Here is a 72,089-nt window from a genome sequence, read left to right as displayed (position 1 = left end):
GGATTCAGATTTTCTTGGTTCAAATGCTTAGTATGGAGACTATTGTAGCATGTGTTCATGTGAAACTGACAGTAAAGGATGCTTATAGGTATTATATAGCATTTGTATTCATTTCATGTGAAACCTTAACTGCGGATGATTCCCAACATCCATCCGAACAAAAGCTCTGAAATGAGCTCGTAGAGAGCATACAAATTTCATCGCATCTGATGAAGACCTGCTTTGTTTGGCCTGACCCATTTTGTGAGCGGCTGTTTGAATGGCTTTTGTTGATGTAAATGAATTATATTCAACCTAAAATGAATCACGTAGTGAATAAGTTGAAGACATTTTATGAGAAAGAGATTTTGGGGTGAAGTTTTTGTGAGGAGTGCATCATGTTTATGTTACACAACTATTTATTGTAGTGACTGAAAAGAAAAACGAAGTTGCAAGTTGTCAGTCAAGACACAATCATCTTTTTTTACAGCATGAAACTTTTTTGAGTCCAAAAATAATCCATCAGACAACGAGCAAAGCAACCTTTTCACTTTTAACATTCCTTGCAAAGAAAGTTAATTTTCATTTATTTGTCTGCTAATATGTTACACAATTCTAAGAAAATTTACCTATGCCAAAATTAGTTAAGCATCGCCAAGTGGAAGTAACTTTATGCAGAATCATGGTCTATTCTAGCAAATACATGTAAACTAATTATTATGGCATGACCATGTAGTAACTGTAATTTTTAATTTCTGTACTTGATCTAATTGTGATTTTTACAACTTGACATAAATGAGATAACCTCTCTTCGAGTTAAATTCAACTACAAGATTGCATAAAGGTTTAGAGATTTTTTTTAATAGTCATCCCCTTTTTTGTGGAGAGCAAGTCTGACAATAAAACAATCGTTTCAACGGGTATGTGAACTGACTGTTTGATATAGCCGCGTAATTGCCTTTATGCTGTAAAAATCATCTATGTGAGAATTTTCTGCAAGTTGACAGGCTCGGATACGATGGTTTTTTTCGTGTCATTACTGACCAACGCCCCAGATGGTCGCAAACTATGTATGTTGTAATTGCAAAAGGAAAATTTGTTTAGTAAATTGAAAATGTCATACAAGCAAGCTAATAACAATAACTGAACATTTCATGGTTTTGGTAATTATTTGTAATATCTACTGTGACAAGCAGCAACAAAAACTGAGCCAAAGGTTTGAAAAGAAAAGTGAATATCACACTGCATTATTTAACAATATTTAAGAGAACCTACAATAGGTATTCTCGTCATTTCATGAACAAAAATAAGATTGTTATATATGACTCATTGTTAAAGGTTGACTTGCAAAAAAAAATCACATTACAATTATTTGATATCACAAGATTCACCATGTCTTACTTTGTTGTGTTGTAAGCGCAAGTTATATGGGAAGGTGATTAAAAGCTCTTAAAAGCTAAAAAATAACGAGCAGTTTATTACAGCCACATGAGACAGCCGTAGTTTGGATTCTCTTTCCAAAGCGGCTCAAATGGGATGTAGTTGTTACAGGATGGTTTCTGTTTACACTTTCATGCAACCTCATTCGTCGAAATATTTTTAGAAATATACTTCACACATTAAAATAAAACCAGGTCTATTGTTTTTACGCGTCTATTTTATCGTCATTGTAATGCTGTCACTTTTAGCACTGGTATCTTATATCTTACTGTAAAAATTCGTTAAACTTTCTAACCCTAGCTCGAAGGTGTACATATCATTGTCTGATAATCATGACGCGCCTGTTGGTCACCTGTGATAATCGAAAAGTGCTGCAAAAATTATTTGCCAAGTATTGGGTCACATGATCATATTACAACTTGACGATTAGATCAAGCCGAAACAAAACTGTAAAGAAGCGAGCATCTATATTCGATATGGGGTCTTCGATAAAACCCGAAGTGTTTGTCATAAACTAGTGCTACGATAAGTTATATATTGAGCTTTTTATTGGCATTTTGAATTCATGTGAGAACATCACATGACAAGGCAATAACCAAACTGTCATGACTACGCCTGAGAAATAAACAGACTCCAATCTACGACAGCTTTTCGTTTTTGAGCTTTCAAGAGCTTGTAATCACATTTCCACATATTTGGCACCTACAACACAACATTACTGCTAGTTATATTATTGTGACAAGAAAAACCTAAGGTTCACACTATATCAGTGTATCTTGGTATTGGTTTCACATTACTTCAGCGATTGTAGAGATATAATTGCTGAAAATATTACAAAGAAAACTGTGTTTGCACCAACAACTTCTCAAAATATGCAGTGTTATCTTTTTTGTGTGAAAGAATCATTTTGTTTCCGCAAGCTCAAATCAAATACTAATCTTGCAGTGACTATCCTTAACTGAAAACGGTAGATCACGCTATCCATGACAGCAAACTACCACTACCAACATGCCACATGATGTACAAACTGTTGCTGATCCTGGGCAAAATATCGGGAAGATTTTATTGCTTTTTCGATTTTATTGGTTTACAATGCATGTAGTCAATGAGGAAGACTGAAAAGACAATGCCAACATACAGCAACGTAGTGAAAACATGCCTGCAGCTAACGCTGTGAGCAACTTCTTTCTAAATGTCACTTTGCTATTTACTGAAGTGCATTTTCCTCAAACTAGCTGACTGTAAATTTTCTATACAGTTTATTTCTTCATCTGTTTAACTTGTTGTAAATGGTATTCCTTACCAGCTTATCAGCTATAACAAGCTAGTACTAATAAAAAGAAAATGTTATAATTGGATCTTTTTACTGCCAGACTACAAATGAATGCTAGTTCAGGAGATTTTGTGCAACAGGCATTTTTTTAGACTTAATAAGCTGTTGACTGAAAGAATAGATGGCATAAAAACAAAAAATTGGAATGAAATCATTTAGCTCAAAACTAACTCGCAGCTGACGATCCAAACTGCGAGAAAACTGTTACAACAAATGATAATACTACTAATGCTACTAATACTAATACTACCACTACTACTTCTATACTACTAATACTACTGCTACTACTACTGCAACTTTTTGTACTACTAAAACTACTAGTACTGCTACTACTATTAGAATTACTACTACTACTACTACCAGTAGAACTAATACTACCATTACTTCTACTAATACTAGAACTACAACTACTGCTGCTACTACTACTACAACTACTATTACTGCTACTACTATTGCTGATTCTACTACTATTATATCAACTACTGTTGCTACTACTTCTACTACTACTACAACTTATACTACTACTACTATTAATACTACTAATACTACTACTACTACTACTGCTATTACTAATACCACTGCTGCTATTACTACAACAACTACCACTACTACTATTACTACTACTAATACTAGTAATATTACTGCTACAATTGCTGCTACTACTACAACAACTACTGCTACTGCTGCTACTATTACTATTATTACTACTGCTACTATTGCTATTACAGCTGCTACTACAGCAGCCAGAGCTACAGATACTTATGTAGCAGAATTACTACGTTCATTAACATTATCTGAATAAACACTCAACTACCTCGTTAGGTCATATTACTACTAAACAAATGAATTAATGTCGAGATGAAATCGCCAAAAAACTTCTTCAAAAATAGGCTTCATAAACATTATACGTTAACTTGCCTGACTAAGCAGAATTTCACTCTCATGGTTACACAACAGGTATTTTAACAACAAATCTGCAGAGCAGTAGTCATTAACATTCAGATCTGTGACAATTTTAATAAAAACTACAATATTTCCTTGTGAAAACAGTTGGTACTCACTATAATCCGCATTAGCGATTGTTAAACGTTCAGAACCTAATTAGGTTTAGATTCCAAATAAAAGATTATATGGTGTAGCTTTTGTGTTATATTGAATATAAAATTACACACCTATTGTCACAACAAAATATGTGCAAATTCCTAACATTGTTGCTGTATTACATTAAGTTTACAATACTTGCAAAGTGAGCAAATGAAAACACTTTATTTTTAGATGCTACTGTAAGATATTTTTATATCTGAAAGAAGAAGACCACCGGAATTGACCTAAACATGTCATCCTTATATGACACCCATTATCTCACTATAATAACCTTGCTGATACATTCCAAGAATGAGCCTCATTTACACAAGCTGTGCAATTTTTACTGTTTTATTTATATCAACAGTCATTGCTGACATTAATTACTATGAACAATGTCTCTGTCATCAACGTTTGTTATCGATAAATTTCGTCTAACTTAATGATAATTAGGTTTTTCTGTGAGCTTCGGTTTTGCCATCGGTGTCTATAACACAAAATGTACATTTTTGCTAATGCTGCACGTCACATATACCAAGTGATGTTTGGCAAAGTTTATCCTTTGACGTTAATCATGCTGTCACAGTTTTTGTATGAAAAAAACATTTTAGCTGTATATCAGCAGTTCTTTACCTGTGATTGCTATGTGCACAGTATATCTGACTCGGATACATTATCTCGCTAAATGCTTAGAGTGAACGTCTTGTTTCATGCCGAACCCATAAGTGTAAGGTCGACACACTCTCACACTACTACTTCTACGAATTAATAGACAACTACTAGCCAGCCAATCTATTAACTTTCGCTACCTGTGTTGTAATTTTATCATTTGATCTCCTTAACAAATTAGTAGGTTTTGCTAAACAATGAAGTTTTTATTGTTCTTAAAGCCTGAAAAATATTGAAAGTTCTATGAATTCTTGGAACTGCTGATTTTATCTTCAACCGGCAGATAAATACTGCTTGAATGCTTTGATTCTTTTATTGGACAGTTGCTTCATATGATGAAACATAATTGTACAAAATTGTTTGAAATTTTTTGTTATATAAACACGTGACTTTTACAGTGGAATAATAGCTATTTGTACAGTTTTTTGCTCTTCATTTGAGTTCAGAAAATCTAGGAGTTTAATAAAATAATTTTGTGTATTATTTGTTAAATCATTGTGAGATGATCAGCGGTGGAGTCCCAATTTCGTTTTCAAGTTACATTAGATATATTCTTTACATAAATTATAATCAGCCTATACCCAGCTAAAATTCTTAAATATTCTGTAACATTTGCTCTACTAATCATTTCTTGTTGGCACAGGTTAAGCTGACTTTTAATTTTCCTTCTGGTACATTTTTATACAATGTCTTGTTTGTTACTCACTAAAAGCTTCAAAATATCTTAAAAAGCAATTTTCCGGTGAACAAATGAACATTTTACTCTTTAGCAAGACCAAATGCTATAAAACCAAATAAGATCAGTAAATGTAGTGTTCACTTTCAAAAAAGTAATGGATTGACACTGTGGGAGTAAGATTTATAACAAACTTGCAATAGTTAAAAAGTACAATAACAAAACGTATTATCAGTAATTTGGAACTTTTACTGGCAATGGCTTAAAATGCAATACTTACTCTACAGACCAATTTCTGAATGCCTGATTGGCATAAGTTTAATTGTATTCTAATGGAATATAGGAGGCGACTGCGATATTTTTCGATGCAAGTGTTCATGCCTTTGTGAGCTAGTTAGATAATAAATGAAACAAAACCTGCTAATCTAAAAGTGTTATTATAACTAATTTTATGTTGGCAAAATCTGTTTAAATCTTAAAGCTCATTTCTTAACCAGATTAGTTCCTATCTGCAGGATATAGTGTCAACGAGCCAATATAAAAAAAAACTTGGGCAAAGTGATGTCATGAAGCGACAATCAGTTTAAAAATAAAATCTTAGTAGTAAGTTAAATTCTGTCAAGCTTACTAAAGTAACTAAACTGGTAGATTTTTAAGCTCAAAAAAGTATTTAGAACTCAAGTTTACTGAAATAACCAAGCAGGGCTGAGCAAAGTGCGGCTATAGAGCCGCATGCAGCTTTTTGCAGTTTTGGTTTCGGCTGTTTTAATTCTGTAAAAATTCCAATTCTTTCAACATACATAAAAATATCCTTATAATATACCGTAAAAAATACATGCAATGTCACATATTAGGCATTGTAATGGTGCACTAAATTTGCATTATATATAGCCTACACATGCATCATAAGTCATAATTCATGACATGTTGCACATGTAGCTTTTCCAATGTAATAACGTCAGTTGCTGACCTAATGATGACAAAATTAGAATGCTCTAGAAATGTTCATCAGGAAGTCATTTCATCATGATTTCATAATGCTGGCTTATACAAAATGCTGTGTGTTAGTTGAACATGTCAGTTGTGATTAAGCCAATTAATGCAGTAGGAGTAGCAAAGACATATTCAACAAAACGAACCATTTCAAGAGTTACAATGAGAACCTTACAAAATAAACAAAATAGAAACAAATCTACAAAGGAATTCCAGGATGAATGGACCTTGGAATACGCGTTCATCTTTAGGCATGACAAACCACAACGTCTATTGTGCTAGGAAACGATTTCGTTAACAAGAAAACTAACATCAAAATAAATTAAGTAACAAAGCACAGATAGTTTACTACTAAACTTCCACTGGGATCTGTAGTTAGACACCAAGAACTAGATTTAAAAAATCACTAAGTTTTTCAGAAAATATGCTAGCTTCTTTCGAAGCTGCTGATAATTTTGCCACAGAATTGCTCTTCTACGAGTGTCAAAGATTCCAGCAAATGCATTGCTTCCCCATTCTTATGCTGAGATTGTAAATAATTTATAGTTGAGGCTATGAAAACACATTTTTCCAGAGAAGTGTGATGTGATTGGTGAAGCCAATCAAGCATTACCACTTTCTAGGAAAACTACTACTGGTAGAATTGAAAAAAATTAATGATTATCTCAATATGTCTTTGCTAACCCATATAGACCAAGCAGGTTACCTTTCAATTGCTATTGATGGATCCACTGATACAATGGATTTAGTTCAATTAGTTGTCTTTGTAAGGTATGTAGGCTATTATGTGTGCACTAACAACTGGTAATGTCATTTTTACCATGCAGTTGCAAGCTGAAATCATACAAGTACAATTTAGGAGACAGTGAAGAGAGAACAAAACTCCAAGTAGAAAAATATGCACCTATTTTATATTTGTTTCAAAATTACTAACCAGCACATTTATACTACATGCTTCTTTATAAAGCATCAGCATGTCTCTTGATAAAGCATAGTATTATGCTTTAGTCATATACCCAGCGGTGCAGATTTTCTGATGATAAAGAAATGAAGGAGAAGCTTCATACTTTGGGCTATCTATGATGCCTTTGTTAAATGACTCGATAATAGTCGATATACATGAAAATACATTTCCACAAATTCATATATGTAACAACAGATGGAGCACCAACCATGATTGGAAGAGAGCAAGCTGTCATAGCTAGATTGAAGAAGGATATGCCATCAATGCTAGCATTCTATTGCATCATACACCAAACTGTTTTATGGGGAACACTAAATTATCACTTTCAACAACTAAATAAACAAAGAAAATATAAATAAGTTCATTCACTACAGTGAATACTTGGTTCACCCAATCCATATTTTAACAGTTTCTGTTGATTCAGTTAATTCAACATAATGACTGCATTAGGTATCAAATATATTAGCTCACCAGACTCGCCATAGTCCACAGGATTAATGTTTAGGTAAAGGGCGCCTGTGAACACAATGAAAAAAGTTGGCTCCATTGCCTTTTGCAATGGAATGGAAACTATGCATCAGAAATTACCGCCAGTTGTTAGTAAAAATCACTACCGCCAAAAGCTATTCCAAATACGAGAGACAAATACATCACAGAATTAGTTGAATAAGTGACATTAGACATGATAATGTTGCCACAAATTGGCCCGTGATATGGAAAAAACTTTCTGAGTTATTATAACATTATATTTGTGGTGATTGGATAGTGAAACTACATTATATGAAAAACAGATTCAATAACAAAAGTGTTATAGCCATGACTAATTATACCAATGTATTAGCAATATGTGTTAAATGTGTGCACAATAAGTGTAATTCCACCAAAGCATGGAAGCTTAGTAGATTCTTGAACACCATTGGTTTAAAATGGGAATGCTACTCTGTGATGATTAGGATCTAATTGAAAAATAGTGCTATTGAAACTTTTAGTAAACACCCTGCTAAAATTCTCACACTACCTCAGTGCACTTCAACAAAAAGTAATTTTAGTAAGCTCAATCGATCACAAAGAAAACAACTAGTATTATCAACGAATTGTATATCAGACTTTCACACGGAGCAAAAGTTAATCAAGCGAGGTGAGTTCAGTAACTTCCTAGTTCAGATTTTTTGGTTTTGTATGAAAAACTGCAGACAGGTGCCTTACAGAGACACAACTTGTTCAATTACGTACACTTTTCCTGTCATTTATCACCTGTCACAGAGTTCAGGCATAAAGGAAACTCTTTATTCACCTACAATGATACTAGTGAGGAAAGCCATTTGATAAAAGGGTAGGACCACTTGCATACATAAGCTTGGGGTATTTGATTGCTTTGCAGAAATCTTACGAATGCTATCAAATGTCAAGGTTAAGATACTGTTAAACAAGTTAGAATCAAATCCAATAGAGTTTATTAGTGCTACATAACTTTTTTGTGACAAAATAAAAACAGCAGAACTAAGAAAAATGTGCATACAATGAATAAGTTGTAGGCAAAAAAATTGTATGGAACAACTTATTCGGAACAAAAATAGCCAAGTCTAAAGATGTGTGTTTTTTCTAGTTGTTGTAATTTTGAATAATAGTCTGTCTTTGGATTGGGTTGAAGATCATCTACTAAATAGCACATTGCAGAGAATTTGGACAAAACATTCGGGAGTGACTAACACTTAATATTTTACAATGACTAGCAACTTGTCTAAGGTTATACTTCTTAGTATTTGAATCACTGTCAAATGTTACTAGTCATCTGAAGCTGTATATTTTGCTGCTGCTTTCAAAGGTCACACCTACACAGACTTAAATTAAAAAGTTGGTGAATGTGAAAATTAGAAAAGTTTTAAATGTAATGTAAATAATCTTAACAGATTTAGTATATTTTCGAAGTAAAAAATCTGAAAACTAAAATTGTCCAAAAAAATAATGCTCCTTTCTTGCCTACTTTTGTAAATTGGTTCATAAGATATGTTTACTTTTAGGTTAAATGCTAAAGAAAATTGTGTAGCTGTTTCTAGAAACAATTTGTTTTAATAATATAACTTGGCTACATGAAAGCTCCGCTGAATTAACATCGAGATAACAGAGCACCAACCTTTCACTACAAAATCAATTTTCTAAAAACCAACAAAGGTTATAACTAATGGCTATAGATCAACCCTTATATTCATCAAAGCTGTTTCATTCTAAATTGAATGAAAAAAACTTTCAAAAAACATTTAAATTGATCAGATTCATTGATAAGTTATAAGAACGTGTTGATTGCATTCATTGGAAATTTATGGGAATGTTGACAATTGAAAATATAAATTGATATCATATGATCAGTAAATCAGGTATTTGGCAGGTATTCTTAGTATTAAACTTGAATAGCAATTTGTTCATTGTGCATAAAACATCAAGCAAAACCGACAAAACGCTATATGAATAAATTGACTAGCATTTACTGATGAAATCGATTATGCAAAAAAAGATTAACGTCATTATTTACCTTTCACAAGAATTCATCAATTAGCTTACAATGTGCCTAGGGAACTAGTGCCTGTGTATGGGAACTTTTTTCAAAAAACTTAAGTACAATTACCATGTCATAGAAAAACGTAGACAATCACGGTTTTTAGCACTTTCTATAGATAAGACTGCTTTAGGCAGGTTTCAAAAATGGTGTAATGGCTGTTTTACAGCTACGTAATCTAAACTTGTGTGCAAATGGATAAAAGCAACAGGGTAACCAATAATGTAATATACATGTAAATGATAAGCAACCAACTTAGTACACAAGTGCCCGATACATGTAGAAAGTGTTTGTACAATTAAGCGTACATAAAAATGTTTCCGCAGAGACATCTAGACAAGAACTATTAACAAGCAATCAAAACCGTCTTAAGTAAAGTTATTGGCAACTTACACAATTGTTTTGTGAAATTTTTAATCGTTTACATAGGTGTTGGTGTTTGAGATGATTAGATTGTCAAGATGTTTCAAGATTGAAACTGATAAACACTGATCACAATAAAACTGCTCAAACAAAGCAAACATATGATTGTGATGGTTATTATTGCAAAGAGACTGCCAGGTTAGAAACATGTGGCACTTCAACTTGAACCCAATAGGTGATATCAACTGAAGCAACGATAACAACTGGTCACGCTATTTAGCTCGGATGTTCCGTTTGGGCGTTTGAAAAAGCCCTTTTTTCAGATAAAATCTACAAAAAATTTTATTTAAGGTCATTTTTAAAGGAACTGTTTTATGTAACAGTACAGCTATATTTCTTATGTTTCCTTTTAAGTATCACCATCATTAATTACAACAATATATGTTCTTTTAGCATATATGTGTACAAAATGTACAGTAGCGAGTAACTCAGTAGGTAGAGAGCAAGAACATGACCTGTATATTAAGTCTCTAGAGTCGTCAAATATTGCAGCATTCCCAAAAAATTGTCGTGTGCTTTGTGGTATGCTTAGGCTAGTTGACACAAAGAGCAAGTAGTACCTCAATGTCTATCCATTATAGGAGCTATCAACAGGGAGCTCGAGTTAAAAAAACTGCAAGTTTCGCAAATTTTGTTACATTGAAATTTTGTAGAATAAACCACAACATCATTAAAGCAAAAAAAAAAACATGTAAAGCAGCAAAGAATCAAAAGACATAATTGAACGTTTTAGGCCAGAATTAGTTGACAAAAATACACAATACTATTACATAAATATGTTGGTCTGAACCAAAATCATAGCACTTACAATTGTTTACTGTAATATGTTTATATTCTAAACAAGTCCCTTAATTAGGATCTGTCTAACTTAATTAACCTGTCTAACCTGAGGCATGGATCTATTTTCAATAACACCAGAACACATTTACTAAAGACCCAACTGCTAAAATCTGTTTTTAATAATTAGATTATATAAGAGACCTTGAAAACTCCTTCTGCCAATAACTTTTTTTTAGTAGTTTGCCAACTTTTTAGCCCGAACTACTTAGATTGAGCTAAAATATTCACACGTAATATATACAATTTCGATATATTGATGATATTTGAAGGTTTATGTATTTTTAAAATACACATCACCTAATCTGATGATGTTATTTAGTTTATTGCGTTAAAGCTAGCTAAAGAATAAAGGTCGATTCTATCATTTTTTATTCTTTAAAATATTTTCTACTTTTGTGATTTGACAATCGCAGACAGATTACATCTACAAGATTTTAATGTCGCCATCGTGGAGAACAGATTGGAAAATGCTGGAGTGTAAGAACATCTGTAATTCAAGTGTTTGTTGGGGCACTGGGCACAACAACACACGCATAAATTGCGGATCGCCCAGACACCAGCAGCAATTAACTCAAGTGAGTTACGGAAAATGTGCTATTGGGAACGACTAAGATCTTGGGGCAAATGCTCAGACTCCCAGCTATCTGGTAGAAGACCTGAGCGAGAGCAGAAATTACCTCATATGGGTCACCCGAGATTGTGAAAAATTTGTTCATATGTGTATATATACATTCATAAATATATATTTCACATCCATTTACATATATATATATACATATAAAAAATTGTTTCCTCTCCCCGGTTAACCTGTATGAGTAGTAATTTCTGCTCTAATTTGAGTCTCCTACCAGAGATCCTGGAGTTTGAGCACTCGCCTCAAAATCTAAGCTGTTCCCAATAGCGCACTTTTTTGCAACTCACCTGAGTTGTTTGCTGTTGGTATTTGGGCAAGCCGCATTATATTCACCGGTGTTATTGCGCCCAATGACCCAATGACTACTGGGATTACAGTTGTTCTTACATCTCAGCATTTTTCAATCTCTGCTCCAAAAACGAAATATTTCTCTACATTTTCTCTTTCCTTGCTGGCTATATTGTAGTCATTGGGTACTGCTATATCTATTATAATAGCCCTCTTGTTTTCTTTGTCCACCACCACTATATCTGGTTGGTTTGCTAGGACATGCTTGTCAGTTCGGATGTAAAAGTTCTAGAGAATCTTAGCGCAGTCATTTTCATTCACCTTACTAAGAACTTCCCAGTAATGTTGTGGTTTATTAAGGCCATACTCATCACATAGATTTCTATACACAACACCTGCGACATGATTATGCCGCTCAGTGTATGTGCTACCTGCTAGCTGTTTGCATCCACTGATGATGTGTTGGATGGTCTCAGATGCATCTTTGCACAGACTGTATCTAGGATTGTCTCTAGTGTGATGATTTTTTGTTTGGAGTTGCCTTGTTGGGAGCACTTGCTCCTGGGCTGCCATGATTAGCGACTCTGTGTTGGCCGTTAGGTTTCCTTTGTTCAGCCACATATATGTCTGGTGACGATCGCCAACCTTAGATATTTGTTGGTGGTAAGCACCATGAAGAAGGTCCGTGTGCCAGTCAAGTTCCTCATCATCAGGGCCTAGGTCCATTGTAAGAGCAGCCGATTGAAATTCAGCTAGCAACTTAACTGAAGTGGCCATGGAAACCGCATAAGCTTTGATGCTTTGCTCCTTCTCTTTCAATGTCTGCTGTACACTTTTGAGTCCCCTATCACCATATTTCCTATCGAAATACAATTCAGTAGTATCAGATATATATATATATATATATGTAATATATATATATATATAAATCCAAATATATATATATATATATTTATATATATATATATATATATATATATATATATATAGTAAAGATGGCGGTGGGCGACTCAAAAGTGTACCGCAGACAGTGGAAGCGGAAGAGCAAAGCATCAAAGCCTATGCAGCCTTCATGGCCACTTCAGATAAGTTGCTAGCAGAATTTCAATCGGCTGCTCTTACAATGGACCTTTGCCCTGATGATGAGTAAATTTACTGGCACACGAAACCTTTTCATTGGGCTTACCACCGAAAAATATCTAAGGTTGGCGATCTTCACCACACATATATGTATGTTTCTGAACAAAAGAAACCTAACGACCAATACAAAGCTGCTAATCATCGCAGCTCAGGAGCAAGTGCTCCCAACAAGGCAACTCACAACAAAAATCTATGACACTAGAAATGATACTAGATGCAGACTGTACAAAGATGCACCTGAGACCATCCAAAGCGTTATCAATATATATATATATATATATATATATATATATATATATATATATATATATTTATATATATATATATATTTATACATGTATATAGAGAAAAGACTTTTGGGAAAGAGGCTGACTTATTAAATTACAAATGCCATTTAGCGATTATTCAAAACATTGGTGAATGATGTTTAACCAATTTATTTCTGTTGCTGGCATTTTAGAAGAATTTATTTAGGTTCATGGCTGCCTGGCAGACTAACCTAAGTAGATGTTCCAATATATTTTACTTTGTTGTTAATACGTTTTCTCAAAACAAGATTTTGTATTTAGTCTTTTTCGGTATCAAAAGGTGTTCTACTGTTTTTCAAGAGCACTGTTTCCTGCATTGTATATATGCGGTATTTTATGGGCTTTTTGTTATTGTCTAGTTTATCGCACTGCTATGGCTACTATTCAATTAATCATTTCTTATTGTTACAAGTTAAAAATTTTACAAAGTCAGCAATTGGCAAGGTGACGTGATTGGCCAGCTTTAACCATAACTGTTAATCCTTAGGCCACCTGCTTATGTAATATTTTGCAATTTTTTAGGTAAATCGGTTATTGCTTTGCTTTTAAAATAGACCCCAAAAATTAGTACTGTCATAAAAAAAGTTTATTCATTGAAGAAATGTTGTTTTCAGTCATTAGTAAAAAATAGCATCAAGCTCAGACATTATTGCAACAATAATGATATAGCTAAAGAGTTATTGTTATTACAAGAGTTGAAATTCCTTCTTCCGGTTTAAAAAGGTTGTAACACACAAACCGTTAGGTCTAGAGCAGATAAATTGGAAGAAAGGGTTGTCTCTAACCAACTCTTACATGTTTTGTTTTAAAGTACCTACACTGTATGTACTATAATGGAGATATTTTTTTTACATATTTTACAACAAAAGTAAAGGCTGTTTAAAAATATTTAAATATAATCTAAAAGGACATATAATTTATCTCATGGATCTCAACGTTTAAATGAAATATATGATAGTTCAAAAAATATGGAGTAGCTATAATCCCTATTTTAGGGCTACTGTGTTCCTGTACTGATTTTTAAAAAAAACCAACAAGAAATTATAGTTAGATTAGTTGTTTATTCAGTATCTGCCACTAAAGTGTAGTAACTAACCAGTAATTAAGCTATGAAGTAATTTGAGTGAAAATGAAAAGGAGCAGAATAGATGGTAAGAACCTCGAATAAAATATAACACTGACATCCGAAATACCACTCTGTGGTTGCTTTCCAACCAAGAATTAGGCTGTAAACACAAATCTTTTAGCAAATTCAAATGTTTATAAATGAATCATTTGATGCCAAACAACTATTATTTGATTTACCGAGTAAAGTAAAGCTATTCACATTTATTACAATACTTTTGTATTACTGAAAGGTGGTAGCTCTTACATGCAGTACATAAGCAAAAGGCATTCACTCATGCGATCATTTTTGCTCACACACGCAAACATTCATCTTCTAAACCCCATATACAATGAAACTAATAAGGTAAGCTTTATTCTTCCTAGAAAGAGGGTACAAACGCACAGCCTTTTATTAGTTACCTAGCTTAATGCTCGGCGTTGCCCGGGTAATAAAAGTCTTTGCGCAAAAATGTGGCTTTGTTTAGCATATGACAATAGATACCATATAGATATAGACCATATGTAACATATAGATGCTTTCAAACTTGATATCATGAGAAAAGTGTTTTGCGCAGTTTAAATAAGTTACGATAAAAATAACACAGCTGTTAAGGCGTACAAACTTTCAACAAACAACTGTAACTTTCAAACTTCATCTCATGAGAGAAATTTTGTGTGTGGGTCAAATCAATTAAAATAACAAAATAAAATGACCATAGGTGTTTAAATGTAGGTGTCAAAAAAATCACAAAAAATAGTTAAATTAGGTGTGTTTTGCTGCAATTGCAAAATAAGATGATTTGGTAATGATGCAATATATATTTCTCAAAGTACGTCTGTACGTATATGTGTTGGTCTGTTGGTGCGCATTCTGGCTATAGCTATTATTAGAACAGCGGAGCTGAACAACAATGCAGTCGCATAGATGTGGCTTACCGTCATTAGAAGCCTAGCCTTATTAACTAGCTGGGTGAAATGTTCCATTGGAAATAAGCCAGGCGACTAGCTTGAGAGGTTGAGAGCTTGAGCTTGTTTTTATTTATCTCTTAATTTATTTCAACTACACAAAACACTTCTCTCATGATATGTAGTTGAAACTAGTAGTTGCAATATCCGTGAGTTTAAATCTAGCACACATCAAGCTTTTCATTCCAAGTTTTTATAGCTATAACTGGAATATCTGGCGGATATCTGAAAAGACCACAACAATGAAAACGACAGCCGATGACGACAAAAACAGACGACAATGACAAACTTTGAGATTTATGCACATATATTTATGAACTAGAAAATTCCCTGTCATACAGCCCACGCCCATAGGGATATTGAAAAAAAAGAAAGGGTACTGATGGTTGAGAAATGCAATATTAGCAGTCAAATGGCACTGCAGTGCAATAAATGTAGGATAACTGCAAGGGTAGCTGTAATGCACTGGGTGTGGGTGTTATTATATACAACAAACAGCAATAATGAAAGGAAAAGATTATATGTTTATATCTCTCTCCTTGCAATAGGAGGAATGCAATATTGACCAATGTTAGAAATAAAATGCACTGATATTATTAGAATAACCAATATTATTAATATAGTAATAATATATAACCAATGCTCTATTTTGTGTAAATTTCAAAACGCCATAGCTAACAATATCAAAAAGAGATATTTATATAAAATTAAAAAAAAAACCTATTTAAAAAAGTGTTTGGTCATGAAAAACAGCAACAATGAAAAAAAAGACTATATGTTTATATCTTTCCCCCTGCAATAGGATAATTGCAATATTAGAAGTGAAATGCACTGATATTATTAGAATAAACATTATATTCATTATTATTTTATTACTATTATTATTATTAATAATATAGTAATACAGTAATAATAGAAAACCAATGCATAATTTTGTTTACATTTAAAAACGTCATAGCTAACAATATCAAGAAGTATCAAGAAGAATATCCAAACTTATAATTAAGTATCGTAATAATTTCATAAGAATCATTAGAAAAAAATATCATTGTCATTTCCTTTAATTACACTGCGTTGGACATCAGTTAGAAGACCAAATTACGCGAATGTGTCTAAAATGTCAGCTACTTTGAAATAGGCAAAAATGAAACGATTTCTGTGCTCCTACGTTAATTACAGAAACCTTCGGCAATTTGACAATACCATAGACTGGTGAAATGTGCACATTATTTTTTCGTGAAATGCGTACGACTTAATCATTCTATACTCTGTCGCTCAGCGTTTCAATTTTCGGTCCTAACTTAGATAAAAGGAAGGCTTAGCAAGTTTTAATAATGATTTTCGTCCAAATAAATCTGTTTATTTGTGTATAATCCGATCAGATGGGTAAGTTTTAAGATAATTTCGACGGTTTACAAAGACTTGGTAACATACTTAAGTAAGCTTATATGTGTTCTGTATTGTTATTATACTTTAACGGTTCTACAAAACAATGGTTAAACTTGTTGAAATTTTGAGACAAGGGTTTGTATTACTGTTGATGGATAATCTTCGGGAGTTGTGTGCACATGTGCATTTATCATAAATCTCCCAACCAATCGCTTCGCTTGGGTTTGGTTGTGGGATCACTCCGAACTAATCAATGGTATGATAGTCAAGGTTAGGACACTCGTAAACCTTATAGCTTGAGAGTCTGATGAACTGATTAGTATTAACCCATGTTGCTTTGGCCAACATATGTTTATAAAAGACCAAAACGTTTAATTATTGACATGCACTAAAAAGCTTTAACTAAAAATGCTAAAAGAACGTTTGATGTCACAAAATTAATTATTCATTAACATGCCTGTTTTTCTATAAATTGAAATGCTGATGGATAGCGTCGTTTTATGTTAGCTACGTATGAAACTTTTGTGCAGTGACAACAGTTAAAAATATGGTGAAGAATATGGCAAGAATTAGTTGTAACATATATCTGATATCCTGCTAGTACTAGCAATTAGTTTAAAATTATAGATACAGCTGAAGTAAAGATCATGGTGCGCAAATTTTCTTCATGGCTCTTTGAGTCACTACTGAGAGTTAGTAATCATGTAAAATGTATATGTTTCTATTGAGAGAAACTGTCTACATTAAGGTGTAACCGATATCCATGATAATTAAGTTTAAAATAACTTGAATAATTGGAAAATGCATGTATTTAAACATTTACTATGTATGCTGTAGTTGGGCTGTTAAATGTGCTAATATAAATGCAGAAAATTGACTTGCTGTCAAATTTGAAATAATCTGTTCAGAAATCAGAATAGTGATAATTATGAAACGCTCATGCATTATGTTTACAGGTCAACGTTGGTTCTTTTTCTTTATATGCTAACGCTCCTAACCCAACCCTCTCAAGCAAAGAGTACCTGGCAGTGCAGCGGTAAACAGTCAAAGTACACTTACCTTGATTGTCAGACGGACAGGAGTCTCACTGATGGCTGTTACTACCTGATCCACTTTGCACAGTACAGACCTTGTAATGAGGTCTGTGATGGAGTACAAGTTGGGTCTAGAGATGAGGAAAGATGTAATGCTGACTGTCCAGGTAAGAAAAGAAAAAAGAAAAGTCGAAGTTGCAGAGAAGTCTAGGAACTATAATCACCGTGCACACAATCATGTTTCAAAGCTTGTAAAAAGAGATCATAAGTGATATCTAAATTAATTTAGAGTAAAACTTATTCTCTACATAAGTATCAGTCTTACAACAAAGGGAAGCCACTGCCTAATTATATTCAATAGTTTTTTATGTCATCCTTATTTAAAAGTTTAATATTCGATTCATATTTATATACAATGTTTAGCCAGTTTTAATGTTGGTAAATATTTCAAAAAAATGTTATTTGGTAAAAAAAATTGAATCTGTCTCCTTATTTTGCTTTACATCGTGTTTTTCTTATTCATTTTTATGGTAAATTAACTTGCCTCTGATATTTACTAACCATATCTTTTTGTCACCTAAATTGTTCTAGCAATGTGTTTTGGTAGCCTCCCAACTAAAAAAGTTAATTACCAATTTGCATTTACATGTTTCATTTTGACAAACCACTTAAGTGTTAAAGAAAAAAGCAGGTTCTCGAAATAATAACTGCTCATAAAACTGGAAGAATATTTTTCAGATTACCTCACTAGCTACTGTACAAAACAGAACCCTAAAGCCTCAACTGCAGATTGGATAGTGCAAACTCCGAGCATGAGCATTGCAAATCCAGAATTTACATCCACTACCAAAACGAGCAACCTTGAAAACTTTCCGATTCAGCTGATGGGTGGACTGTCAATTGCTTTGGCTCTGTTACTAGTATTCATCGTTGTCCCTGTTGTTTTGTATAAACAGCATAAGAAAAAAGGATTACGAACATGTCGTCTGCAACTTGAGAATCTTCAAAATGAAAGTGAGCATGAGTATAGACATTTATTATTTTTAATGTTTTTTATCTTGAAAATAAGCCTATAATGTTCAGTTAAAAGACATGATTAGTTTTTGCTTTTCTCAATCTGAAATGTTCAGGAGAAACTAGGACAAAGTCAATGTATCAAAAAGGCATAGTTGATAGAAAACTAACATAGTATATAGTGGTCAGCTATTACAGGGCTGTATTTTGAGATTTCAGTATAAAACAAAAAAGATTGAGCTGTAAATATGATTAAAATATGGGCTGGTAAAAATGAAAAACCATTTTTTTTATTTTAACTTCATCAGAGTTTTATTTTAACTTTCTTTTTTACTTTTTAGTCAATCAGATGAAACTTGTAAATGATGACCTTTTGCCTCCAATGCTCTCAAAGGGTAGGTAAGAATATTGAGTAATGTTTTTTTCACATCACTTTATGTTTTTTATTTGTTACCGGCCTGCAAAGAAAACTCAAAGTTGATACTGTTTTGTAAAAGCCCAAACGACTTTGTAAGTTAAAAGTTTTCCAAAACTGAAAAACTGTTATTCAATACTTGGAGCAGAAATTGCTAAATACCTAGGGATTTTTTTCACATTTTAACTCTATTAAAAACACAATGGTTGCTTGTTATTTCTATCAACAAACATAATGCTAAAAAATTTTATGTAACTCCAATTTGTGTCACTGATTAGAACTGCCTATGTTTATTTTACGGTTATAGAAAATAGATAAAATATATAAAAATATTATTTCTTTTGCAGACTTTTTACATAATATTATAGTTAATAGTTGTACCAAGCAAAGTACACTAGTTGACGCATTAGTAACCCTTCTAAGAATATTACATGTAAATATTACTTGGAGTGTTACCTATGTTGCAACTAGCCGATTTGATTTTTAATGCAAAATTATATCATATGCTAGCTTATAATTTGTATAGGCTAACACAGGAGTCCAAAACCTGTTTGACTGAGTGACCAAATAAAAACCGTGTGTTTCAAAATTGAATTTTAGAAAAGCTTAATATATATTTTTATTCTCGAAGACATAACATGGAAAAGGAAGACCGGAAATTTTTTAGTTTGTTCGAGCAATTTTAGAGTATAAGAAAAATTCATTTATTTTACTTGTTTATTTACAATGGTTTGCTTATTTTTTATAAACAGCAAATGGTACTCTGAAAATTAAAACTAATAGAAACATTTTATATGCCTACAAGAAAGCGAGACAACAAAATATTTTACACAAAAGCGGTACTAACCTTTTTGTCGTTCATCTGTGTTTAGGGTAAAGTTTAGGTTAAAAACGACCTTTCCACCACACTCCAACTCGTGACAGTCAGATTAGCGGACCAATGCTGTAACACTTGCACCAATTGATCGCTTTTGGGTATTCATTAACAACTGCGCAGCTACCTATTTTCGGTTTAGTCAACACATTTGACGATCTATCACAACAAACTAAAAAGTCATAGAAGTTGTGTACACAATGGATATACCACTATTACTATAATACACCCGTCATTTTTGCTTTCATGAGTGCAGCGAATTAGATTATCATTCAAATCAAAATTTAGAACTGGCCCGACTCGAAGCTTTAAGTTTTATAAAATAATTTACGTAATAGAAAGGAAAAGTTCACATACATTCCTTACATTATCCGGAATTTACATTATTGGGGGTATACGTTATAGAAGCGTCTACCGCATTATGTTAATTAAATTAACAGCAAAAACATAAATTATTGTTTTCACTGTTTTATCAAAGGGCCAGATGTAATCATCAGAAGAGCTACACATGGCTTAAGAGCTATAGGTTCCTGTTTATTAACTTGCACAATACCAGTTTGCTAGCAGCAGACATCGATTTGAAGAATGATACTGTCGAGAAAATTTAAACTTCATATCAGTGTATGATAAATAAAGATGTGCTAGCCATAGATGTTTATCAAAACCGATATGAACTAGTTTTATTGCAGTAGTACTATATGAATTATTTAACAATATTTGTTGTAACATATAAATTTTTACAGAGCTACCCAGATTGTATTGATTGATTTACCTTATGTTTTGAACTTTTCATTCTTACAAATTTTAATCAGAGAATAACTCTATTCCAACAACAATCAAACATACTATTATTATGCTTCTGGAAGAGGGTGACTAATCTTTACTATAACTGTCAAGCATGTTAAGTAACTCAATTTTCAAAAATGCTAAATGCTTCCGCGAAGAGCGATCATATTGTTATATCTATCTTAAAAGAAATTCCGATACACAAAACAGATTAGAAAGTGAATAACTCATGTGGTAATTTGATAGCGCATGTCATTAATGATTGATCTTAAGCAAGTTTTCAAAGTGCTGTTATAAGAAAAATGGTCAGTTTGAGGTAGTACAATTGGTTATGTAAACTTACAACAAATTTGGGCATTGTAAATAACTAAGGTTTTGACACAAGATGTTCCTCAAGAGTGCAATATGTGTGTTAGCTTAGAATGGTTTTGAGCTTATAGCGTACGCATAAAGCCGCTTTGAATCTAATTTATCAATTTAAGTACAATCACGACAAAAATATATTTGTCAGGACCAGCTAAAACTTTTCATTAAATGACCGCTTTGTCTCATAATTGCTGATAGATAATTTGTTTAGCATAAAACTTTTAGTACATAAACTTTTGTTACAATGACAAGTAACAAAACTACTTTGAAAAACTTGTATAGATTTTATATATTTTTGTCACACGATCTAATTATTTTACCATTAGGAACATCAAAGTAATGTCATTACTCGAAGTTATTATTTCATTGTTAATTTCAATGTTTTAGGCTACCCAGTTCAGGCAGTTGGAGATCAGGACGTCAATCTGAAAAATGAGCTGCTGGTGGAAGAGTTCAAGGCCATAATGATTATGTAAATCTAAACAGAGACTGTTCTAAAAGTTACTCTTTACTCGTTACTTTTTGTAACTGTAAAAATAAACTTAGGATCTGATAGTTTACAAAGTTCTCTGCATACAGATATATAAATATGTAATAGCTGTAAATGAAGTATTTACTGTACGCAATACAGTTGAAAAAAAATTGAGTATTTAAGAGCTTTCGGCTAAATAAATTAACTAGCAAGGTTAAAAATATGAGGCAACATCAACCTGTCACACACATAAAAAGTCAGCATTCTTAATTGAAATGTTATGTGAAGACTATGCATATTTTTTTTGCATTATATAACATAGCAATAAATTTTGATAAACTTTTGGATTTGCTTTCCGGGACTATTAAAAAAAGGATGGTTTTTAGGCAAAAATAAAGTTTTGCCTAAATTGTACCAATTAGTTTCGGCTCAAAATGTTGATAAATGGTCTTGTGCTTCATCTAGTTTGTCAACAGTTTTACTCAATGATAACCCTGCCTATTCCTGACTGGCAGAATGAGCATTGCTATGTATTTTTAAACAATTTATTATATTTTTTTACTATCTTAATTGCTAATTTATTATTGTAGTTATTAAAAAACAGAACTATTTATTATTAATTTAGACTGTATAGTAGGCTGAATTACTGTAAACTTAGATTCCACTTTGTAGAAGAGAAACTTGCAATATAATTGGTTTTTAAAATATAATTAGCTTTGAATCAACCTTTACAACAAAGTACAGATATATTTTGGAAATTCCTATAAAATTTGTGAAAAGCAGCACTCTTTGTAGGATTTTTCAAACACTTCATGATTTAGAGCCTCTGAAGCAATGCTTATGCCATTAAAAGCTTCAATTATATGAAACTAATGAAGTTGACAAAGCGTGAAACTTTGCAGCTAATCGGTTTTGGCAAACTTGTTTAGCTACTTTGGTTGTAATCAAAGGTTAAGTTGAATTAGAAAAAATTACTTTGAGAAAAGTATGTTTGATATTACTACTTTACTATAGAGCAATTCGTTCATGATAACGGTTCCAACATGAAAAACAAGTAAACGTTACATATATGAAATCATGAGCCATTACCACAAGAAATTCAAGTTTCAAGAAGATAGGTTTATTTCCTGAGAACAATTTAAACTCTGTGGCGCTTTAATACAAACTTTACTTGCTTCAGTTGAAACTTTTGAACTTTGTTTTGACTGTTGTTAAGCCACACCATTGCTTCAAACTGATCTTGCCCTGTTCTAACTCTGTCTGGTTCCTCCTTTTTCTAATACTCCATTTTTTAGGTTACAGCTTACAAAATCAGCTTAAAATTTTTTCTGATTTTGAAAAACTGTTTGGGAATGTCAATGCAAAAAAATAACTCTAATTTTTTTATTTACAGCAAATTTTGTATTTAGCTCAGAAAAACAAAGGTTCTTAGCCAATTCAAAGATAAGTAGTGATGCTGAGCAGTAGTTAAAACAGAAAAAAGTTTAGACTGTAACATCCTATCAATAACTAGTCTAACCACCGACACCACAAAAAACTGCTTTTTTAGTCAAATGAGTGATTGATGAGCCTGATTCATCACCAAAGTATAAAGCAAAACCTTTAATTAATGTTTTAGTCGAGTTCAGCTTTTTAATAAGTGTACAAACACTAAAACAAGTTTCCATTTTAAACATTAATCTAAAAGTCAAATTAATTTTAATGCTAGTAAGTTGAAAGTACTTACACCTGTGTAACAAACTTCTATAGAATGGTAATTAAGCGCAGAATGGTAATTAGAATACCTTCAAGGAAGTATTGCTAATAATGAGAAAATTACCAAAAAACCTGAGCAAAGCCAAAAAAATTTTTGAGTTGTTCATGGACTGACGAAACGTAGCTACACAAACTATGTGGCAGTTTAAAGCACTGCTGGTAATAAGAGGAGATATAGTGTATGAAAAGAAAAACGATCGGTGCAGAAGTCAATCAAAGAATGTAATGTAACACGACATAAATGTACAAGTTTCTGCAAATGAAAAAGATCTGATAAAAAGAAGAAGAAGCTGTGGCTCTATTTTCGCTCTTTGTCCTTTCAATCCTTTAATCTACATTGTAACTATTGACAATGGGCTATAGAACTAGTCAATGAAGAGTTAAGCATAGAATCCATTCTAAGTTTGTTTGCGATCGGGTAATCGCTGGCTGAGTTCTCAAACCAGTCATGTGGGACACAGCTAAATTCACAAAATGGATTACAAGTTTTGGTCTTTTGTCATTCCATTTTAAAATTAGTTAGAATTTTAAAAATTCAGGTAACAATATTCTAGCGAAGATGACAATGAATAAAAAAAATAATTTTTATCCGATCAGTATTCATTGTGGCTAAAACTCATTTTCATTATTCCAGTTGACTGGTTTGTTCACAAACTAGTTTAGAAGTTAGAGCACAAAGCAGCCAACTGGTACATCATTGAAGCAAAAAAATCTGTCTGAGCACGCACAAGGCATAAAATTACACTGGTTTGTAGTGCGCAAATATGGTGTTTTCTTTCTCTAGATCAGGGGTTCCCAACCTGGGGTACAAGTACCCCTAGGGGTACATTTTAGAAATCTAGAGGGTACAATACAAGTTACAAGCTTAATAAAATTTTGGTTTGGTTGGCTTTAATTATTAATAACTTTGCTGAAACCACTGCTATAGAGCTATTATTGGTATAATTTTAAAGCCAACAATTTTTGCCATTCAGACAAACTTAGGCAAGCATCAGCCCTAAACACAAGGTCGTTTCGTCAATTATGTCAAGATTGCGATGCAGATCATGAAAACATCCTTTACTACACAGAAGTGAGATGGCTTTCTAAAAGCAATGGCGTGAATCGATTTGTGGGACTGATTGATGAGATTGCAGCTTATTTTGCTACACGACTAAAGAAAAAGCTGCAAGATTCAGTGAGAAGTTAAAGACCTCAGAATGGAAATGGAAAGCTGCATATCTGGGAGATATTTTTTAGGATTAAACACTTTCAACACATCCCTTCAAGGGAACTCTACCATTATAATTGATTTTACAGACGAGCTTAGAGCATTTATCATGAAACTAGAGATGTGGAGAAAATCAATGCTGGATCTTTTGATATGTTTGATAGCTTGTCAGTAGTATTGCCTTCAAGCTTAGAGCATTTATCATGAAACTAGAGATGTGGAGAAAATCAATGCTGGATCTTTTGATATGTTTGATAGCTTGTCAGTAGTATTGCCTTCACATGATTCAATTTCATTCATGGAAAATCTGGTTGCAAACCACCTCTCTCAGCTCGCTTGCTAGTTTCAACAATATTTTCCTGACTTAAATGACACAGATCTGAAGTTGGCTAGAAACCCATTTAAGTTAACTGTAGCTGATATTGATAGTGACATGCACCAAGAGTTGATTGACCTTCTCAATGACTCTGGTGCACATGATAGATTTGAAGATTGCGTTCTTAGCAAGTTCTGGTGCTCATTGATAACACCCTACTCAAAGCTTTCAGAGGTAGCTTTAAAAGTGTTGCTCATATTTCCTAGTAGTTATAAGTGTGAGCAAGAGTTTTCCTCACTTTTGTACATGAAAAGCAAATATCGCTCAAGACTAAATGTTGATGACGACCTCAGTGTTTTATTATCGGGTACTGAACTGAACATCAAACAGCTCACTGATGCAAAGCAGACACAGCCTTCCCATTAGACTGGCCAAAATAAGTGGGAAAGTAACAGAACACTGTGATGGATAAAAGTTGTGCTGCATAGTTATCATTATTTTAATAAATAGCAATTTCATAACATACCACCTTTCTCTACCTGTTTAAGTAACACATTTTAATAATGCACACAGGTCATATTAATGAAGTTAAACCAGTAATACCCTTGATTGAACTGTGTTTTCCAAAGGGGTAAATTTTTTGCAATATGACTCCCCAGGGGTTCCTAGGCCAAAAAAGGTTGGGAACCCCTGCTCTAGATGAACAACCAGATAGTGTTATGACATTAAAGTATATAAGCACAAGTTTATGATAGCAAACTGAGTCTATTTTAGGAGTGAATTCATGTATGACTTGTTTGTTTCCGCCATAAAATGACGCATCTACTCACTTAAAATGTTACAGTATGTTTTCTTAATACTCTGAATAATCTTTATAAAAATATATGTTATGAGCTTTCTCTTGTAAAAACAAAAAAACATGGTATTTCGGTAATGAAAATATGTTCTCTTAATTAAAAGAATAACACCAATGTGTTTGTCTCAGCTGGTTTTCGATCTTTTCCTTTCTTCTCGCTGATTGCTATAACCAGTTTCCTGTGAGATTGTTATTCTTTTTCCTCTTCTTTGTTTACAGAGCCGTGGGCTTTCTTTTGCTCATATAGTTTTCACCTGCTGTGTCGATCCTTCTCAAGTTTATGAAAGTCTATATTGAACCTGTCATTCAAAACTGTTCTGTTATTCCACTCCAGACCTTGATATTTTTGATTGTCTATTTGTTTTTGATAATACAACCTGTACATTTCAGCTATTGATAGATCTTGGTCCAAATACTCTTTTCTCTTAGAATCTGCTTGACAGTAATCCGATTCTACCTTTGGAAAACTTTGGATGTGATTTTCCTTGTCTTAAAGAGTATTTGCAGAATTTTTGTACCATTACATGAGCGTTTGTATTCACTAGCGGTAGGTAAATTTAAGACTTGATCTCTTTTTCTGCCATGAGATTGAAATCCTCTTGATTTATCAATAGGTAATGTTTTTACATAAATGTTTTTGCAGAGCTGAATGTCATGTTGATGAGGAGGCAAGTAATATTTGATGAAACAAGTTCTGGTACCTTTTTAGTCTTTTCGCTTTGTAGTGTTGGTTTGTTCTATCTATAGCGGTGGTTGGAAAAAAGTTTTGTAGGCCATTCCATTCTTGGTTCCAGAATGAATCATAAATTTTGTCTCAATCTTGTTGAGTTAATTTCTTTGCACTTAAACTTGCATCTGGAACAATCTAATGCTTTCAATGTTTGCCTAGGAATAGCTTTACCCCTTTTCCGCCTAAGAATAGCTTTTGTCTGAAACCAAGACTACAAGGAAAAAAGGAATTTCCTCAGCAAACAACTTTATTAATAACTAATAAAATAAAACAAATCATCTTAACCGGTGTAGTAATGAATTTTTTAAGTTGTGTCAGGATTTTACGGACACCCTGTATATATTCTGCATTGAACAAGCCAGTTGAGGGGTTTGAGCTCATACAAAATTGTGGAACAAAACAACTTAGCTGATTTGTATGACTGATATCTCAGAAAAAAACAAAAACTTCGCAAAGGAAATTTGTCCATATGTTTGTAACCTTGTACACACCCAAAAATGCATTTATCTCAATTTTTTCATTCTCACAGATAGCTGATTTGAGAACTGAGACAGCGTAATATTAGCTGGCTATTTATGTGATAGAAGTTGCTCTAGATTACTAATGCAATAGCAAGAAAAATATTTGCTGAAAAAATCCCAGATAAGTTTTCACTGCACTGACCAGTAAGTTTCTATTAGTCTAAATGGCTTTTAATTTTTGCTCAAACAATTCTTAGGTACTGCGTGTCATTCTTTGTTACTTAGAACTGCTTATATCAACTGGTACAAGATGTTTTTGTGTCCCGAACAGCTTTTCGTTGCATCACAATGGTAATGGCCTTATTTGGCTTTAGGTTTAGTAAATGGTACAGTCTTAAGAGCTTCTAGTACTGTTCTCTACATTGGTGGCACATAACCTCTAAACATGGCTATGTATATAACTTGATTGGGACAGAGAGTTTGCAGCCATTTTACTATATAATATTATATTGTATTAGAACTTTTGCTACGTCTTGTTTTAATGCATAGGTAGACTCTTAGCAGTAAATTTCCTATGAAGTCGAATGAAAATTAAAAAAAAACATTTAGAAACCTTTTACCAAAATTCTCATGAGCTCATGGAATAAAAACTCCTTTATTATGTAGCCGTTATATCAAAACTAGGGCCCATGTTTTTGAATGTAAAACCTCTTTACCCAACTGTCGCAAGAAAGTAAAAAAACACCAATCAGAGGAAGTTCTTTTTGATCCATTAACAAAAGATTCGCAACTATTGCCCAACTACAGATAACCAATTTTATCTAATGGAAAGTTTCCAAATGAACAATGATGTCAAATTTGGAGAAGAAATCTTACTCTTATGTTCATATATGTTTTTTCCTAATGATGGATTGTTTTGAAATCAGCTATCAATTAGAACTGGGAGAGTTTTATTAGAATGCTGATAGAAAGTTCACCTTTTCAGCTGCCACCAAGTTGAAATGTTGAAATATTTGAATTACAGTAAACCAGACTTTCAGTATAGAGGTTAATTTAGTTTTATGCTATCAAATACTGTACACTGCTTGGTAATTTAAAACTGGAGGACTAACGAGATACTTGAGAATACCGGATACATAGAAACACATATACATGAAACAATAGAGATAACGATTAAACAAAGCGAGTTGGCAGAATTAGCCTTGAGCTAAACATTTTAGTGAAAGCATGCATGTGTGATTTTGCATAAAGTTAGCTATGGTTAAAGGAGTGATGAGGTTAAGTGGGTTTAGTATATGACAGCCTGACAGCTCTGAACTGAAAAAGTTTTAAAACTAGCAACGAGGCGACGGACTAGGCACAATGCATGGCTTTGATGTTTGCTGCTGCTGCTACTTTAAGTTACTACAGCAGACAAAAAGAATAAAATAAATTTTTACGCAGCCACAAGGCAAACTATACTAGTTGGCATCTAGTAGATAAAAAACATCTAGTCATACAAAAAGTTTAGTAAAGAAAAGTTAAAGATTGACTAATATTCTATGGGTAAATAGCAAGGCTAGATTTTATAACCAGTTACTGTTATGGGACATCAATACTATACAAGTCACTGCCAATGAAAAAGATTGGTAGAAAGAAACAGGAGCTGTGGCTCATTTTTGGTTCCTTTTTACTTGAACGATACAAGTATTGACAATGGGCTATGGAATTTGCCTGTGTATAGTTAAGCATAGAGTCATTCCTAAGCTTGTTGCAATAGGATCGTATTATTTGACTATTCAGGTGATATAAGACACTTTAGATTATAAAGGATAAGATATACCTCTGCCTATAAATTCTCAAATCAGTTTTTACTCCGCTTACCCTTTTGTATTTGTTATTCTGTATTGCCTGTAATTGATGCTCAAACATTTCTTTTGAGTCCTTCTTTGTAAAGCAGGGAACTTCATTTAGTCACATGTGGTCCCAAACATTAGTAGAAAATAATTAGAAATGGAAAAAGTTACTGAGATAAATGAGAGCAAAAATAAGATTGAAAAATGATTACTTGTATCAATATTGATATGGACACAGAGCAGAAACTTGTAGATTACGCGTAGACATAAAACCCCTATTGTAAACACGCATCTATGAATCTGCATACGGTGAGCTATGGTTAAATGAGTGATGAGTATTAAACGGCTTTAAAATGTGACTGTCTAATATCTTGAACTAAAAAAGTTTTAAGGTTAGACTAGCAACACGGCAATGGACAAGGTGCACTGCGGCCTTGTTGTTTGCCGCTGCTGTTGTTCATTACTACATCAGAAAAAAATAAAGACAATTGTTTACACAACTGCAAGATCAACTGCACTAGTTGGCATCGGGTGGGTCACAACATCCAGCCATATGCAAAAAAATGTTGAAAAATAAAAAGTGGGCTAATAGCCTACTGGTTAGTATCATGGTTCAGTTTTATAATCAGTTACTGTTATCAGATCTAATAAAATTGTTCAATATTTTGTTCCGACACTTCCATCTTACATGTAGGTTGAAGGAATAAAAAAGATCTGACAGAAATGTCATAAAATTCTAATATTTTAGCAAATTTTTGCATCATAATTTTGTTTGTATGCATATATAAGTAATGTATTAACCATGGCGAATGGGATGTCCGCTATATATACATTACTGAAAATGATGAGACTCTTGCTTTGGCAGGATCCCTAAAACTAATGCTTGATAAGACTAAATACATGTAGGTTCTCCAAAGCTGCATACAATCGCTACCTACTAAGGTACTGGTATATCTATCTAACATGGTTTCAGAAGATATGATCCTTAGCTAGTGTATTGCATATAGAGTTATTAATATTGCATAGTATGCCAATAATTAGAAGATGTACCTGCTTTTAATTTTGTGACTACATCTGTTTCTAAGTTTCTACTATCTTATTGATTGTTGTCAATCATCATTTATTGTAACAGTATAATGATTGGTTGAATTTACTTCTACATTATATGAATGGTATGTGTATTTTTGCTTGTTTAAACCAGTGATAATAATTATTGTGTGTTACTGTACAACATTCAGCATTAAATATATAATTAGAGACTTACGAAGTGATATATTTGCGTAATGTTTGAATTAAAAAGAAAGCCTCAAGTTGTCTGCTAAATAAAAACATTAAATCGTAATGCTATAACTTGCTTAAAAGTACTTGAAAGTGGCTGAGGATAAAAAAGTAAAAGAAGTATTTCTATTGATAGTGTTAAAACATTCTATCAGTTCACATTTGGTGAATCAAATAGTCATACTAAAAAGACTAAATAATTTTATCAAATTCTTAGATGTACACTTTGAGCAAGTCGAAAAAGTTATTCATGAATGAATAAAAAAAATTCAATGATATGGAGCAAAGGAAGTCATCCAATAACCATTTCAACGTTGATAGTCAGACAGACTCACAGCTATTTAGAAGCTCTGAAAGATCAGTTTGTTTATGATAGAATTCTAGTAGATGTTAATGATCATAAACTACATAAAAACTTTTTTGATATTGCGAATCCAACTCTTTATGAGGTAATTCAAAATACTAAACAATAAGTCACTCAACATTCAACAACTCATTAAATGAATATTTCAGCAGCTAGTGACTACTTGAACATTATTAAATCTCAGATGGTTAAAAGTGCAAATCAGAATACAAAATAGGCCATAACACACAGAAAAAGTATTTATATTCGGACGGCAACAGATACATATGAAATATACCTACACAGGAAACAATGGTTCATGCTTTATGTGTAAACTAAAAGGTTGTTATAGCAAATATGCAGCATGCAAAGGAAAAAAAGAACAAACTAAAGCTGCAGATGAAATTGTGGAAGGCCAAGTTGAATGGCTTTTTCATCAATTTGAGTGTGACTAACTAGAGTGGGTACGTATTCATACTTGCATATTTACTAAAACTGATATGGCATGGTTAGCCAACAGTTAACTACACCCCAGTTGCATTCGAGCCTGACCCAGATTGACAGTGACTGCTATTCCTCATCTTTCAAACTTGGTATCAATAATAAAACTACTGTTTTATTGCTGAGGATGCTTCAAATCATGAGCTGAATGTCTTGGAATTCTCGGAAGTGGACATATCCACAAAATTCGAGGAGGTAAAAAAAATTGTTTCTGCAACACCACTGCTTGGCAAACCAGTTGTGTTGAGCCTATAGCTTTAGCACTTTATAGGTCGTGTTTAAATAACACCTCAATGAGGCTCAGCGTCTCTGAAATGGTTTCAAAGGCTCGGCCTTATAGACATTAAAACCAGCACTGTCTTGCATAAGTCAGCACTTTTTTTGCTCGGAGTCTGCCTCCAAAAGAAGCTGCATCTAGTATACAACCTGAATAATTGAAGTTACAAAGTATGAAGTAATTTAAGTTAATAACAAAGAAAGTTGAGCCATAACACTGGTGCACTTATGTACACATGTACACACTTAAACCGCACATACTACAAATTTAATTCATACTTTAATACATACAACTACATACATAAATGTAGAATTTATTTCTATAAGTGTGTCACTACTTTGATAAAAAAGAGTTATGCGTAATAGCTTTCGATACTTCATGGTCTCTAGCAGTGTCTATTGCCCAAGCTATTCTGATGAAATACTTGACAAACAATGAGATTACCCAGTGATTCACGCTTGTATTGTACAAGTTGCATAAGATCAAATAACACCAACATAATTTAAAATAAGATTTAAAATAACAAAGGTAGAATTTCTTTTGATTCACGTTTCACTACTCTGAGGTGAAAAGACATGCGTAATAGCTCTGTTTACTATACAGCCTCTAGCATTGATTTGTGTGAGTGTGAGACTTTATGGAGAAAATATATTACACTGCTACTTTATAGTAGCACTAGCATGACTTTTGAGGTTTAAGTTCGATCAAACTACATGTAACTGTGAGACTGCTGTTTGAGAAAGTGACAAAAACGTTCATATCCTGATCAACATGAAAATAAATTGTTTTCTGTGTGGAGACTAACTCATGGAACCCTGTTGAAAAGTTAAAGAACATTCTAAACATGTGTTAAGTTACAAACTCATTGATATGAACTATAAAAATGGGTTGAGAACAAATTGTCACTGATTTCTTTAGATATACACATATGAAAAAAGTAAACAATGGCTATCCACAATATACACTCAGTATTATAAGTGCATTCATCAGTTAAGCAGTATGTGCACACCATAGATACTAAAATATGGGGTTTTGAAGCCATGAAAATAAGTAAACATATACATTTTTTACATTTTCGAGCAACTGCCAATAGTTATGGGAACAAAATGGATTGGCATGCTTGTTAAAAGTTTAGTAAGTGTACACCATTAACTTCAGCCTCTTTTAACAGAGCTCAAACATGTAACCTCTGCACGATTCAATAACTTTGGTCTGAAGTTAAATTAAAAAGAGATTCGCATAGGTGTGTTTTAGCGACTATTCCCATTTCTTTAAGATTGAGTGTTTACAGAAGGCTTTTTCACACCTACGCCTATTTCTCTCCCTGATGAATACATAACATTGAGTAATAATGGCTACGGAGTTTTAAAGCATTGTGTTACTACATCAAGGGTATTCGCTGCATACTGTGCAAACAAGGAGACATATAAATTATAAACACCGCAAGCAGGAACTTCAATGATTTACTTATTATTATTTTTATTAGGTGTATCTTAGTGACTGTTCAACAATTCTATAGAATTGAGTGTTTACCGAAGGTTTCTCGCACCCACGCTTCTTTCCATACTTGATGAACAGGTAACAATGAGTAACAATGAGTAACAATGAGTAACAATGGCTACATCGCTTTTAAGCATTGTGTTTCTCCTTTGAGTCTTTTATTATTTGCACAATTGAAGCTTATTGTCTAAACCACTGATTCAAAAGCTAATGCTACTCAAAGACTATATAAAACATCGGTTAGAATGAACATATTCCACATTTGGAATAATTGCACTCCTAAGGTAAGTTTATAACTTTTTTGTTTGGCATAACCCGATTATGTAAAACTCAGTTGCGTTAAGGTTATAGGCCTTTAGTACGTGTAACCTAATGTCAGAACCATCATTGGACAAAAAGGAACAGTTGGTAAGTGAATTTCACGGAGAAAACAAAAGTTATTTTTCAAATAAGAAATTACAACTCAAGATTAACCGTTAAGATCTGTAAGTGATGACTAACTAGTTCTGTAAAAGAAAGCAGCAGAACATGTGAAAATAATTTAATAAGCTAGATTTTATGCATTACTATAATTGTGCAATCAGGAATATTTCCGAAAATGTGGGCAGAATGTTTCGTAGTCACTAACACTTATGATTGGTTGAGCTAGAAACTAGCGAAAAACTATAGCACAGAAAAATTGAACAACTTGATAACTTATGATAGTTGAGAACTATTTGAATCACTACTGGAAGTTTTCAGTTGTTTGAATCTGTGATTATGTCATAATAAAGCAAGAAAAAAGCGATGAAGTTATGGTACAATAAGTAATTTTATCAGACATTTCGCTGGCAATGAATAAAGGCATCATAACTGACGTGTCATGATAACTTGATGCACTCATCTGAATGATGAATCCAACCCTGATTGCGAGATATTAAGTAACAAAATAGTAATGTGGAATGCAAAAACTAAAGAGTAATTATTTATGCAATCAGTAATCACTAAAACAGGCCATTGCAGCGATATTGCTTATTTAGTAAACGAAACCTAAATATAAATTATGTTAATCTATGTTTGTTCCTGCATAGAACAACAGAAAAGAAGAGTTACTCTAGTAATGGCGTATGAGCGTGCATGTGCACATGTGCGTGACTGAGTTGTATGGTGTGGTGTGTGTGGGGTGCGCCCGTGTTTACATGTATATGCAACTGCGTGTATGCGTGTATGGGAGTGTGCGCGTATGCGCATGTGTGAATTAAAGGCATTCGAGTCGAAGGCTACAAGTTGATTCGAAATTGAGAGGCAGTACTTTCACGTTTGTTCACATTCTTTCAAAAGCCTTACATTTTGATTCGCAGTGGTATTTGAATATGCATATTGCGCATATATTGCATAATATGTGTAATGGAGGGTGGGTTGTAAATTGAGGGCGTTAATCTACGGTAAACAATTTATAAGTAACTTTAAGTTAGGTGATGAAGATCTTTCAAGTGAATTATATGTGGTAATCAGCTCAGGGGAAGAAAATAGCAACAAAAGTAATGTTCAAGAAGACAATGAGAATTTTCCGATGGAAGAAGGTAAGTTTTATGTGGCTATTTATAGAATTTTACCAAAAAACAACGATAAAAGGCCGAAATTTTTTTAGTGAATTTCTAACAAACTTTATTCTAACAGTGTAAGATATGGATTTATTCATGATACACATGATTATAACATTTTCAATCCAATAAAATTTAGATCTTTTTGCAGCATGAACTCATCACTCTATTACCCCATAATAAATAATAGTTTTATGATTTCCTTGTAGAACTACAAGATAATAAAAATTTCTTATTTCATTTATATCCAATTGTTCAACCCACAATTAGTCAAGCATATAGTTCTCAACCTAAACATCTACTATAAACTAGCCCCAACCACTAGGCTCTAATATTGGTTGATAGAGGACACTTGCCACAGTAATCATATTCATGACTTTCTGTGTTTATATCTACAGTATCAAAAAATATTTGCAATTTGTATTACCAATTGTTAGCTGCAGTAGACTACTTATTTTCAATTTGTTATCAGGTATTTACCCTGAAAAGCTACTAAAGCACAAAATCTTTCCAGGCTGTACGAGAAGTTTGAAAGCAAATAGGTTGCTTACTACCAATCATATTTGCTACATGAAGGTGAAGACAGTCAAGGGCTTGCGAGTGATGATGCCGTTGATGATGAGCCTAGGGCTTCAACACCAATATCTGATGAATACTGCATTAACTAACTTATAATGGGAGCAAATATGCATGTGTAGTTGGCATCAAATAACTCTCACCGTGTCATCATTTTTTTACGAACACACCCATATTATACATGTATATATTGTTTCGTTTTCATGCATATTCATTTTTACTGTATTTTTTACAATATATTTTACTGTATTTTTACACCTATTTTTTGCTGGTGATTGATTGTCTGTTAGCTGGTAACTTGAGTATCTTTTTTATGCATAATATATTCATAATAACCTCTGCAATGCATTTCAATATAAATTAACAAATTGTTTGATTATATAATTGATAAAACTGTCAGTGACGCAGTGTTGGTTAGAAGCTAGTAACACCTGTTCTATTGCTTGAAATTGAGAAATCTTTTTTTTTATTTGCTGATTAGAAAGTTTGCTATCAGTCTACCATAGGTCCAACAATATCAGTACCAAAAAACTGCTTGTGCGCTGCTATGAAACATAAAAAACAATTTTGATCAAAACAATTTCACAGAATTATTAGAAATTGTGGTTAGTAGAACTTATAAAGGTGCACAAAAGATTATATCAACTTGTAGCCTAGAATGTCTTTGTTAAGCTGCAAAAAACAAATCAAGATTATTTTAAAAATAACTCTAGTTATACTCAATATTGTGTGGCTCTATTTAAATTGTAAGGTTAATGAAAAATTAATTAGGCTGGGGGAGCGGTTAACCAATAACTAATTAGTCCTGAATGGGTTAATATCTGTAAGTAACGACTAACTAATTTTGTCAAGCAAAGCAGCAGAACATGAGATAATAATAAAATAAGCTAGATTTTATGCCTCACTATAACAGTGCAATCAGGAATATTTCCGAAAATGTTGGCAGAATGTCATGTAGTCACTAACACTTATATTTGATTGAGCTAGAAATTGGTGAAAACTTTAGCCGCAGAACAAATGAACCACTTGATAACCTATGAGGGTTGAGAACTATTTGAATCACTGCTGAAAGTTATCTGTTGTTTGAAACCGTGATTATGTTTTAAGAAAGCAATAAAGAAAGCAGTGAAGTTATGGTACCGTCAGTAGTTTAATCAGATATTTTGCTTTCAATAAATAACGGAATGATAAAAGATCTGTCATGATAACTTGATGCACTCCTCTGAATGACAAATTCAACCCTGATTGCAAGTATTTAGTGACAAAATAGAAATCTGGGGTGCAAACGCTAAGTAGTAATTATTTATGCAATCAGTAATCACTGAAACAGCCCATCGTTGCAATGTTGCTCATTGAGTAAACGAAACCCAAGTACAAATTATGTTAACCTATGTTTGATCATGCAGGGAACAACAAAAAGAAGAGGTAGGCTAGTAATGGTGTGTGAGCGTGCGTGTGCACATGTGTGCGAATGAGTTGTATGATGTGGTGTGTGTGTGGGGTGCGCCCGTGTTTACATGTATGTGCAAATGCATATACTCGCATGGGTTTATGCGAGATGCACATGTGTGCATTAAAGGCGTTTGAGTCGAAGGCCACAAGTTGATTTGAAATTGAGAGGCAGTACTGTCACGTTTGTTCACATTCTTTTAAAAGCCTTACATTTTGATTTGCAGTGGTATTGGAATATGCATATTGCGCATATTGCATAATAAGTGTAATGGAGGGTGGGTTGTAAAATGAGGGCGTTAATCTACAGTAAACAATTTAAAAGTAACTTTAAGTTAGGCAATGCACTTCCTTTTTGGATGAAGGAATGAGTCTTGCTGAGCCCTGGCAACTATATTTAAAATACAGATAATAATCTTCGGTGTGAAACGGAGCTTTATGGTAGGTAATACATGTAATTTTTTAAAGGAAGGTTGTGGGGGAACTTGATAAATACTTCAAATATATATAGGGCATTCAAAGCTAGTCAGTGCCTTTATTCTGATCCTTCAAGCACAAAGATATTTCAGAACCTCCCTCGTATAAAAAAAAAATGTCAGAGTAGGAGATTCGCATGAGTGTTGGAATCTTTAGGACACATAGTAGTCTATAAAATTATAAAAGTTTTAATAGTAAAGAAATCTAATGAACATATTGTCTTAAATCAACTTTAAAGATGGCTGCTATACTTTTCTCCTTAATCTCAATATTTTATACAGTGAACTTAATGGTATTAGCAATTATTGTAAAACAAAACTATTACCACTATAACAAATACTGCAATTGATGTTTGTTGCATATGCTTCTAGTTTTATGGTAACTGAATGCAAGCTAATTAATTTCACAAGTTATTCCTGCTGCTGTACACTGACTGACTAAATTTATGAATCATCAACTGGTAAATGCTTCGCGCTCTGGTGGAATCTTTTATGATTGCATGTTTCGTAAACATTGGGATTTCCCAAGCACTCACAGCTATATATAATGCAATCAAGGGTATCCGCTGCATAATGTACAAACAAGAGGACATAATAATAAACACCGCAAGCAGGAACTTCTATGATTTACTTGTTATTAATTTTTCTTAGGTGTATCTAAGTGAATGTTCACAAATTCTATAGAATTGTGTGTTTATAGAAGGTTTTTCGCACCCATGCTTTTTTCCATCCATCTTCTTTGAGTCTTTTATTATTTGCACGATTGAAGCTGATTGTCTTAACCACTGATTCAAAAGCTAATGCTACTCAGAGACTATATGAAACATATGTTAGAATGAGTATTTGTCACATTTGGAATAATGCCACTCCTAAGGTAAGTTTATAACTTTATGTTTGGCATAACCCAAGAATGTAAAACTCAGATGTGTTAAAGTTATAGGCCTTTAGTACATGTAACCTAATGTCAGAACCATTATTGAACAATAAGGAACAGTTGGTAAGTGAATTTCACGAATAAAATGAAAAGTTTCTCTTTCGGATAAGAATTTACAACTCAAGATTTGCTGTCAATGTCTGCAAGTAATGAACAACTAGTTTGGTCAAAAAAAGCAGCAGAACATGCAATAATAATAAAATAAGCTAGATTTTATACATCATTATATTAGTGCAATCAGGAATATTGCCGGAAATGTGGGCAGAATGTTTTGTAGGCACTCGCACTTACATTCGATTGAGCTAGAAACTAGCAAAAAACTTAACCTACAAAAAAAGAAACAACTTTATAACCTACAATAGTTGAGAACCAATTGAATCATTGCTGGAAGTTATCAGTTGTGTGAAACTGTGTTTATGTTTTAATGAAGCAATGAAGAAAGCGATGAGGTTATGGTACCATCAGTAATTTAATCAGATTTTTGCTTGCAAAAAATAAAGGCATCATAACTGATGTGTCATGTCAACTTGATGCCTTCATCTGAATGATGAATCCAACGCTGATTGCGGATATTAAGTAACAAAAGATAAATGTTGAATATAAAGACTAAATAGTAATTATTTACGCAATCAGTACTCACTGAAACGGGCCACGCAGTGATTTTGCTTATTTAGTAAACGAAACTTATTTGTATTATATATATATATATATATATATATATATATATATGTTAACTAAAAGCAAGTGCAAAAGCATATAAAAAGAGAACTCTACACTAAAAACCTAAAAGATTATTAGTGGAGTATGAAATATTTGAAAAATTATTGCGAAAAAAGTAAACTTTTAGTATTTGCGTTACAAATCTGTTTCGTGCGAAGCACTCCTCAGACGCAATTGTACTAAAATGAAAAGCTTTACCGAATGTGCCAAAATATCAGAAATGGGCTCGCTGTGTTAATAATGTAATTTAGTGCTAAGTGTAACCGAGAAGATAACTCCTAGCATGTCTGCAATTAGAAGTCAATTCATTTCTTTTATTTAATGTGCCTAAGTGTGGTTTGCATATTATGAAGTATTTTTCAAGTAAACATAATTTGCATCGTTTTGTCTTGTTTGTATATGGTTGTGCTTGAGCTAATATTTTCCATGTTATGTTGTATGTTGAGTTGTTTTCTTTCAACTTCCAAATGTGTTTGCTCAATTCTGTGTGGTGTTGTTTGTTTTTGTGATTAAACGAGGCTTTATGGTTGCTGTATCTAGTTTTGAATTCGGTTGAGCAAAGTCCTATGTAGGTCGCTACGTGGTTGTTTGTATTGTTGCTGACTGTTGCTTGATATACCCACCATTAAGCGCCAATGTTGCAACCAATATTGGACAAAAATTCTTCAACATAGTTACAACATGTTTTCCAAAGAAACACCCACTCCAAGCAATATTTAATAGACAAACCTTAAAACTGAGCTACTCAGTAATGCCAAACATGAAAACAATCATTGATGGGAGCAACAAAACCATTAATAAAACCAGTACACTACAAAAAGAAGACAATGAAAAAAGTTGCAATTGCAGACAAAAGAACAACTGCCCTTTGGAAGGAAAATGCAGAGCCAAAAATGTGATATATCAAGCAACAGTCAGCAACAATACAAACAACCACGTAGCGACCTACATAGGACTTTGCTCAACCGAATTCAAAACTAGATACAGCAACCATAAAGCCTCGTTTAATCACAAAAACAAACAACACCACACAGAATTGAGCAAACACATTTGGAAGTTGAAAGAAAACAACTCAACATACAACATAACATGGAAAATATTAGCTCAAGCACAACCATATACAAACAAGACAAAACGATGCAAATTATGTTTACTTGAAAAATACTTCATAATATGCAAACCACACTTAGGCACATTAAATAAAAGAAATGAATTGACTTCTAATTGCAGACATGCTAGGAGTTATCTTCTCGGTTACACTTAGCACTAAATTACATTATTAACACAGCGAGCCCATTTCTGATATTTTGGCACATTCGGTAAAGCTTTTCCTTTTAGTACAATTGCGTCTGAGGAGTGCTTCGCACGAAACAGATTTGTAACGCAAATACTAAAAGTTTACTTTTTTCGCAATAATTTTTCATATATATATATATATATATATATATATATATGTATACATATATATAGATATATATATATATATATTTATATGTATATATATAAATATATATATATGTATACATATATATGTATTTATATACATATATATATATATATATATATATATATATATATATATTGAAAGCCAACCAGTATATATAATTTATATATACATGTATATACTGTATATATAGTATATATACACTATATATATATTAATTTTGTATACATAAATATAAGTTTAGGTATTGATTACCACAAATTTTAAGTGTATGCATAGTAAAATGATATTTTCTCTTTTATTGCTGATAATAGCCAAAATATATGTATATGTGTCATCGTGACCATAAGTGGACAATTAGAACTATTCATGGAATGTTATCGCATTGTAATGTCTAATTTTTCTAAGTATTGTTAGGTGATTGCGACATAATTATTAGTATTTATTCATTTTATTTAAGAATAATTGAATACACATGTAGCTGTAGGTTAATTGAAATATGAGCCTTACGCCCCAAAACACATTGAACTCATACTTCCAGGCAATACAGTACTAGAAATATAGTTAAAATTGTTAACTAATTGTTAAAGACCATATCAAAATGATCATACAAACCTTTTTAAGGTGACTCTGTTTTTGTGGTAGAGACAACCATAACATAATGAATTGTGAGAAAAAACTTTGAAAATGCGGTTTTTTCCAACTCTAAAACTTTTGAAGCTGTAGAGTAAATCAGCTTGACTGATACTGAAAACACTAAAAAGTTCCATTATTCACAAGCTAGTTTAAATTGTGCCTAACTTCACATTTTTTGTAATTAAGAGTTTTATGCTCATAACTTTGAGAATTACATCAGTTGTACAAAAACATCACATATAATTATTTCAGATACCTTACATACGTGTAGCAATTGCAAATCTGAACGTATTGATTTTGTTTACAGAATGAGACAGCTGTTTTTAGTTTACTTCCTGCTAGCAATATCTGAAGAAGAGAGTATTCGGATGAGCAGGTCTGAACAGTCACAGTACATGAAACTTGATTGCCAGACAGACGAAGCACATGCTTACTGTTGCGACTACTTGATCAGCTTTTTACAAAGCGAATCATTTAATGAAGTTTGCTTTGATGTAAAGGCGATCTAGCCAAGAAATGAAGAAGAAGGTTTAAAGGAGTGCAGAGGTATGCTTCTATTATATCATGGTCAGCGGTCTTTTTAAATGAAAAAATAGTAACAAACATTTAAATTTTTAACAAATTTTATAAAATGTTTATTATGACTTTACAATGCGAACTAACTTAGTAACGGATAAATAAATGGAAGTTAATGATATTGAATAATTTACCTTGTTACATTATATCACTTCAAAATAACATGTTTTCTCATCAACAGTTTCTTTCGAAGTAATCCTAGTGACACGTAATCTTTCAAACACATTTTCTTAAAAAAGAATCATGGACATATTTTAGTGAGACTTTTTGATATGAAAATCTTGCAAAAAATATGGCGAAATTTTCCAAGTTTTTCCCAAATTTCTATAATGTTATTGTGCCATAATACAACATCTGATCTATCAAAAATTAAAATCCATTAAAATTAAACAATTGGTACACGATATACTGATGATTTCTAGCGGCCTATTAGGGTGCAAATGCATGTGACAAAAGAACAACATGGTAGTCCTGAGACACTAATGAACTCGATAGTATGATATAATATGACACCCTATGTTTACTGACTTGCAGGCATATAGTACACGGTGTAATGTTTTAAATACTTTATCTCCTTCAGCTTGTCTCTGATCTCGTAATATTGTAATAATAATTACAATAGCCCTGACTGTTGTTTTAGCTGGTTCTTTCTGATATTCTGGCTTGATTCGAACAATTTTTAATTCAAATCCTATTTCATCAATATTCTGATACTGCGGGCAACAAATTTCCATGCATTGCATGATATATAAAAGTTTTTTTTACTGAATACTTCGAATAAAAGTTTGTGACTCTTTTTTAATACTGGTTAAATTGACAACAAATGACATTTGCAACACTAATAAACAAAATTTGAAAAGTTACGAGCAACAAATATTTTTTAACAGTAGTTTTAATCTGAGCTTATGTGATATTATGCTATTTAGTTATTCTAGATGGTATTTTTAATTTCGTTACTATTACATATATTAATCTTATTTCATCAGATTTATAAATAATGTAACAATTAATATTTAAATGATAAATTCAAAGGCAAATTAAATTTGACTGAATAAGAAATATATTGTAATGCATTATAATTTTAAAGGAAAATTGAAATCATACTAGACAATAAAATTGAAAATTTCAGTTAATTGTATTTAAAAAATAAAAGCATAATTTAAAAATGGTGTAATAGTTATGCTCAGGCTGTTAAATAGAATGAATTAGTGAATTTTACTGTTGCTTTAACATTATTTACAATCTTACTAATATAAGTTTCCTGTCATACAGAACACAACCAGATTGATATTAGAAAAAAAGAAAAGGGTATTGCTGGATGAGAAATGCACTACTAACAGTGAAATTGCACTGCAGTGCATTAGGAGAGCTGCAATGGTAGCTACAATGTTAGCTGTAATGTACTGGGTGTTATTATGTACAACAAACAGCAATAATGAAAAGAAAAGATTATACGTTTATATCTCCCTGCAATAGAAGAAATGCAATATTAGAAGTAAAATGGCAAGCTGTTGTGTAATATACACAGTTTGAAAGTGGTGTGTGTTAAATGTAGAATAGGTTTGACAGCAACCTGTAACCAAAATGAAAAAATAGGTCATGATCACAGAAACCATAGTTAGGTTGGGTGTGGGAGAATTAAAGTAATCTACACACACGGAAGAGAAAATTTTCAGTTATTTTGCAAGAAAACTTGATTCCAGCTTAATGACAGCAGATTTCATGGGTAATAAACTGAATGCATGTTTACCATTAGTGCGAAAACAGAGTTTTGAGAGAACTGGTGTTAAAGTTTGAAAAACAAAAACCAGTGCACAATTTTGTTTACATCTCAAAATGTCATAGCTACCCAGATCAAGAAGTTGTGATATTTATCTAGATTTTTGTGTTTATATCTAAAAAAATCAAGCTGAAGTTAAAAATTTAAACAGATTTCAGTTCATTGTCACAAAAGTAGCTGTATATTTATGAGAAAATGTACGCCTATTACCCAATTTGGCAAATATTAAAAATATCTTGGCAGTAGCCCGATATTGGGCACAGCCATAGTATTATCAACAAATTCTTTAGAAAATTAATAACAGCAACATATTGCACACCACTATACATACATGTATATATGTCACTATATAATTTGATCTTGAAAATTTGAATGATTATTCTTATAATAAAACATTGTAATAATCTTATAAGAATTGTTATAAAAATATCATGATCATTTCCTTTACTTTAACGGCTTTGGACATCAATTGGAATACAAAAGTACTCATTACATGTCTCCAAATGGTCAGTTATCTTTGAAATCGACGAAAAAAAATGATTACTTTTCGGTACTTCTACATTAGTTACAGAGACTGTAGGCAATTGGACAATGCCATAGACTGCTGAAATGTGCACGTCTTTCTCGTGAAATGCGCACGGCTTAATGGTTGTATTATCTGTTGCACGGCGTTATATGCATTTTGTTGGCAGGTCTTACACTAATTTTGATTAAAAAAGGCTATTCAGGTTTTCAATGGCGATTTCATCCCAAATTAATCTGTTTAGCTATAAATTATCTGATCAGATGGGTAAATTTAGAATATCGTCTACACTTTTAAAAGACTTGGTAACACTTAAATAGGATTGTATGTGCGTTGTATCGTTATTATACTTACACGACTCCACACAAAAATGGTTAAATTTTTTGATGAGATTTTGGTACAAGGGTTTGGGTACGGCTGTGGATGAATAAGTTTTTGGGAGTTGTGTGCACATATGCATTTATTATAAAGCTTCCAAACACTTGTTTCACTTGTGTTTGGTCGTGGAATTATTATATTTTGTTTTACCCCAAACAATAACAACTGACACAAATATTTCAAAAGCAAATTAACTATATTGCTAGTGTTGAGAAAACATGTAGCTTCCAATACTTTATGCAAAAACTTTTTTTAAATGAAAGTTTATTACACGTCTTAGCATTTTTAATTACCAATTGCTGACAAACATGTAGGCATACACACAATAAAAAGTAACAACTGTGAAAATCCTCATGTCGATACATATCTTATCATTATCACTATATTTAAAAATAGGTAGAGTGAGTGTTTTTTCAAACTAATAGGCGGCAATTCATGATTATTTATTTTACAATTTTCTGTATATGCTAGTTTAGAAATGAAATGTATGTCTTTTTCCATTGCTGAACATGCAGACTGGGATAAATTTCATTAGCACTGCTGGTGTGATAATCATAGTTGAATTGACGTTTTATGTTCATAAAGTGAATTATTCTGTGACGCCTGTTGCTAGAGTGTTAAATTTTCATTTTACATAAGGCTTGTCACAATGAGGTAATTATTATTTTATTATTAATTAATAACTAAAAATTAATTAAGTACTATTTATGAGGTAATTATAATATTTTTTACACTCGGGCCTATTACTATCATTACAAACTTGAAAGATCAGCGTGTTGCAGTCTCACAAGTGCTAATAACAATATAACTGCGGTTTGCAGATAAAAATACTTGCGAATTATATTTGTACTTTTATTAAAAGAGTTTTACTTCAGTTTGAGAATGATTTACTATTTAGATTTTATATTTATTTTAAAAAAGTCAATGATAAACTGGTTGATACTTTCGGACACATTCCCATTGTGATTTCAGTGACCAACACAACTTATTTTAACTTCAAATTAAAGTTAGCATTTAGTCTATTGTACAGTTTATGACGGAATATAATGTGAAGGTTAGGAAAATAAAAAAAACTGTATTTGTAATTTCAAGTGTTAAAAATATTTTCCACTAAATCTGAATCAATTGTTTCCAAGTATGGCAGTTCTCACATAAAACATTTTACCCATTTCAAAGTGAACAACAATCAACCGGTTAAAACACGACCAATTAAAAAACCACCAAAATTTGGTAAAATAATTTTATGGGCTATTTTAAAATTGTAAAAATATAGGGACAATACCAAAACATATCAAAAACATTTGAAAATGGCCAACTTGTATTAAAACAAAGCAAATTGAGTTTAAAGACAAGTATGCACATATAAAACAATGTTATTACTGATACTAAATAATTCCAAGCAAGCTGGAAATGTGTTACAGCACCAAGATTACCTATACAATGTTTTTTATATTATGTTATATTTTGTGCCATTGTATTGCAGCATGAAACTTTAAACGCAAAAGAGCAGCTAAACCTAAGAAAAAAAATTAGAAGCATACCAAACAAATTGAAATTGATAAACATTAGCATATTATACAAAATGCCCGTCAAGTTTGTTGAAATTATAGAGCCGTGATCAAACCAAATATGTTAAAATTGTTTTTGGAGGGCCACTCACTAATATTCATTTGCAAAATTAGTGACTTACTAATTATTGCGGTTGGTTTTAATGAATGTAGATTTCTGGTGCATTTTTGAAGCGATATTCATGCTCAGTATTTTCGTTCTTTTATGTTAAAAGCACACACAAATTTTCTTGTGAGTTCAAAAATAGATTTTTTCAGTATTGCAACAGGAGCTGATAAACACAATATAACTTACACTTTAGCATGTCGAGGGAGTTTTTATGCACAATAAAACTCATACAACTTGACACGTAATATTTATTGCTCAAATCACATTAACTAACTCAAGTTCTGCAGCAAGTCTTCAGTAATTTGAGAAATGAATAGTGATCATATTTATAACTATACAAACTTTAAAAAGTGACAATATAATTTAGCATAGAATATAACCATCAGGTTTTTCTTATGATATGTTTAATTATGTTAAGTTTAAAAAGAAACTAATATACAGTTAGAACTTTTATATGGCACTATTGAGCATTTGTTAAAACATAACTGTAGTCACGATCCGTTATAAGGAAGATTGGTTTATGACTGATATGAACTTTATTGACGTAGTTCACACCGTGAAAACTACAAAATGGTAAAATGCAGTTTATACAATACTATATATGCATTGAGTTTCACATCAGTCGATTTCTTTAAAACATAAGAGCAAGCAAGTAAAACTACAAGTGAATATAAGTAAAAATACAAGCATGATAAAATAAGCCAGGCAGCAGTTCAACACTACTAATTCTTCAATATCAGCATATTGTTCATCCTATGTGACATTTCAGATGATTGCTAATACAGCCAAAAATAAGCAGTAATAGGTTGCCAACCTTGTGGAATTCAAAGCCTTGATTAAATACAATTGTAGCAGTAAATATAGAATTTAATATAGCAATAAAAACACAACATACCTTGTGCTCTCTACATAACAGATCTGACTGGTTTAATACTGTGATTAGTTTGATCTTCAGAATAATTCCTAATACATGGGATATGACTGTAATACTTCAGAAAAATAATATGTAGGTGAGAGAGAATTCTCAAAGCGTTACTGTCCACTTGTGAAAGTCTGCCTGCTTATATACTATGGCATCTTGTAAACAGGTATAAAATTAGAAATTGTAGCACCTAAATACTTTTGCAATTGGTAGGCAACAGGAAAGTTGATTCATTTTTTGTTACTTAAAATACTTGAAAATCAACAATTTTCGGCTAATGCAACTCGTGACATCATACATTTCTTTGTGCTGACAGCATTTGTGCTGTGACATCAACAAAAAGAACATCCGGATAGGACGGTCACCCACCAGTTCATCAAAACACAAAACCAGATCAGAGCAGCCCGCCCACCCAGTGCAATGAGCTACAACAGCACAGTCATCAGTAAAACAAACAAACAACCGTGCCAAGTTCTACTTCTAACTAAGCGCAGCTACACTCCCCTCTTTAATTCGACCCCTTTTGTCGAATTCAATACTAGCACGATAATCCTATAGGAGCTAATGATAACATATAATCAGCAAAACTACAGAAAGCTATAATAAATGAATGTTTGGCTAAATATTTGCATGAGGTTTGCACAGAAGTATTACTTTATTGATAGGTATTTCTAAAAATACTTGTGATGAGAGCCGTCTACCCTTGTTGTCTATACTACCATCTGCTAATCAACTCAGTTTAACTTTTCTGACTAATTTGTCTTTGCTTGGGATAGTTTCCATTACTCTTGCGAGTGGCCAATGATTCCGATGTTTGGAGTCATCTTGTAAGATGACAATGTCATCTTTCTCTATGTTGGGACATACCTTTGTCCACTTTTGTCTTTTTTGCAAGGTTTGGATATATTCCTTACGCCAATGGGGCCAGAAAGTGTTGGCCAATCCCTGCACAACTCTCCATCGTTTTTGAGAGTAGGTGTCTTCAGAGTCAAACTCTTCAGGTGGAGGCATGACTACTTGTGACTTCATTGAAAGCAACTGATTTGGAGACAGTGCAGTTTCTACACTACTGTTGTCACTAACTGCAGTCAGTGGTCTGCAACTTGTTATGGCCATGGCCTCATAAAGAAACGTACGAAGTGTGCCTGTGTCTAGTCTGTTATGACTGTTCATAAGAATAGAATTTAACACACTTCTGATGGTTCTGATGTGCCTTTCCCACGCTCATCCCATATGACTAGAGTGAGGTGGGTTTGTAACAAAGTCAAAGTGGTTGCTTTGGGCAAACTTTGTAAATTTGTTGTGGCTGCCCTCTTTGAAAGTTTTAGCAAACTCATTAGCAGCACCGATAAAGTTTGTGCCTCTATCAGTGTGGAGTTGTCTTATTGGTCCCCTGATTGCTATAAAGCATATAAGCGCATTGATGAATGCATCTGTACTCATGTCATCTAGGACCTCGACATGAATTGCTCGAGATGCCATGCATGTAAATATTACCCCATAGCGCTTTAGCTCTTTTCTGTTCTCTTTCACTATAAATGGTCCGAAGCAATCGCACCCCACATATGTAAAGGGTGAAGCACTGTTCACCCGTTCACTTGGCAAATCTGCCATTTTTTGGCTTTCTGTTGGACGCCGCTGCTTTCTACATTGTATACAGCTATGTATGTATGAAGCTACAAGAGAGCTGCCTCCTAGTATCCAATAGCCAGATGACCTAATTTCATTGAGTGTAATACCTTTTCCTTGGTGCGCTACTGCCCTGTGGCAATTTGCTATCACCAGTTGTGTGACATGTGATTTCTTGGGTAATACTATAGGGTGGGTTTCTGCAAAGGGCAAGTTTGCTTCTTTAAGTCTGCCACCCACCCTGATTATTCCTGAACTGTCAATAAATGGGTCAAGCTTTGCTAACGCACTATATTTACTTAAGGTTCCTTGCTTTATTGGTTCATATTCTGTGAGTCCCCCTTGCTGGGCCCACTTTAGGATTGTAAGATTAGCCTTTTCATGAGCCTCTACTTTAGAAATGATACTGTGTGCACCTGTCTTAGATCTCACAAAGCTTTGTAACTTGCTTACTGCTCTCACCGCTGACTGGAGGCTAGAGTATGCCGTCAGCCTGTCAGTCATGGTCAGTTTCTTTGAGCTTGTGAGACTGTGACAGGTAGCTTTAATCTCAGGGTCAGTAGGGTTCAGTGTTGTGTATTCTTTAGCTACAGGAAACAGTTGGGCGTCACTGTTCCTTAAGAACTTGGGACCAGTTAGCCAGCATGAGTCCACCAGGCTTTTTATATTAGCTCCTCTAGAGGCAATGTCTGCAGGATTCTCTTGAGTGCTGATGTATTGCCATTGATCAGCAAGTGTAATGTCAGTTATCTGCTGAACTCTGTTGGCTACATAGACATGGAATCTGCGAGCCACATTGTGTATGTATCCGAGCACTACTTTGGAATCAGTCCAAAACACCTCCTTTGTGAGGTTATTCAACTTTAATTCTGATTTCAGGTTGTGTGCTATTGTAGCTGAAAGTACAGCAGCTTGTAGCTCTGCTCTAGGAATTGTCACTTGCTTTAAAGGTGCAACTCTAGATTTACCACAAAGCAAAGTGCAATGAACTCTATTGTCAGCATTGACATAACTTATGTATGAGCATTGCCCATAGCCTAGATTGCTAGCATCTGAAAAATGATGCAATTCAGTTGAAATGATATTTTCAAAGTCTGAAGGTTTCAAACATCTGTCTATTTTGATTTGTGCTTATGCAACTAAGTCATGCATCCAGCATTGCCATTGGTTCTGCAGATGCTCCGGTAGTGGATCATCCCACTTTAGATTTTTTTTGCACATTTCTTGCAAGATTTGTTTCCCCTTCAAAATGAAAAGAGAAATGAGACCTAAAGGGTCAAAAACTGAAACTATTGTGGACAGGATGCCACGCCTGGTTACTGGCTGACTTTTTAAGGCTATTTTGAACTGAAACTGGTCATTCTCAACACACCATTGTATGCCTAATGCACGCTCTATTGGAAGAGCGCTATTCGCAGCCTGCAAGTCTAAATCTTGGAAGTTGGCTGCCTTTTCTGTCTCAGGCACTGCGGTCATAACTTCCCTGTTGTTGCACACAAACTTGTGCAATCTTACATTGCCTTTTGAGCATAACTCTATAGCATTGTTTATGACACCTATGGCCTGTTCTTGTGAGTCCAAGCTCATTAATCCATCGTCTACATAAAAGTCATGTGTTATGAAGTGTTTGGCTTGCACACTATATGGTTGCTCTGGGTCATGCTTGTCCCTCACTAGCTTGCGTAGGCCAAAGGTGGCACACCCAGAAGAAGAGGTGGCACCAAATAAGTGCACAGCCATTCTATACTCTGCTATTTGTGAAATGGTGTCATCTTTGTACAATAAAAATCTCAGGAAATCTCTATCAGACTCATGCACTCTGAACATGTGGAACATCCGTTGGATATCGCACATAATTGCAATTTGTCTTTTTCTGAATCTGTGAAGTATGCCTACAAGGCTATTCAACAAATCAGGTCCTTACAGCAAATGCTCATTTAGGCATGTGGCTTGATATTTAGCACTACAGTCAAATACAACTCGGATTTTATCAGGTTTTCTAGGATGGTATACTCCAAAATGCGGAATATACCAAACTTCACCTGGAGTTGCTTTGCTGTTAGTGGGCACCAATTCAGCATCCCCTGCTTCTATTATTGCTGCCATGAATGCAATATAATCATTGCGGTACTGTTCGTCCTTTTCCATTTTCTTTTGCAAGAGTGAAAACCTCTTTTTTGCCATGGCTAGGTTGTCAGGCATTACAGGCCTTGTTTTGAATGGCAATGGCATTGAGTAAAAGCCTTGCTGAGTTTGTTCTGCTTGTTCAGTGAGTGTACTGACAAAACGTTTGTCTTCTTGAGACATAGGGATTTGCTTCAACTCAGGACTTTGTTTCTCTGTAAAGTCTTGTTGTAATAGATCTATAATCTGTTTGCTGCAAAGGTCATCAGTTGCTTCTGTTTTACACACAAACGTTACTGCTTTTGGCTCAAGTTCAGCATGATTTTGGTTTTGCAATGTCATGATCCTATGACTGGTGTGATTAAACTCTTCTTTCGGACCTTTTTGCAATTTTCCAACTATGCTCCAGCCTAATGGGGTTCGCACTGAATAAGGGTCTGCATGACTAGCGCCAGTTATGGACTTTAAAGGCACAAGAGCTCTAGACGTTTTATACCCTATAAGCATGCCTACTTCAACTTTTTCTCTTTGCAGGTTTGGAATTTCATTTCCTATTGCTTGCAAATGTGGCCAATCTTTGGTCATTTGTGCACTTGGTATGTGGCTCTTATCCAAAGGTATAGAGTCTCTAGTATAAGCACAAGGCACGTGTATACTATCGTGAGCGCTATAACCTCTGATTACCAAATATGTATACATCTTACACTCTATTTTTTTGCTACTCGCAGTCATTGTCGTCAATTGATGTGTAGTTGGTTTCCCTACAGTGTTCAACCGTCTAACTGCATTGTTTGTGACAAATGTAGTATCTGACATTGTGTCTAACATTGCATAGACTAGAATTTCCTTACTAGGTTGGTTTGTGCTAGATAACCAAACTGGCACTATCATAGAGCTGAGACTGTTGGTTGAATTTGCTTGACTGTCACTACAAGTTGCAAGTGCTTTTGATTCATTATTAGCAGCCTTTGCTGGTGGATTAGGTGTACTTGCACCTGTGGTTGTTGCCATGTGATCCTTTGTTTTTGTAGGGCTGGCAGCATTGTCATTCTTTTGATTTTCTGTTTTTGGCACTCGTTCAACATGCAGTGCAGTAGGATGATTCTTTCCACAAGTCTTACAAGTTGCTTTGCTAGTGCACTGTGCTGATCTGTGATCAGTAGTTTTTAGGCAAGAAAAGCATAGTTTTTGTTCAAGTACAAACTGCTTCTTTTCTTCTGCAGTTTTCCTTGCTAGCTTTCTGCATTCAGCTAAATCATGATTAGACAGGTGACAAAAGGCACAAGACGGCTTAGCTTTGGAGTTACTATTAGAATCACTATTGCGGTCACTACTGTTACTGTTGCTGGTTGCCAGGTGAGCTGTCGATTTAGATTTAGTTGGCTTTTTTGGTTGCTTTGTGTTGTCAGAGCTAGTTGAGTAACTGACTATTGAAGGATCATTTAGAATGTCAGACTCATTATTTACGAATTCAACAAACATGCTAAAAGCAGGAAACTTTCCTGCTGACTTTTTGTGTTCTACAATTTTACGTTTCCATCTGTTTGCTAGCCAATCAGGCAGCTTAGCCGCGAGTGCCATGTTGTAACGTGAATCATTGAGAATTTTCAATCCTTCAAGGTGTGACATTACTGTCTCACATTGGCTGAGAAAATCTGCAAATTTTAGTATGTGTGCATTGTCGTTGCCTTTGATTTTTGGCCATTGTTCCAGTTTTGACCTGAAAGCTTCTGCTACAGCACAATCAGAACCAAAACGCTCCTTTAACTTTTTCCTTGCTTTTTCATATGCATCGCTAGATTGGAGATAAAATAGCCCACTCACTGCCTCCTTTGCTGGACCTGCTAAGTATTGCTTAAGGTAGTGGATTTTATCAAAGTCTGGTATACCAGATCTCTCCACAAGTGATCTAAAAGACACTTCCCAATTAACATACTCTAATGGATTCCCAGAAAATATTGGAGGTTCAGGCACAGGGAACTTACTACTGTGTACAGCTTTTGCGATGGAATCTGCTAATATTTGAGCTTCCGATACATTACTTTTTACTGACACTACCAAGGATTGCTGATCGTTTTCAACTACATTTTCCTTTGCTGAGGGTTGCGCAATCTCATTACTAGCGCCTACATATGGCGTGTTGTCAAGAGCTTGAACAATTTCTTCTCTTTCATATACATCATTTTCTTCTAGTAGTCTGCACTTCAAAGAAAGCCTATTTCTTTTGTCAACTAAAGACTGCTGTTGCATTTTTAATTTCTGGTTTTTTAATTTCTGCTCAAGTTCATTAAGCACACGTTCATTTTCTGCTTGCACTCGCAGTGCTTGAATTTCAGCCTCAACTACTTCAGTTTGAATTCTTGCTACTTCTATAGCTATTGAACTTTTAGAAACTTTACTTTGACTATGACTATGAACCGAATGCGAAGCTCTTGGAAATTTGTCACTTTCGGTTTTGACATATTTTTCCATTAATGCGACTTGCTCTCTAACCTGTTCATCTTTATTGAACTCAGGTTCAAGCTTACATAACATGTCTAGCTCGGCAGTTACATCAAGGTATATGTCTGTTATTTTGTCTTTTATCTCATTAGTGCATGCAGGACCTTTTTTGGTCAGCTTATTGAACTTTCTGATACAACTTGCTATATTGTTTTTACGCAAAGCAATTTCGTTTTCAGTAGCATTTCTACTTTGTTTTCGACTACGTTTGGACTTAGTCATCTTGCTTTTAATCTAGGAAGTACTAAATGACGGCAGGATTGCTTGCCTGATATGCATAGTTTTGATATATGTCATAAGTCATGCACATAAACCAGACAAAACTACCCATAACCCCAGCCGAGCTCTGAAGAACAGTAGCAAAACCCACCCAGCCAGACGTTTCAATCGATGTCCGTTTTCAAATGCTTGCCAAAAATTGGATTTTGGTTTCAAATATGATGTCACACTGACAGAAGTATAATTTTGCACTTTCCAATGGCTTACCAATCGCAATTACAACAAAGATTAGCCTAAGTAATGATTGCCAAGAAAAAACCAAGCTGTGCTGTTTTCTAATGTCTTTTCTGACAGCTGAAGTGATTATCACTCACCGACCTCAGACTTCAGTGTTGATGTGTATTGGCTAGGTATAGTCTCAGATATCCATGTCAGTTGTTTCAATGTTATTGATTGTCTTTGTAGAAGGTAGGCGAATAAGCTATTCCTGCTGTATGATGAGCTTTCGCTGGCTTCTCTTGACTCTTTTGGGTGAATAGGTTGTTTATTGAGCTCTGGTTACCACTCTTGACTCCATGGGAGAATAAGTTTTTACTGTAGTCACGATCCGTTATAAGGAAGAGTGGTTTATGACTGATATGAACTTTATTGACGTAGTTCACACCGTAAAAACTACAAAATGGAAAAATGCAGTTTATACAATACTATATATCCATTGAGTTTCACATCAGTCAATTTCTTTAAAACATAAGAGCAAGCAAGTAAAACTACAAGTGAATATAAGTAAAAATAGAAGCATGATAAAATAAGCCAGGCAGCAGTTGAACACTACTAATTCTTCAATATCAGCATATTGTTCATCCTATGTGACATTTCAGATGATTGCTAATACAGCCAAAAATAAGCAGTAATAGGTTGCCAACCTTGTGGAATTCAAAGCCTTGATTAAATACAATTGTAGCAGTAAATACAAAACTAAATGTAGCAATAAAAACACAACATACCTTGTGCTCTCTCCATAACAGATCTGACTGGTTTAATACTGTGATTAGTTTGATCTTCAGAATAATTCCTAATACATGTGATATGACTGTAATACTTCAGAAAAATAATAGGTAGGTGAGAGAGAATTCTCAAAGCGTTACTGTCCACTTGTGAAAGTCTGCCTGCTTATATACTATGGCATCTTGTAAACAGGTATAAAATTAGAAATTGTAGCACCTAAATACTTTTGCAATTGGTGAGCAACAGGAAAGTTGATTCATCTTTTGTTACTTAAAATACTTGAAAATCAACCATTTTTGGCTAATGCAACTCGTGACATCATACATTTCTTTGTGCTGACAGCATTTGTGCTGTGACATCAACAAAAAGAACATCCGGATAGGACGGTCAACCACCAGTTCATCAAAACACAAAACCAGATCAGAGCAGCTCGCCCACCCAGTGCAATGAGCTACAACAGCACAGTCTTCAGTAAAACAAACTAACAACCGTGCCAAGTTCTACTTCTAACTAAGCGCAGCTACAAAACAGTTACTAAAAACTCTGTGTTGATGAACATTCCCAACATTTGAATATATGTTAAAACTGATGGTGTAACATAGTCAATGTAATATGAATTGGTATTTTTATTTTTTTTTAAATTATAGTTTATACAAAAACCCTTAAAGTTGAAACTTTGGAAAGGTATAGGCGGGATTTTTTGGGAGAGAGTTTTTTCACTTTTGACCTTGGAAAATACACCTAATGATGAAAGCATTTATTGAACACTTTTTTATAGACAAGGAAAAAAACTGACTTATCAATTAAAAATATGCTTCCGGACTCTTTTTGAGGGCTATATACACTATTTCTGTTTTGACATGATAAAGCTTTGCAAATTTTATAACAAGTCACTCGTATTTCCGCATTAATGCCTTAAGGAAAACATTGAAAGGGTATTGCTATATAAAAAGAAGGCTACAACTATTGGGGAAAATGTCTTGAAGTCATATAACATTGAAAATTGTGTACGCTGTTTTTAGTTTCAAATGTATATTTCCAATATTAAATGAAAATTAAAAATCTCAAGTGGCCGTGAGAGCTGAAGCTGCAGAGACAATATTGATCGACTCCTTTTGAATGCAAAATACTAACATTTACACAGCAGAGCACATACTTGAACATATGTACTAAAACAACTGCAACTCAGAAAAACATAATCTGCTATCCTAATGACCATCTGCCCTTAATTTGTACTATCATCAATTTTATTAATAACTAGTAGAAGAATTAAACAACTAGTAGGTTTGGAATTTTATCACAAATATGCCGTCTCATCAAACTTCATCATATATTATTTAAACTGTTGTCTATACCAAAGTTATAAAGCTAAAGGAATGTCAGCAACACATTGCTTTTTAAAATTTCAAGGTACTTCAGTTTAAACCTTGCCTCTACTTCCATTGTAATTTCTTTTCCTAAACGTTCCAGGCTTCTTCGAATGCAGGTTTTCTAACCAAGATGTTGCTGCAGCTGTTTCAAAACCATTGAAATCTGAAAAAGAAGAAACCAGTCTTGTAGACAACGCTTGGTCAAATTTTAAAGGATGTATAGTACTAGCTGTAATGGTATGGGCAGTATTGTCTATTGGAACTTGTCTAGTGTCCCGAAAAGGGGCGTTTCAGAACAACAAAAGGGATCAATTTCTTGTTACTTGTGAGTATTAATAGTTGTTCATTTGTTTGTTGTTAATGTTCAGTTGTTTTTTCATTCATTAACTCACTTCATTACCTTATGCAAACCTAACTAGTGACTTTCAGTTTATGCAGGAAGTGAAACTTGGTTATAATGGAGTTTATCACTTTTGATAAACCCCTTATAGCTAATGTTTTTTATGCTATGTATAAAGTTTCGACGGTAATCTAAAACCATATGCCCAAACCCAAGTTGACAAACAATTGTATCCAAGATTGAAATTGATTTTATAACCATCAGTGCTTGGCCAAAACAAATCTTAATATTTTTTTTCTTTTATTAACCTAAATCAGAGTTAAATACTTAAAAGCCTTTCTTACATATTTGCTATTTTGTTTCCTTTTTATGTAGGCTCATCATATGTCACAATTTATGTGTTAGGTTAATAGTAACTCTGACGTAAACAAATGAGACAATTGTTAATTTTTAATATCAACTTATACCGCCTCCCTTTGGCTAAAACGTCATTTCATCAATTACGTATTATTACAGCATTACTACATATATCAGTTTTTTTCACTCTATCATCACAAAGCTTTCTCTTGTTAACCCTCTTACTCATTGGTCAATCTTCACTAACAGCAAAAGTACAAGCAAGTAGTTACTAACCAGCTATGCAAGCAAATTTAGATACATCAGTTATTCAAACCCCATTATATATTAAGCTTCTTTCTACTGGCCCTCTAGCGTACTTGCCACTCAGTCTTTTGGCACAAACAATAACCCGATTTATTTCAGTTGTTTTTGGCAATAAACTGCTACAATGTAAAAATTATTTATTATAATTAACAATTTCCAAATATTAATGTTACAAAAATTTAAACAACAATTTTTTCTGTCAATTTCATTTTTAGTGAGGAAATATTAAAGGTTATACTTTATGTATATATTTTTTCAATTTAATAATACAGGATAAAGTAAGTTTATTAGAACTCAATGCTAGTTGTAATTTAACACGAATTAGTGTTGCAGGTAGTTAATTTACATGTGAATGTTTTGTAGGTCAAGCAGTGCAAGTGACAGAAGAATAAAAAGAAACCTGAAGACATGTTTTTCCAATATTGACTTGCCTTGTCAAGCCAAACTTATGTGTGCACACATTTTATTCATTCAGTATTTGCTTGTAAATTTCAGTTGATTTTAGGCAGTTTTATTTATGAAATCTTTTTTTATTTTTCTTGTTCTTTGTAAATTTTTGTGACAACTAAATTTTAATTAAAGATTCAAGACTGAATGTTTCAAAGTATTAAATAAGTGTCGAGGTGACACTTTTTAGTTTTGAATAAAATCGCATCATTTGAAACATGTTTGGTTTTCTTGTTTGAAAAACAATAGTTTAGACCACCCTCAGCCACTCGTCTAACTGATATTATTGTAAACCGTCAGAGTAGACTTGGAATCCTGAACTGCAAAGCAAATCAGCAAAACTGGTTATTTTTATGTGTTACTTATTCTAAATATACACATATTTTATTTTTATATTTATATATTTAGGAAGCTAGTAAAAACAATACTGCACTTGACATGATATTAGTAGTTATATCAGAAATCGCATTAAAAACTATCTCTTTAATAGACACTTAAGCAAATAAAATTGTCTACAGTAGCTATGAACTACCACGGCAAAAAATTGTTGTAAAGCAAGTAGAACACAGCTGCAATGAAAAAAATGATAAGTTATCAAATCAATTCAACTTTTTCATCTTTCTTAATTTCTGTTGTGCCTAAGTTTTTATTAAAATTCAAAGCAATATTAAAATTGGATATTGCGAGAGAACTTTATAAACATTTTAAAATGGACATACATGTAATACCATAAGCTGTTTTCCTAAAAATCTCTTTAAGCACTTTGATAGTCAAAAAGAGCTTACCATGCCACAGAGTTGACTTTGCAAGATTCTTTTAAAACCTGAAAGTGTAGATTACAAGTTTTTGACCTGGTGAAAATTCAATGAAATATTAATTTTTAATGAAATAAAAGTTAAAGTTTTTGGTTTATATTTAAAAATCAAAACGTCTTTGAAGTAGCAACCATTCTTTGGCTACTATTATTTTTATATACCCGAACAAGGTAATTGGCATGCTTATGCTTTCTTTTCTAAATACATGTATGTGTTTATGAAACGAAAAGAAGTTTCATAAATATTTTCATTTAATATTGCTAGACACAGTGAACATGTTTATGTACTAAGTGTGATATGTAGGTAACCTGTAACCTAAACAATTAAAAGATGCTATAGAAGTGTCACCAGTAGAACTATCACAATATGTGTTAGAACTTAATTACTAGGAAATAAGTGATATGATCTCCGTCACTTAGGTTTCGCCAGCTTTTTTACTGTCCATTGAGTTGCTTGACCGATACAATTTCAGAACTTAAATGCTAATAGTGACTCATTTGTAATAAAAAATTACTTTCCTGGTTCAAGCCTTTCCAAACAAGAATGTCTGAGCACTCAAGGTGCTAAATATAATTTTAAAGTGAGTTATATGTATTAAAATATAAAATAGTTCCGAGTTGTAAATTGTTATATTTTGCTGTTACGGTTGGTGCAACCAGTTTTTAATAATAAATAGACCAATGAAAAACTATTGTGTTTACCCCAGAAAACTGGCAATTATTCATTGGTCAGTCATTATAGGTTACGGCAATAGTGCAAAACGGTCTCAATACTGTCTTAAGTTGTTAATGTTCATGCTTTAGAGAATTGCTTGTGTCAAGAAAAGAATTTTATCTAATCATTATTTGATCATAAGAAGGATTTTCCACTTGATATATAATCTTAACAACTAAATTGTTGTGTTCAATGTGATTTATTCATTGTAATGCTACTGTCAGATATGGTTGGCCGATGAACCTTTTAAGTTTAATGGAAATTTGAGAAAGACAAGAGTAACAAAGTTGACACTCCATTCTGCACCGAAGTAACACCATGACCACTACATCACCATAAGATTGTTTGGATGTTTTCTACATTTCGAAAACTTTTGGATTAACATTCCTTAATGTATTTAACACAAAAAAGAGATGCTAACTAAAATGATTTCACAAAGAAAGTTACAAATATTTTTTTCCACTCAGCGCCATTAGGTGTCAGATCAAAAAGATGCAAGCTTTTAAAATGCTAGAAACATCCATATAAGGCGTAAGGTTTTGCACGCTAGGAAACTATCACATTAATCTACAAGATAAGAGTTTTGCAAAACTTTCCGGTTATAGCTAGTCAACTTCAACCTGAATACTTGTGTATATTTATGATGCTTAATGGTTTGCATGAACAAACAATTGTTGTTTACACCAAAAGCCTTTTCAAAGATCTTTCAATTTTCAACCAGAAAAGCTTTGTGAAATGTCAAATAGTCATGCGTGCCAACTGAGCGTACACAACTTGAACTCATCTCTCACCAAGTTTTTAGGTGAAGTAGGACTGCCCGAAAACATTTTCATCAGGTGGACAAGAGTAAAATCATTGATCAAACATCTGAATATAACTCAATTTCCCTCATGGGCATTGTCTCAGTACAGTATGAAATAACTTGATTGAATAATGGAACACTGTTTGCTTATATACCAAAAGGTGTTGTAAAAAATTCCTGAGCGGATATGCATATTCCAAATCAATTGCTCAATTATTATAAATACAAAACAAGTCATGAAATGGTCATACACATGGTGCATTACAAAGAAGTATGCATTGGTCAGAGCAAAGCCGTGCTATGGGTCTACAAACCACACACAATTCTCATCACAGCTAGTAGTATTTTTTGGAAGCAAAGGAGAAAAGTGGGGTAACACTAAATCTGCATGTGTATCTAGGCATTCTAGGTATTTAAAGGTAAGTCTAGAATTTGTGACACCTGTCACTATTACAATTATGGGTTAACAGAATGAAACTTAAAACTAATGCAAACATATAGTCCTAACAAAGCCAATGTTCTTTTTAGTCAAGTGATAATCCCGTAAGCGGGCTGCAACAACTTTTTTAGTTTTCAGCACTTAAATTGTTTTTCTTTAATTTAATGGAAATACCGCAATTATATTCTTGTTTATTAAGGTATGGCCGGGTCATAACATCATCAGCTTGCAGTCTTACTAAATTCTTAGTATATATTTTGAAAGCTGAGGTTCTAAACAAAGCAATACAGACTTTTAAAAATCTCAGTACTCAGTACTATGTAAAAATTTATATATACTGAAAAATAGGTTAGAAAATGTTGCATGTGGTATAGCAGAACAGGAAAAACAGAGCTTGACATAACAATAGCACAATGTTAGTTTAACGCAACACTTGCAGAGAGACCACATTTTTTGTTTTTCTGTTGGGTGTATGGACTAACAGTTTTGGGCTTGTGCCTAATTTTGAGCAGGAGACCTACAGCTGGGCATGGCTAAAGCAGGGTGACCGTAATTGTTATTCATTACCAGCTGCTCTCTGTCCATTCACCATCGCCTATCGCAACCCTCAGAGTACTCGTGCAAGTTTTGTAGTAGTAAGTCACAGTAGGCCTACCCAGAGCTGAAATAAAAACTTAGTAACTCAGCTGCTGAAGGAAATGAACATGTCCCACTATCACAAACATTAGCAAATCCAACGTTTTTTAGTAGTAGAGATTTGGCAATTCATAGACAGGACAACATTGAATGAGAAGTACTTACCTTTTTGAAGTAAAAATTTAGTAGATAAAACACAGTGGCAGTACCTGTGCAAGTTCTGTAGTAGCTGTAGTTCTGTAGTACTCCTAGCTGGAAAAAAGTAAAAGTAACTTGGCTACGGAAGGAAATGAACATGTTCACTATCCCAAACACTTTTCTCAACGTTTTCCAAAAGTTTTTCCACAAACAAGCAAATGTAACGTTTTTAACCCTTTCACTGAAGTAGATTCATTTGTGTCTTCTATGGGCAACCATGTAGATGCATTTGGCAACTTTACCAGCAATTGCTAGTAACTGAATTTTATTATTATTTGATAACATAACCAATGATCTTTAGGACTTTTATCATGGTAGTGCCAGTGTTTTCCTAAGATTTCGCTATAAAATTACCCCAAAGTTTATTATTTTACTGTTTGTTTGGGAATTTCCAACTTGACAGTAAACATTTTTTGTGTAAGTCCTTTAAACTCCTCCGAGTTAGAAAATAAATAACTACTTATGTTGATGACATATAGCCGATTGAGATTTTTGTGATTACACAGAGAATTAAAATAGCAATAGCAGCACTAACTCTGATGGTGGTGAAAGTAATGTTTTTGTAAGAATAAGGACTTTGTAGAGGATTGTTTTAGTTTCCTAACTTGACATCGCTTTATCAATGCAAAAAGTATAGCTACCCTAAACTTTTTGCATAGCAGTGTTTGTTAACATGTTGGCAACATGAAATGTAAAACAAAAACAAATGTCCTAGAGTGAGTGTAAAATTAAAAAGATATTTTATACATACCATCAAGCAGTATCGGTTAAATGCAAGAAAACAAACGTTCACGCGACCTTCTTGGTACACGTTGGCAGTAAACATTAATTAAATTTAAATTACTACCCATTAATTTATTTTTTATGAGTAGTACAATTGTATAAATGTATAGGCACCTTTTTATAGACCGCAGAACTCAAGACGATGATTTTTAACCTGACAGCAACTTTGCTGTTTAAAATGGAACAGTGCCGTTGGACAGTTTAAAGAGGCACACTTACCGGAGATTTCGGTTAATGCGCCCTAGCGGTGAAAGAAAACCCACCGAATCGCCACACCCTTATATAAATGGCTTGGCTCAAACCATCAGAAAAAGTAACGACTCATAGTCTGAAAGTACGGTATTTACTACTAATTTTAACTCAGTTGGCTTCGTCTGACCGAATGGAAAAAAGAAAAACCGCTCCAAAATTTATTCACTACTCATATTATATTAATTCAGTTTGCTTCATACAATCAAAATTTATACAACAAAAAAAGGAAAGACTGCTCTATAAGGTGAACACACACACAAAGATTGCTGTTTATTTAGTAGATTTATTAATAAATCAAGGTTCTTTTTTTACTCTTCAAGTATGTTAGTAACCAAACAGTTTTTCCGTGGCATATTGTAGCTTATTGTAGTAATTACCGTGCTTATATACAAAAGTATGTTCTTCTATTTCAGTTCCAAAATTAGGTGTTTTTTTTCTGTCCTAATTGCAATAACTAGATGTATAACAGACAACTAAACATTGAAAATGAGCAATTAAATTCAATTATATAGGTAAACCTTTTCCTTCTGTACCTATTCAATTTAGACTGCGTTCTACAACCAAGTATATCTCACTATCTTAAATTACGTTAACCCCATGTTATTTTTTGGCTATTAGCTAAATCGCTGTGTAATTTGTTTAGAATACTCGAGTGACAACTGTCCAACTGACACTATAGTGGTAAAGCCAAGTGGGAATGTGAATGTTCAAAAACTAGACAAAATTTGTTCGAAAAGAACTTGGCAAAGCCGCAAAGGGTTTGCTCTTTTGACTTAACACTCACACGATTTGATTTTGGTTATCTTGACTGTCAGGTTGGTAACAGGGCTTGTTTTGGAAATTGTTGATTTTTATTGGAGACTGATAAAAGTGAGTGTAAAAGTAAGTGAATAAAAGCAAAAGTAAGTGTGAAAACAATATCGTTTACTTTATTTGCAATATTTCTATTATAATTGCGCACCTGTGTATATTTAATATGCAAAGACGTTCAGCGCGCAAAAAACTGAACCAGTGTACACATCTATTTGAGTTTTAATATTATGTAAGCTAACAGTTAAATCCAGTTATTAATACGTGTTTATATACTTTGATTATAAAACGTTTTAGTTACCTTTGTGAAAACAATCAGCAAACTCATCATGTCTCCGAAACCTTTGGCAAGTGAGTACAGTATGTGTTGTATTGCAATTTCCATTGTAAATGTGGAAAATTTTGCTTTTCAGTTTGAGTAGGCTATGAGACTGCAAAAACAAATATTAAACATCTGATTGCCTCCAACTTTTAGCAAACCTACAAATTGCTCAAATTTTGTTTAGCTCAATATTTTAGCTGCGCACCACTATTGAGAATGCATATGAACGAGTTCAATTCAAATTATTTTCCACCAAAAGGCTAAATACATGACCAAAAATGGCATCATTCTAAATTATTCATCACCTACAAAAAGTCTCTTACAATTATGAATTAGGAACCATAAAATTGTCTACCAAATATACAAGTTGTTGATCAGGACAGTTTGCAGATGTTATAATGGTGTCCTTTACATTTCAAGTAGTATATTAAGAAGTTTTATTGCGGATACTTGTTTGTCGGAGTATAAGTTTTTTTTCAATATCTCGATGGCTTATCTGATTGTTATATGATTGGCTTGACTTAAAGTTGTTTCTTGTTTTAGTACACCCAGAGGAAGAAGTAGTAAACCAGATCTAAAACTAAGACATGCCTGACAGGCGGGAATACGAAACTTTGATAAATGCACAAAGAATCTGAGAACTCAATGTACAATATTATTACTTTAACCAATGGTTCAAGTTATTTACTAATATCTTAGCAAAAATAATAAGTTTTTTTATCACATAGGTACACACCAAACTGGATACCTAGCCAAAACTCTCTTGATGAATAAACTTTTTCCAAAATTTTATACCGTTTTTATAAATGAATGCAAAATCAAGCGAATGACAGTTGCAGCATTTTTTTGCTAAAAAGATTCCCTTAGTGATCATCTCGGATAATTAATGAAAGCAGTTTTTGCATAAAAATTATTTCAGTTCATGTTTCGAAGTTTTAGATAATGTTCCTTACAGACTGCAGATTTCTAGACACACAGGATTTTTTATTTGTGTGTTATTTCCAAACAGTGGTGGTTTTTGTACTTTAGGTTTTTTTGGGAAGACATTAAACTTTCAGTGAATGTATATAAACACCCGCTATTCTGATATTCTGAAATCTCATTTATTTTTCATAATTTTAACTGAAGATTATGTTGTTGAAAGTTTACCGGCATTTAATACTTCAACTATCAAACAAAGAGTGAAATTCTGAAGTTGGTTTCTAAGTGAGAAAGTAAATTTATTGACAAGAAAATTATTTACAATGCACATAATGACATAGATTAGGTTTTGTCTCATGGTTTTGTTCAGTTTTGTGTTTTTAGACATTTTAGATAAAACAGATTTTAAATAAAAAAGGTTTGATTTCTGGTAGCCAATAAATCAGTGGTTAAATTTATAAGCTTCTAGTTAAATACCTTTGTAAAAAAGTTGGGAAAGCTTTTTGTTGCTAAAAATGACTAAATGCTAAAAATTATTTTTTTACAAAATGCAAATGGTCAAAATCTATTCTGAGCCGACAGTATCTGTAACACTTTAAGCACAGTAGTGAACTTGTAGCAGCAACTAGATTTTATCAACTTGAAGCTTGACGCGGTTAACTTTATAATGTAATTTGATCTTAAAGTGCTCCAGCATTGTGTTACAACAAAATTTCAAAGCAATCGGAGTGTAGAAATGATCTTTCAGTAAACCCTATATTCAAACAATTGTCTGTCAACAAATTATACTTTTTCTTTCCAATGCGAACTCTATGAAATTTTGCGCTTCATGAATTTACATAAAAAAATCTTTGTGGAAAAGCTAATCATAACAAGTCGCAACAAGAGAACAATAAAGCTTATAGCAAAATAGCCTTGATCAAAAGCAGGCTATCGATAAAATGGATTGGCGGAAACTTTAGGCTAACCGATTAAACTGCTTCAAGGCACTCATTAAGACATCGTCAAAACGGATATCGTAAACCTAAACAAAACTAAGTTGCAGTTTTCAAGTGGTTGTACCTATTTGAGTATTGATATTACCAATAGCTGCTTGTCTGCTAAAACTCTCACTTCTGATCTATTTGCTCCTGACAAAAAAACAAAAGATTTCCCATAGTCGACTGATACATAGCTTGATCAGCGGCTTGTTTTGTGTCAGCTGGTCCCTCAAGTTTATTATGTGTTTCGATTGGCGTACCTGTTAAGTTACAATTTTTTCTACCATAGTTTGTCTGTTTATAGGAGTTGCCCACTTTTGATAAAGCTACCAGCTTTTGTATGACCTTCATGCCAAGGAAATAACACAGTTTCACGCATTATTGACGGTAAAGCAATTGCCAAATATTCAAATGCCTTGCAGTACTCTACTCTTTGATTGTACAGCATTCGCTAACATATAGCAACAAACTTCATTTCGTCATATGAAGTTATGTAGGTGCAGAAATTGTTCCAACTTATTTCATTCTTGTTATTTGGAGTTGCTATCTCAGCGCAATATTTCAGCACTTGGTGATTGCCTCAACCAATAAATGGCATTAGTAGAACCTAATTTTGAAGGCATTCTGAATACGGAGTGGCATATTCTTCTGAGAAATGCTTTCATAGTTTGACAGGATGATATCTGTAGAAAACTCGTCAAGCAGACATCCCCGAAAGTTGATTTCATGCCTTCCAATTTCAATGAGAGAACTTATGTATTACTATGCGATTGTATTGTGCACAGTAGCAGAGTGAAGTCAATCTGCTACTGGTGACACCTCGCAAAGTACTACCTGTGCCATCGGTTGGATCATTAGCAAAAAAGCCGAAAACGTAATTCTCTTCAAGAAGGAGGGACTGGAACTGAAACTGATATTCACCACTGACAAAGTGTGCTAGGTGAAGCCCAGACAAGAAAAACACCATCTAGAAAAGACAGATGATTACCGTGTCAATCAATCTCGAATCACCACAACTTTTCATGCCTCCAATATTTAGGCTTCTTTGCCTTTGGATCAGGTGAGACTGGCCAAGTTAATGGATATTTGTCATGGGCATATAAAACTATTAAGTCATGCACGACTTCTGCTAGCTGAATGTTCTAAGCTTTCAACTAGCACATAGGCAAACAAGCTTTATCGGCCACTCATCTTCATAAAGGAACTAAAGAGATGTTTGGATGTTTGCATAAAAAGATCTGTCCATGACTAAGTAGCTCTTTCTTCTTTCTTGAAGATTTCCATGTTTGCTTCAGTCTAAGCAAGAGACTAAAATAGGTGTCCTAAACATTGACTGCTCCATTTACTTGGTTTGACATCATGATTTGTAAGCGGATAATCTACTCTAACTGGTAGGATTGTATAGACACAGAATAGAATGTGCACCATAAAACGAGTAGTTTTAAATTTCAAAAGAATTGTGGGCACTGTTATGCATATACTGTAGCATATAGCTCGCTACAATGTGCAATCCATCATTCAGAAGGTGTCACATAACTTGCAATGTTATATGGCTTCAAAAAATTAGCAAATAGTTTGCAATAGTAGCTTTTGGATTGCATGTAGTAATCAGCTCGCAAGAGTAAGATCTAGGAGATATGAGTATTGAGAAAATAGCTCACAAGGGTAGGATATATGGTGTATAGGCATATAAAAAAGCGTGCAAGAGTAAGATTTACAGTGATTAATAGGTAGTGAATAGCTTGCAAGAGAAATTTGTGCAGTTTCACGCATTCAACATTCAACTTGCAATACCTTGTTGTGAAAGTGATGCACCTAGCACATTTTTGCTACATAGCCTGTCATTGATTGCTTAGCAGGAAGAATATAGCCTGCAACTGTATTTTGTGCAATTTCAAGTTTGTGGCACATGGCTTACAACGGTATGCAGTAGAGCGCTGGTATCACATGACATGTACTGAGACGCCAAGTAATTCTTCACATCTGATCTCGTCAAGGAGCTGATTCAAATTCTATTCTTGCTATAAAGCCAAATAATTTCATGCAATTGAAATAATGTTGGTAATATGAGTCATGCGCTATAAACGTTTCAAGGTGAACACGCACAAAGTCACACTTGATCAAATTTACAAAAATGTATTTTCTTTCACTAAACATCATTTAAAAAAAATTGATTTGTCAGAGCTGCAAAGGATAATCAACCCAATTGAGTAGTATATTACTTAATTAGTACACTTCAAAGGCTCATATGCAGCGATTTATGAAACTACCCTTATAAATAGTTATATGAAACTTACATGAAGGTTTTGCAAAAAATTCAATTGTAGCAACGCATGATGTAGCAAAATACAACAATATTGAAGAAGACTTTTTATCCATTTTGATACTAACACTGCTGCTTGTTGAGAGAATCCAGCATCGTAACCATCTGTTCATCATCAATCTTTTCATTCTTCAGATTATTTTCCTCAACTGCTACCAGTGGCACTGGGTAATCAAATGTTACATCAACATTATTTATATATATAACAGAGAGTAACATAAATCTCACACTGTTGGTAATTATTAATATATCTGCCGAACATAAACTTCACTCCGAAAGTGATTATTATTAGGCCCGCTGACTACAAACCTTACACTGTAGGTAATTAGTAGTAAATCTACCAGACATTAACCTCGTGATGTAGGTAATAATAATGTACCTGGTGAACCTAGGCGTAACACTGTAGGTAAATATTAGTACACTTACTGAACATAAACCTTAAATCGTAACTGTCAAAAACCGCTTTCATTGTTTATTGTTAGTAAACCAAACATGCTGATTCCAATATTGTACTCAAAACAAAAATTGGTCCACCAATTTTCAAATTAATTTTTGTTTTTGAAAGCTTTTTTACCGTAGTTTAATATCGACGCAACGAGGCCCGCCCATAAATATGTGCCGTAACATAGCTATTTAGCGACAGAAGTTAGTGGTGCTTTGTCCGATATAGAACTATAGAAATGGGTGTCTTAAAACCCATTATTCACTAAATTCAGCCTTCAAAATAATATCATTTTTTTCTGAAAGGTAAATAAGCTATTTAAAATTGCTCGTAGCTTGTTACCGGATGTTTAATCAGCTGAACGCTGAGAAAAATGAGCACGAAAAAGTGCAATTTCATCCCAAGCTAGCGATGTTATCGCATTTTGTGAGCTCATTTTTCTTGGCGTTCGCGCAATTAAACACTGTGTAACAAGCTACAAGCAATGTTTATCAGCTTTTCAACCTTTCAGAAAGTAATGAGATTATTTTGAAGGCTGAATTTTAAGAGTAATGGGTTTTAAGACACCCATTTCTAAAGTTCTAGATCCGACTAAACATCTCCAACTTCCGTTCTTCAAACGGTAGGTTTTGTCACATATTCAATGGCAGTAAAAAAGCCTTCAGGATCAAAAATTACTTTGTAAGTTAGTGGATCAATTTTTATTTCAACAAAAATATTATAATCATTGTGTCCGATTTACCATCAATAAACAATGAAAGCTGTCTGTGGCAGTTATGGTTTAAACTCCAAGTAATTATTAATATACCTGTTAAACCTAGACCTTACACTGAAGGTAAATACCAATGCACCTTCTGAATAAAACTAACAATCTGTTTATGAGAACTGCAACAGAATTAGTAACACACCGCCATTTTGAATTTGATGCTTTATTTGTTAAAGAAAAAGCCACTGGTTTGCTTTTTTAATCAAAAAAGGAGTAAGATGGGGCTTTTTGAAAATTTCATTCAAAAGAGATTTGGTCTCTTTTAAAGAGATAAACTGTGCGCTTGATCTGGAAATAAACAACAATTTTGTTACAGTTATATTACGTTTTTTTAAAGATACTCCTAACTGACTTTGACCAGTTCATCACTCGTGTTTGATTACACTTGTGTAAATTAATCTAGAAGTTTACCAAAATATATTTTTCTATCACCTAAAATATTCATGACGCGCCAGGGTAATTTGCATTTAACAGTTACAAAAATAGATTAAATATTTAATTGGAGAGGAAAAAACAAAGTTTAAAAGTATGGTAATTTGAATTCAATTTGTCATAAACTTTTGGCTAACTTCAACCTGTGAAATAATTATATGAGCCACCAATCAGGAGTCTGCAGGTAAAACGTGTATTAATTAAAAACCTGTACATTGGCAATAAACAAAACACTTTTATTATTAGAAAATTCTATTGAAATATTTACAGCTGCTTAATTTGTTGTACCGGGCATTGTATCTGCTTTAATCTCCAATTCTCCAGTGACATTTCTGTTTATTTTCTATTTATTAGTTACTGTATGTTTCTTAGTTTGATTATAGTTGGTTTATTGATAATTGACTATTAGTTTATTGGTATATTATTGTGGTATATTGTTTGCCTTATAGATAATATTTCATTAATGGCCGTGGTTCCATTGATGTTCTTAAAATAACACAAGTTTAGTTTTTTAAACTAATTAATCTGGTTCCATACCTGCAGTTGGAGTTGAAGGTGAGATGAACGTTTCTCCAAATTCCGGTTTAACTAATAAAATAAAAATGTAAACAAAACATAGCATATAATGAATTTATCGGTTTTCTCATTCCAATTAATTCTAAATTAACAAAAATATTTGTGTAAATATTATAAAAGTTGCTTTTTAAGAGAAGTTTTTGGGAAAATAACTTCTTTTAGGCTATCAATTAAACTGATTTTAAACTAACAGTAGAAAGAACTTCGATTTTTTCATGCATTTTATTCCCTCAACAAAGAGTATGTGCTTAGAGTTATTAGGGTCGTCTAAATATTAGCATATGTGAATTAATTTGGTTACTCATAAAAATATTTTTCATAATTTTAACAACAAACACTGGTGGTTTGTTTCAAACAATTTTTTTGATGAGCAAATAATGTATAAACATTTTGACGATTTGACAGTTTTAGGCATTTCATAATCTGCACAAAACAACTCTTCCGGTGTTCTAAAATGTGGCAATGTCAACAATTTTTTGCTAAATTAGTCAAGGTTTGTTGGAAGATATTGTTTAGCAACTGCATAAAATAGGTTTTTTACTTTTATGTTGCAATGTACACCTATAGTGAAATGAAAATAGTGATCTTTTATTATAAATTTGGTAAGTTTATATATTTTTCAGATGAATATGCCAAACCACTTACTAGTTAAATTAAAAATCTAGTTGATAATATGTCACAACTTTGTACAAATAGTAAACAAAATATACCTCTCATTGCAAAGCACAAAAAGTCTGTTTCGAAATGTTCACATAGATATTATACAACAATGCTGTCTGCTCATACATACTTTGCATAGGAAGGTTTGATGAGTTTCTAATAGCGAGCCTGGGTGGGCCTGTTCTGTGTTTTAGATGAAAGCCAACTGTTGCAGATATTAAACCAATGAAACCAACTATCATAACAAAAGGGCATATCATAATCAACATTGCACGTGTGAATTTAGCAATGGAATTTATTTGTGTGGTCGTAAAGCTTTCTTGGCTGATTTCTCTCAAAAGCTTTGTTGATGTAACTTTTATTGTTCCAGTTGAACAGTAGCTGCTTAGGTAACCTAAAACAATATGTTACTACTTAGTTTGTGTTATTTTGCTATTGTAATCAGCATGTTTTCCCCTGTCATGATAGTTTCATCTATTTGAAAATTTCCCTCAAATTTTGTTGTGATGACTTTTCAAAATATAGCTCATAAGATGTAGGTTCTGTGATGTATTTGGCATACAAAGAAACAGACACGAAAGGACTGTAGATGCAGACAGGAAATAAGAATAAGGTGAGATGGCCATTCATAAAACTTGATATGCTGTCAAGTAAGTAATCAGACACCACTACAGACCCTTTAGTTTATAGCTAATATAAACATTACACTACTTAGTATTATGATCATAGCACTTACACAGCGTACTGCCAAATTGGTTTGAACAAGTACAGTTGTCAACTTTTTTCTACAGGTAATGACAATGACAAGTAAGAAGCGCTTATAATGTTTGCAAAAGTTTTTTTTTCAACTACCAAATGCTTTACTCTAGTAAAATGCAACACTCTGCAGATGTATAAGAATTGTTATAGCAAATGATATATTGATAAGTTGCGAAAACTCGATTATTTTTGCTGAAAATGCTATATTTTGAAAGGTAGTTCAGTCTTTTTTGGTTAGTTTACAGTCAAAGCATAGGAAATTACATACAATAATTCTTCCAAATCGGTAAGTGCTACAGTAACTGGTGTTTGACTCAAATTAGTCTAAAAGTTAGCATAAGTTTAATATTTTACTAATGTATCTAAATTTAAATCTAATATCATATAAATTTATAGATATAATAATATGATTACTTAGTAACTTACAAATATCTAAATCCAATATTGCAATAGCCTATTGAAATATACATCTAATATTGTACTAATCTAAAAGGATCTAATCTAATAATGTACTAATCTAACAAAATCAAAAGGTAATAATATAGTATTGTATAAATATACAAATCACATATTGAACAAATTTAAGTTATCTAAACCTTGTATGGTACAACTCTATGAAAATCTAAAAATATAATTATACTAATCTATCAAATTTTGTTCTTTTATGATATTAATATCTGAAGATGTAAATATAGCCTTGTACTGGTCTATAAAGACATAAATCTAATATTGTAATTATCAACAAAGATGTGTGACTTTTCTACTAAGGATACCTGGACAGTCAGCATTACATCTCTCCTCATCTCTAGACCCAAGTTCTACTCCATCACAGACCTCATTACAAGGTCTGTACTGTGCAAAATGGATCAGGTAGTAACAGCCATCGGTAAGACTCCTGTCTGTCTGACAATCAAGGTAGCTATACTGTGACTGTTTACCACTGCACTGCCAGCTTATCTCTCCTAACGCCAGCAATGATTGGGGTTGGGCAATTAAGAGCAGAAATATTCTGTCAACAAAAATTGTACTTCATGTTCTTTAACACCAACAGTTTATTCAAAATTTGCACGGGTATATTCAGAGAAACTATGGAAAAATTCAAGTTCTGTTTTGCATTTGCAACTTCAAAAAGTGAACTTTGACCATATTCTGGTAAGCTGAAATTTAAATTTTTATCAGTTGTGCTCCAGACAAGTTGGAAAGCAGTACTACAATTTTCAATTTTGTTTTAGGTACGCAAAGATTTTTGATTTATAGTTAGTCAAAATAAGTGCTAAGATAGTTATCCTAAATGGCTATAAATCCAAACAAATTATGAAAAGGTTTTTTTTCTAAAAAAGTTTAAGGTGGAAAAGATACATACATGTAAAAAGTTGCATCTAAAACTATCAGGCAAAATATATTGAGCTGTTGCATTGAATACATAAATGGTTTAGAGCTTGCTTATCAATTTTGACTGCAAGATAAGTCAAACAACAAATATTATACCAAATTTTAGACTGCGCAGTCTTGCAAAAACAATTAGACAGCCTTTCAAAATTGTGGGTTTAGATATTTGAGTTTAAATGGCAGGTGAACAAACTGATGCTCTAGCCATCTCTAGAGAACTTGAGTTAGTGAAAGTATACTAGGTAAAATGCAAAAGCTTTTAATAATTTCAAAATATTCGCTAAATGA

General features: G+C 33.2%; 2 protein-coding genes across 2 annotated transcripts; both read right to left on the bottom strand.

Annotated features, from left to right (window-relative positions):
* Window positions 1–47,707: 47,707 nt before the first annotated feature.
* On the bottom strand, window positions 47,708–49,852 carry LOC137397372 (uncharacterized). The gene is made up of 2 exons (XM_068083662.1): window positions 49,441–49,852; window positions 47,708–49,164 (listed from the first exon to the last, which is right to left on the bottom strand). Exons 1-2 carry the CDS (start codon window positions 49,850–49,852, stop codon window positions 47,708–47,710), a joined length of 1,869 nt encoding a protein of 622 aa, XP_067939763.1.
* A 180-nt stretch (window positions 49,853–50,032) lies between these two features.
* LOC137397371 (uncharacterized) lies at window positions 50,033–52,960 on the bottom strand. Its single transcript, XM_068083661.1, has one exon. It carries the CDS (start codon window positions 52,958–52,960, stop codon window positions 50,033–50,035), a length of 2,928 nt encoding a protein of 975 aa, XP_067939762.1.
* Window positions 52,961–72,089: the final 19,129 nt, after the last annotated feature.

This window comes from Watersipora subatra, chromosome 5, assembly GCF_963576615.1.
Source record: "Watersipora subatra chromosome 5, tzWatSuba1.1, whole genome shotgun sequence".
NCBI lineage: Eukaryota > Metazoa > Bryozoa > Gymnolaemata > Cheilostomatida > Watersiporidae > Watersipora > Watersipora subatra.
Note: the sequence above shows the minus strand (reverse complement) of the source record. Positions and strands in the feature narration are given on the sequence as shown.

Excerpts from the sequence above, each read along its gene's own strand:
- LOC137397371 (XM_068083661.1), bottom strand. The coding sequence starts at position 52,960 with ATGACTAAGTCCAAACGTAGTCGAAAACAAAGTAGAAATGCTACTGAA.
- LOC137397372 (XM_068083662.1), bottom strand. The coding sequence starts at position 49,852 with ATGGCTGTGCACTTATTTGGTGCCACCTCTTCTTCTGGGTGTGCCACC. Across the intron at positions 49,165-49,440 it reads GTTCAAAATAGCCTTAAAAA|ATGCTAGCAATCTAGGCTAT; the intron begins GTCAGCCAGTAA and ends ATCATTTTTCAG.